The 71,908-nt window shown below is 47.2% G+C and overlaps 2 protein-coding genes across 2 annotated transcripts; both read right to left on the bottom strand.

Moving 5' to 3' along the window:
• Window positions 1-20,289: 20,289 nt before the first annotated feature.
• Window positions 20,290-35,007, bottom strand: LOC8036523 (serpin B9-like). Its single transcript, XM_029974260.3, has 5 exons — window positions 34,609-35,007; window positions 30,388-30,546; window positions 27,286-27,441; window positions 25,815-26,033; window positions 20,290-20,607 (listed from the first exon to the last, which is right to left on the bottom strand). The coding sequence occupies exons 1-5, from the start codon at window positions 35,005-35,007 to the stop codon at window positions 20,290-20,292; spliced, it is 1,251 nt and encodes a 416-aa protein (XP_029830120.3).
• A 4,713-nt stretch (window positions 35,008-39,720) lies between these two features.
• Window positions 39,721-49,447, bottom strand: LOC120837687 (leukocyte elastase inhibitor-like). Its single transcript, XM_042288591.1, has 5 exons — window positions 49,434-49,447; window positions 46,056-46,142; window positions 43,442-43,808; window positions 40,619-41,177; window positions 39,721-39,944 (listed from the first exon to the last, which is right to left on the bottom strand). Exons 1-5 carry the CDS (start codon window positions 49,445-49,447, stop codon window positions 39,721-39,723), a joined length of 1,251 nt encoding a protein of 416 aa, XP_042144525.1.
• Window positions 49,448-71,908: the final 22,461 nt, after the last annotated feature.

Genomic DNA, 71,908 nt, shown 5'->3' with positions numbered 1-71,908 from the left:
CCTGCCATGTTTACCCGTTTACAGGGCAGTAAACGATATTCCTTCGATTATAAGAATTCTAAGAACCTGTGTTCTGTAGTGCTCCTGTGCCCCAGAGTGCTTTATTGCATAATGATTGTTTCAGCTATTGTGATTTGTGCTCTGTTACTATTATCTGGGGACCTTGAGTCAAATCCGGTCCCCGATGAGGAACCTCAATTAAAAAACTTACTATGACTTAAAAAAAAAAAAAAACTTGATGCTAATTTTTGTAAACTTGAGCAAGGTTAGAAAGCAATCAAGTCTGTCATTAAAACTCCCCTTGATAAACAAACCTCGTTTTCGGTCATGACCGAAAAATTGAAGCCGATTGAAAGTGAGCTTCAATCACTTTTTCAGACAATGACCGAGGTGTGTAGCATTAGAAATGCGCTCGCGGAACAAGCTACGGTAACTGCCTCACTGACGTCTAGAGGTGCCGATTTAGAAAACCGTTCCCGTTGTTGTAATTTGCTGATTCGTGGCATTTTCGACGTACATGCTGAATCATAGTTATCATCAGAACAAAAAGTGCTTAAATTCACAAAAGAGTGTCTTGGTATCACCTTAGCAAGTTCTGATATTGGGCGAGCGCATAGGATTGGTACATTTCAAGAAAGAAGAAATCGGCCTATTGTAACTTGGTTTTCGTCTTTCAAATCTAAAATCCACTTACTCCAGAGTAGTTTTCGTCTGTAGTTATTGTTTAGTATCGCGGGACTCTTGTGAAAATACCCTTATTGCACGCCACAACCTCGTCACTTTTGCCAAGTAGCAATATTTGCCCTTTCAGCTTCGGCTAGACAAGCTTCACATTGGCCCCAAGACATTCATGTACGATAGCTTATCAGGTGCACAAAAGAGCTTGTGAAATGGGCGGACGTGGGGAGTGTTTGAATCGATGAGACCAGATTGCAGAGCCTGATTACTGTATTATATGCAAATACATGTAGCGTCTTTCTCAGTCGTGACGCTTTGCCACTTTTAATTTCTTCATGTGACGCTGTGGCTTTATTCTGATATTGATGATAGTTAAAGAAGGCCGGCTCATCCACATTTTTATATGTATCGGTGCGACAGAACGGATGGCTGAGGCTGTGTTCTTATCGTTGTTAACAAAAGTATTTCAAGTCAGAGTGTGTTAGCTTCCAGTGCTCTAGTGAAGGTTTAGGTTTTCGTGGAAGAGCTGTTTTTTTTTTTGGATCGTTATTGATTGGGGCGTGTTACCGTCCTCCTATCGCCACACTTGATTTTAATCATATTTTCAGTGATTACTTGTTCATGCTGGCATCGCGTCGCGCTGGTAAACATTTTTTTTGGGGGATTTTAACGTACCAGGCATAGAATGGAAAGCATCGGCTCACACTTGTTCGGGCAGAACAGATATTAGCAGCGATTTCCCAGACCTGCGTTTTTTTTTTTCAATCTAATCGAGTTCTTTTCTATTACCAGAGTCACCGACATTGGCTCTAATGTTTTTGATCTGGTACTTACTACTGACCCATTTTTAATTAATTCTCTGCCTCCTCTAGATGGCGTAAGCGACCTCAAAGCACTTCATTGCTTTAATTATATTAAGCGATCAAAATCAGTTTCCATTTACAAAAAAAAAAAAAAAAAATGCAGTTGTTTCATACGGGCAGGGATGGGCAAAATACATGGAAATATGTATCGAAATACAAATACAAAATACTTCGTAAAAATGTATTTAATTACAAATCTAACTACATTTCCAAAAAAAAAAGCATTTAAGTACAAGATACAAATACAACCAAATGTATTTGGTCTCCTCCAAATACTTTTCCAAATACATTCCTCAAAATTTGCGTCACCGACTTCAGGGCACCTGCAACGGGTTTCTGGTTATCTCAATCTTAATTTTGTATAGCACACTCGGGAGTTAGTGCGCGAGGCTCTAGTAACGTTATAGAAATATAATCTCAAAAACTGTAATCAGCTTGTACGTAATAGGTTAAAAAAGAACAGAGCTTCAGGCAGCTTTTTTTGTCGATTACATTTTGGTATTGACCAACAAAGAACCTAGACGACCAAGACGCGCAGCACTAGTTAGATAATTTTTTATTGTTGCAACTCGCACCAGTTACGAAAATCTGGACGACCCGCGCATTTAGAATGTTCCAGGCAAAAATATGGATGGAAATCAGGCTGGAGAGCATCACAATTAAGTTGTCACAGGCACTTATTTAGCCAGTCTGCCTGTGAACGTCGATTGCGTTACTATTCTTGCCCTGGACTAGCACCGTAATCGCAAAGTCACTAAACGCTTGTGCTTGATTGAGAGACACTGCATTGGGTGCAGAGCGTAGTTTTCTTCCTGCTCTGGACAGTGCCTTTAAAATAAAGCCGGAGGAGGAAAAGAAAAAAGCCCCATGGCCGAATAAAGGATGGAGAGGCATGTATTTTCGTCCAAAAAATAATTGTATTTAATTACAATTGTATTTGGAGTACCCACGTTTTAGTATTTAAATACACACATCAAATACATTACCCATTTTGTAATTAAATACAAACGCAAAATACACAAATTATTTGAAATACGTCTTTCAAATACTTGTATTTGAAATACTGCCCATCCCTGCATACGGGATACTATGATATGATAAATTCTCAGGTCTCGGACTACTTCGTTGCTTTGAATTAGGAATTTAATTATCATAATGTTAATGAGAATTGGGAAATGTTTAAAGGGAAACTATCCGAGATTGTCGAACGTCCCATCCCGTGCACAACTATTCGGGCTATTACTTATAAACCGTGGTTTAACCATTAACACCGTCGCCTATCATGCAAAAAACAACAACAAAAAACAGCGTTTTTCTAGCAACTCTAAAAAGGTAAATACAACAGGGGCCTGGTTAAAGCATACTACATGCTCTTCTCAATCCAAAGGTATGCTGAGAGAGCGTAAGAAAATATTCTTTCAGCACATTTTACCAAATATGTTAATAAACAACCTCCGATCAATTTTGGAATGTTACTAATCGAAAGCACTCTTCAGACGTCATTCTAGTTCAAAGCTGTGGTGAACATATACTTACTGATGAGGGGACCAATGTTTTTTAACAGTGTATTTTCTAATGTCTTTACTGTATCCACGCCAACTGACTTTTATCGCGCAGCTCTAAGGCGCTCGTTTCCGGCTTGAACGACGTCGGCGTCGACATCGGCGTAACCGCGCGTTGCATTATGAGAAAATTTCCCCGCTAAACTTGGTGGGAATATTTTCCGCTCAATTTAGCGGGGAAATGCTTACTTTAAATCAAGCAGCAAAATTTCTCCTCGAAAGGTAGCGGTAACATTTCCCCGCTAAATTTAGCGGAAAATATTGTCCACTAAAGTTAGCGAAAACATTTCCCCGCTAAATTGAGAGGGAAAATTTCCAACTAAATGGGAGGGGAGCAGAGTGGAAGAAAGGATGATTCGGAGTGAAAGGAGAGACATACCCTTCTTTTTGTACCCTCCCGTCCTCCTCCTCAAAAGCTGCGCTCTAATTGGGCATTACAGAGAATTCTAAACGTCTTTAATTTTTGCAGCGGAGCTGTTAAGGGCTTGTTTCTCCAGGATCGTGTCCCCCGCAAAGAAACAAAGACGCTGAACTCTGAACACCTACCGCCATCTATGAGCGACGGTGGCAAGCCACGTATCTGGTTGCCGCCGTCGCTCATAGATGGCGGCAGCCTTTCCACTCTACTTGCCGACTTGAGGCCGGCCATTACTTTCCATTGTTACAGCTGCCCTGGTCTTCCTTTTTTACCAGAGTGGAAAGGCTGAAATGTTTTTTGTAACCTCTAATGTTTTCGCAATGAATCCTATTGTTATAGACTTCAATCGCGTAATAAACATTCTAGAATTGCTCCAGATTCCATCATCACGTTTAATAGATAATATTATTAGACGCTTTGCGCACGCGCCAAATTGCAGCCGCCATTGCTGACCTTCTCTTGTCTTACCGAGATGCCGAGCAACTGAAACGGTAGTTGACGATCCTCTACAAAGGCCGATGCTTAAGAAAAGGACACAGTTGAATCAAATATGGCAATAACCTGGCCTGCTATGGTAATGATGAAGTGAAATAAACGAAATAGGAGGAAACAAAAACTGAAGGTCAGTTATGGCGGAGTCCATGCACAGCTGCTGCAAAGCGTCTATAGCAAACTGTTAATCAACACCAAATTTTCATCTAGATTGTTTCCAACTAAACTTGTTTTCAGTAGCCCCTAGAAACAGAAATGGTACCCTTCGGTTGTAAATTTGGCAAGGTTATTCCAATCCACAAGTCCGGCAGTAAATCGTCCCTACTAAATTACCTCCCGATATGACTTGCATGCATTTCCAGCAAAATCCTCGAGCATATGATCTAACTCATTAACTTCCTGGACTCCTGCGAATTCTTCGCCAACGCACATCATGGCTTCCGCAAACATCTTTCAAGTAAGGCTCAACTTCTTTTTCTCCGAGCCACTTGTTTAAAAATCTTTGACTCTGGCTTTTCTACTGACACTGTTTTTCTTGACTTCGCTAAAGCATTCGACAAATACCCACATAATCGTCCATTGTTTAAACTCCCTTCAATAAAATAGATCACCTAGTATTATATGAATTGAATCTTACCTCTGGCATCGCTCTATATTTGTTTTAGCTAAATACACCGCGTCCTCCTTAGCTCCCGTTTCTTCCGGCGTTCCACAGGGAACTTTCCTAGGCCTTTCGCTTTTTCTCATTTATATTAACGACCTCCCTCTTCAACTCTCATCATTCATTCGCCTTTTTGTTGATGATTGTGTTATTTAGCGACTAATAAAAACTCCAAACGACAATCTTATTCTTCAGGATAATATTAACAAAATTACTGACCGGTGTTGTACGCAGGGTGTCGAACCGAAATGTTTTTCGTTCCGGTTTTCGTTCCGGTTCAGGGAAAATGATTCAGCTCCGGTTCAACTCCAGAGTGAAAAAATAAAGGTTCGAACCGGTTCGTACTCATATGCTACAAAAGAAATTGAGGACCGCAAAAGATAAACTATGCATATCTTATAAAAGTGGTACATATAAAAAGGAAAGTCTCGCATTACTATGTGGAACGAGCGAACTAGTGCTGAGGCACCTCGGGATGCAGGTGAAAGCGCGGTTCAATGTCTGGCAACTGACCGAAGAAGCAGGACGTCGTGAAGCATATCCGGGGGAAGACGGCACCTCTGAGACGATAAAATGAACGTCGATGCAGAAAAGGCTCGCTCCATGCTGACCTGGGTCGCAGGCACTCCCAGGGCTACTTGCGCCAATGCGCAGAGGTCTGGATCAGGCTCCCGTCTCTCTTCCCAAAACTGCAACACGTTAGCGCCCCTTGAAAGCCGCGGCTCCTTGTCTAGCATTTCGAGGAGGCATGCTATATAAAGAGGGTTACTGGTACCTCGAATGTGCACGCCAGCCTCAACCTCTTTTTCCTTGAGGAGCGCTTCCAGGGCATCTGCCGGATCTTCTAGAGCCGCCGCAGTTTCAGAAGACCAGGTAGAATCTTGCTCGCACTGCAGAGCTGCGATCCGCCCCGAAGCCTTCGTGAAATGCAACGTGGCCCGGTACTTTTGCTCAGGGGTGAAAAGATGGCGGTAGCGGGAATTCATGTACACTGCTGCACAGAAGACGTCCATGTCAAGAAGTTGTCGCTCCCTCTTTTTCATTGACTGGACAAAGGCCTTTGCTAGCGGCGACGATATCTTGGAAGTGTCCATGAAATATCTCAGCCATGCGCCCTAAAATTCTCCTACAGTGAGCTGTTCGTTCTGCAATGTCTTAGTCGCCACTTCTGCCGGGCGAAGCAATACTGCGAGCATTTCGACTTCTAGCCATACGTCTTCAGCCGACCTGGAGCTTTCTTCTTTTGAGAACAACCCTCCAGCGAAGCCACTTAGTTCAAGTAGCCTGGTGAGCATATGCAGCGTGGACATCCACCGCCTTGGACAATCAAACACTGGTTTCTTCAATTCTAGCTTCCTAATCAGGCACATAACACATTGGACACGCAGTTTCTTAACAAACGCACGGCTTTCTGCGGATTGCGGGAATCTCTCTCTCTCTCTATATATATATATATATATTTATATATTTATATATATATTACATTTTTGGTTTCTTTTTTTTTAGGTTACATGTGTTTTTCGCCACGCACTTTTGACGCGACCTGACTTCGTGTATGAACCGAAAACCGCTTGGAAAACATATCGGTTCCGCTCCTGAGCGAAAAAAAATCATTTCGTTTAGGTTCAACTCCAGTTCGACAGAAAATAACGGTTTTTCCGGTTTTCGGTTGACGGTTCGGGTTCGGTTCAATACCCTGGTTGTACCTGCAGATGTTTTTGAATGTTACCAAGTGCATGCATCAATACTTTACACACTCCACTTCTCTGCCCGTAACTACATTAGCACTTAACGGCAGTGCGCTTCAGACTGCTACCCATTATAAATATCTAGGTGTGCATTTAACCCTTAACCTATACTGGATTGTTCATATTCATAAAACAATTTTCTCAGCGAATCAATCAGTTGGTTATACCCGTCCTAATTTTAAATAGTTCCCTTTTCACAAAACACGACTCCTTTAGATCACTCCTGTTCGTCCTAAACTAGAATATGCTTCATCTATATGACACCGTCACTAATCTTGCCTAACTAATGCGATCGAAGAGGATCGAAATCGTGCTGCTCGCTTAATTCTTTCCGAGTACACCCGGTTTTTAAGTGTTACTGCAATGAAGACATAACTAACCCTTCCCGCAATCTTTCCTCGCGTCGTAAAATTTCTCGGTTTGCATTCTTCGTAAGGTTTATTATTCTGCACGTTTAAAAGAGGCCATTCTTAGCCCTCCCAGTTATATTTCAGCAAGACTCAACAACTCATGCAAAATTTCCCTGCCCAAGACTGCCTCTACAGCAGTCCAACATTCTCTTCTACCCACTTCCATTGTGGACTGGAATGACCTTTCCGATAGCATCGTCACCATCACCGATTACACCAAGTTTCGCCTCGCACTAACCATCCACTCGCCTCCGTAATGTCCCTCGGGGCCCTTAGGGTATTTTTAAATAAATAAAAATAAACATAATTTTTTTACAATGTGTTTATTAAAAAGGAAGGTTAGAGTAATATGAGCCGTTTTCCTATAGGAACGTTCACGAGCTAAAAAGCAAACCCCTTTTGTCAGTAGTTCGAGTTTTCAAAAGAGCCATGGGATGTGGCATCTCCTCAGGACCACTAACCTGTGGTTTTATAAATTTTAATTATAAAACGCCGTATTTTTTCGCTTTTCATTTTGTCGTTGTGACCTTAAAATTTTGAGTTTTTCGGTTAAATCCGAATTAGCATAAATATTACCGACGAGAGTTTTTCGATTTTTTTTTCGGACTTACCTGAAAACACGGAACCTGCGTTGTAAAGGATCTTGCAATGGCAAATGAATAACGCGTTCTATGCATTGACCGGTCTTAAACTTGGACATGTTCGACGAAAATCTGTCTGTCAATTTGGCCAAAGCGCGCTAGCTTTCTTTTCTTCTTTTAGTCCGTTGGCATTAGAACGCCTTTTTTTTTTTTTCGAAAACCTGGGGGTGCCTTTCGTTTGTCAGCAGCCGAGGATAGAGGGAGAAGGAGGGAAAGAGGGTGACACGTGCGACGCTCCCATTGGTCCGAGGCGCTGACGTCAGCACGCGTCAACTTCTTCCTCTCCCCGGCGCTGATAAACTGACAGACACCGCCGGGTTTTCGTCGTCAAAACGAGTCCTCTCGTTTTCGTCCAAGTCACGCGCACAGCTGTCGCGGAGCCAGAGATAACGAGGCACCGCGCAACACCTCCTAGATAATAAAGCCGTAGTGCTAAATGAGATGGTGCCATCAGCTAAGGCCAACGCTGGGCACAGATTGGAAACGAGTTCTGCGTCAGCGCTTGGCTTCGAGTAAATTTTGAACCGAACCTTAACGCAGTCGTCGTGTCCGATCTGTGCCCAGCGTTGGCCTTAGCTGATGACGCCATCTCATTTAGCACTACGGCTTTGTTATCTGGGAGGCGTTGCACCGCGGCACGATGGAATGCTGGCGTGCTCAGTTGGCACTCTGCCGTCGCCGGTTGTTCTTCGCTCTGGGTTTCCATATAGTAGCGGTGCGTGGGCTGCAGTGTACGTGTGCAGTTAAAGGGGCGATCCAACGCTTTTCGTACTTTGCGCAAATACCACTTAGAACGGATCCCTGAAGTTAATGAATGACCCGTTGAACACCCGTTCATTTTTCACCACACGCAATCAAAGTCACAGAAAAAAAAAGTGAAAGAAAAATAAGCAGTGTCCACCGCCTACGTAATCTGACAGGCAGAGTACAGAAAAGAGATGAAAAAAAGATACACGAAGATCCATCGGTGGATTCGCCCTTTTGGGAAACGTTCACACTGACACCGTAACAAAACCAAAAATAGGCAACTAAAAAAAGGAAAGAAAAGGAAGCAAAATATTAAAGTGAATGGGTCAGCGTTGGCGTTTCCCAAAGGGGGCGGTGTGTGGCGTTTCCAAGGGTCATGCTGACGCACTCCCTTACAATCCACCAATGAATATTCCTCTAATTTTTGTTTGCTTTCACTTCTCTTCCTTTGTATTGAGTTATTTTTATTGCATTCTTATGGGAACGCGAGCCGCACCCAAAAATACTTGGCGGAATTTTAATGTTGTGTCCGTACTGAGTTCTAGCGGAAGAGAACGAGCCGGAAAAATTGGCGCCTGCGCGTAAGAAGTTCAAATTTGTACCCAATGTGCATTTAGGTAGTGCATTTTACATGGTGAACTTGCAAGGCGTAGCTCGTTTCCTGTGACAAATGAAACCAGCATACTTGCCATGCTCAACGACGGACGTTTTCGCAGACGACTGAGTTAACGGTGGTTTTAATTTGTGGCACCATCTCCCGATAAGGGCAGCGAGCAAACGACCGAGTGCGTCGCCTGCTCGATAATCTTTCGAGCACTACTGTGTCCTATGGACACGTATTCACACTGTCGCAGAGGAATTTGAAGAGGTATCTATTGGAAGCTCTAAAGTAAAACTAGAGGATTCAACAAAAACTTAAGCTCTCTCAGCAATACGTTCGTCGCTACTCTGAAAGCTTCTAACAGTTCCTTTTTCGTCATGTTAAATCCATAACATTTATCGGGCCTACTCTTTGCACTTTTGTATCTAAGGCATTTTTTACATTTGACGGTAAGATCACGTTGATAACGTCACGGTCTTAACCTGACGTCATCAATGTGATTGTCGTCACGCAACCCCATGACGTCAAGTGGCGCCGTGACGTACTGCGACACTGTGGCGTTACGTGGTCAGGTCACAGCGTGTCGTCATTAAACACCATGGCGCTAAAGAGGGCCTATAAATGCTCTGCATTTAGAGCGCCTTTCGGATATACCAAAAAGTCCTTCAGGCAGTTTTAAAGCGGTATTGAAGAGGTAGCTATGTAGGGTCAACCACCCACAGAAGCAGCGTCATTACGAAATGTGTAGGTTGCTTAGTCCGCAACCGCAAAACAATTTTGGGAAAAAAAAACAAAAACAAAAAAACGGCGATCGATGTTAGAAATTGAAACCAGGTCATTAACGTGGAAGCCGAGCATGCTGCTGACTGAACTACGGACCCAGTATGCAAGAACGGGAGGAGCAGAAGCAGGTGGTGTGAAAAATCGCGCGGTGCGAAGAGGGGTTGAAAGGGCAAAAAAGAAAGCAGCAGAAACAGGTTGTGTATAAAGAGTGCGTTGAACCAGGAGGAGTTAAAGGGCAGCAAACCGCGCATCCTCTCTCTTGGTGACCCAGAAAATGCAGCGGAAATGTTTTGTATCCGTGTTGTGCTGAAGGGAAGCGCGCGCAGCGTTACAAAGAGATAATGGTGCGACGTAATCTGCTTCCATATAAAAGTCTGCTCTAGGCGCCACCTACTTCAGGCAGTGAAAGATTAAGGATCATCCTGCCACAAGCACAATCTAAACTAAGAGCCAACCCTCCCTTCAAGCTACCACGTTTGAACATTTGTCAGAATGACCCTACATGCAGCCAATTTTCCTACATTGTCTGACTACCTCCGTGTTTTGCTTCTGCTCATGAATACATCCTAGTTTGCACATTCTGACTGTGCGAAGGTCCGAATGCTCACCCTCCGGGACGAAGAGATCTCTGACACCAACTCCACTTGGCGGGCGGGTCCGGCTCGACACAAGGATGCAGAGACGACGCGGACGATCGGAGTCTGTCTGCCATGCCTGCACTCTCGAGTCATAGCGGTGGGATCTTCGAAGCTGAGTTCCGAGCACGCGCACACCGAGCTCGTCATCGCTGCGCTGGCCGTGCGCCGAAACGTGGGTTCTGAAGAAGCGCATGGTGCAGGGTTGGTATCCTCGACTACCGCTACGTCATCTGGAGCTGAGGTGGCAGCGTTGTATTTTCCGGGGAGGTCGTCATTGAGTCTGGAGATCTGAACACGACTTTGGATGGTGCAGGTCGCAACAGGATCGTTGGCCGGATGAGTCATGGAAGTATATCCGGTCTTCCTCAGCGCTGGTGGGTAAAATAAATATTTTACTAAGGAGAGCCCCTGAAAACAAGAAAGGAGCGCGATTACCTCTCTCGGCCTCTCGCCCTGGCGGCAGGACGCCATTTTTGAGCGAAGGTGCAGGCCAATGACAACGTCACGTGCGCTCACGTGACGCAGTGGTTGGCCGGTGCGCATCCCTCTCCCTCTCGCAGCCTCTCTCTTTCCCTGACCTCACTACGCTCAGCAAAGGCGCCGGCGAGGAGAAACATTTGGAACAAGGCATCGCGTCACCTAACTTATATAAACGCAGGGGATCAAGGGAGAGTAAATACATTCGAATCCGCTCAATTGCATTTGGCAGCCCGCCTACAGAGCCAAGTCCTCCCCCAGCGGTATGGGCCCCTCGCACTGTCCAAGCTGTCCCGAAATCGCGCGGCGCCGAGGGAGAGGGTTGCCGTCGGTGCACCGAGATACCGGTTTCGCCGAGACTGCAGAGACAGCTGTCTTGACTGGTGCCCGGAGAATTCCACGGCGATATATCACGACAGCCACCCCTCCAACTTCATGGGGGAAAGGGAGAAGATCTCGAGGCTACGGCGTATCCAGCCGTTCAAACTACGCGAAACCTTTTCGCGCTAAGTGCACTGGTCGTTTCGTGGAGTGAGATTTTTTTTTTTTTTTTTTAGTAAAGCGGTTGTTTGAACTGAGTAATGGGACGAGGGGAGTCATGACATGCATAAAGTGCCAGTTTGTCAGTTTGCGTTATATTGACATAAACGGTTCATGCAGTTACAAGTAAACAATTGGTTGGGACTCAAGACTGTCCGTGTGAAGCTCTTTGTGGTGCACGGCGGGGTTGTGTGCACAGTGACTGACAACGGACAGCTTTAAAACTTCAATCAGATCAGCGTTTTGCAAATAATTAAAAAAAATTGCCATTGAATGCTGCCGCGTTTTGTTGTTATTGGTTTACCAGCCGAGCGAATCACGGTTTCACTGGCCATTTGTATCAGCCGAAACAATCAGCCAACGAAATCTCCAAATAAAAGGAATATGGCGTCCGTGTTTGTTTTGAGAACTGTACCATGGAAATGGTTGAGTAAATAGTCTACACCCTAAACGTGCCCGTGAAATATTTTTCACGGACAACTTGGAGAGCTAATCGCTAGAACGCAATGAGGAGGCTCAGCGATTGACAAAGCCAGAAATGTGTCGAGCTGAAAATGCACAAGGCGCAAGAACGCAAAAAAAAAACCACCACCACAACAACAACAACAGTTAAAATGCTTTGTTTAGTGTATCATTTCTGGGGGCGGCGAACATCAACGGACCTTTACCAAAAACAGTGCTGCGCCGTACATAAGCCCTCTTCACGCAGCGGTCAAAGCTCGAACTACGGTTGGCGTCAGGAAGGGGACTTGCATCACCTCTCCCGCATCTTCTGCGACTCAGATTATTCGCTGAGGAATCAAAAGAGGTAGTGCCACTCCCGTTACGGACGCTAACCTCTTTAAAGAGACCATGAGATTATTTTTAATCTTCTTCCACCTTAGCTTTTACCCTCAACTCAAAAGCGAAATGGGAAATCACGTGCTTGGGCGCCGGAGCGCATGACTCCAAGCTTTCACCGAGCTCTTTAAACACGCCGTGGAACTCGTCATTGTCAAGTGATGATAAGTGCCGTCAAGGCACCCATTGGCCACGAACGCGAATTTAAATATTCGTCGACGGATTGATTTTTGATGAGCGCTTATGTTCGAGTTACGCAGTGCTCTTGTAAAGTGCGTGAGCTGGGGTCGGCTGACGTGGTTGGGCATCGCGGATACAGCATAGTGAAAAGGTGGAGAGCTTTCGAAAGAAAAGAGTTAACGAATAGTCCGCTATAGTTTCACATTTTCGTACCGAAAAGGCCAGGCTTTAGGCTTTCTACGCTCGCGCACTAGTTTTAGCTTGGCGCACTAAACGATATGCGATTAGTAAAATCCCAATTTATCCCAGCCGGAAATGAATGTCATGGTCCCTTTAAGTTTCGTGTGCAATGCAACAAACGTACTGCGGAAAATTTACGGGATAAAATAACGTTGGGTTCTGCCCAAAATATCTGGGCATCCTTGACTGACAGAACAAACACCTCGACGAAACTGTTTTTTTTTTTTTTTTTTTCAAAGAAAGGTGAAAGTATATGTATGATACTTTGAATCTTGTTAGTTTTCTTTATGGGACCAGACATTTTTTTGTTGTATCATTATTTTGCTTTTAGAAAGCAAACACAAAAAGCCTTGTAGAGCAATTCAGCGGCACGCCACTTTTTGCATATTAATTCTATCGTTAAAACGCTCTGTTACAATGAAAAACATTAAGTGTCATGTGTAACTCAAGTTCTCTTCAAGGCTGTGTGTATTTGTATTCTAAAAAAGTTGGCACAAGAGAGAAATTTAGGGCCCTATAAAGAAGAGAGACAACATTGCTTCATGAGGGGTAACAACACCTATCAAAAGGTGTGGACATTGGATAAAGTGCTGATTACACCTATGTCGGTGTTTCGAAGTTTACTGTATAGTATCACGTAGCAGAATATTCGCTGAATTTTCCATAACTCGCTGAATTTTCTCTCTATAATGTAGTGATTGGCTCAGAGTGCTGTGCGGCAAAGCAGACGCGCGGAAATTGTTTTCGACCGTAATGAAATCTACATGAGAGGCAAAATCGATATTTTCACCCCGGATATACCTACAAGGCGGCTTGCGCCCTCTAGGAAACTTGTGCGCAGTTAAAGCTTTCCCCTAGTCCGGGTTTCCTCCAGTTGTGGAGCAGTCTCCTAGGGGGCGCAAGTTGTGCGCCGGTGAATGTACTGATTTATTTCGTCATGAATCTACGGAACTCGAAGTAGCGCGATTCAGACGCTGTATACTATGTATTGTCAGGTTTCAACGTCTCTTAAACACTTGCTCTAAGACACCCGCAAATCATGGCCGCTCATTCCAACCGCCAGAACCAACTGCCCCCGAGCTATCACTTCTTTCTCCTCAACCCGGTGGCTCGGCTGTGCGTGGCAACGGTCGACGAGTCTCGTCGGTCAACCCGATACCTTAAAGTATATATCGAAATATAAACATATTGTATATCCGACAGAGGTACTTCACGGTATGAAAGCTTCCGTTGATCATGTCGCATTCTGTGTATCGTGTTTCGCGAAATTCATGAACTTGACCAACACTTCCCTGAGAACATGGCCTTATAGGCTAAATTTTAGTGATCACCTTAAGAAGGCCAACCCGGTACAATGATTGGATACGACTGCTGCGTCACTATTTGGCTGAGACTCGTGTTGAAGTGGTGATATGGCCCTATAGTACCCACTCGAACGCTGTCGGAGCAGTCGTGTCCGCACTTCGCACCCCGCGATGGCCTTCTTTAGTGTTTAGTCTTTTTCTTTTGACTCTGGAGATTTGCGGAACCGCGGAAAGGCAGCAGCCCGTACCATGGAGGCCCGCGGTGCCGCGTTTAGTGATGAGTTCATGGCAAGATGGTCTTGAGGTAACGCAAAAATACAGTAGTACTGCGGCTTGGCTCACTTATCTAGAAGGTGTTGACATCCTCAGCGAATAGTTCAGGAATCATCCTTGTCACAAGATAAAATATGGTTGTTAGGACTGTAGAACGTCGTAGCCGTGCACTGAAATACTGCGTAAGATGTGCGGGGAAACGATCAATTACAAGTTATGAGGGCCGTGCTTGAGTTGCGTTGTGCTGTTTAATGCTCTTCACTGGAGTTTTAATAAGCTTGAAAGCATGGACTGCGACGTCACGTTACCAAGAAATTGGCGCTCATCACGCTAGACGGTATCGTAGGACTATGAAAAACGGGAAAAGCTTACGTGAAATTTGTTGACGGCAAGTGTTTTTTCAAACAGACGATCCCACAACAGGGGCCCGCGTTCTTCGTCTTTCTTGCTCAGAGGAGAGCTCTATAAATGCGAACTAAAACAAAACCAGACAAAATATTCCGAAAATAATTGAAGTTAAAATTTTAAATGCAGAACGTGTCAAAAAAAAAAAAAAAGATACTTTTTTTTTCACACATAAACTATGGTACGGGCCTTTCCGCGATGCCACGGCTCTCCAGAGCCAATAAAGATTATCATTATCATTAACATTTCACATGGGCGAACGCTTATTCTCCACCTAAATCTAACGATTGTAGTCCAAACTAGAGCCACTGAATGAGTCAAATCCTCCCCTCTACTTATTTTGTGGCACCAGTCCGAAACAGATACCGAAGGTTCAGCACTAACCGCTGTCCTACTAAAAAAGGTAGAAGTGATTTTCTGAAAACTTAAATTAAAAATGGGGCTCATTTTTGCTCGTCGTCGGTAACTGGCGCCACAGAGCTCCATGCATTCGAGAGTTCTAACGACCGCCACTTTCCCATTGAAAATTTCAAGAAATCTCGTAGTTTTTTCTACAAAATATCGGTTGCTGCTGAAACGTTGGCATCTGGTGTAGACCGGTAGCGCTACACTTGGTCGAAGAATGGGTGTTTGGCGATGCGTAGTTTATTTTGAAGGTAAAAATGACCCTGCAATTTTTTGGTGTTTTTTGAAGGGGTACGGAAACCAAATTCTGGAGCTCATTTCTTTGTTTCAACACGACGCAGGTAGCAGCACAACCACAGAAACATAAATATTGCGCTAGAAAACGCAAGAAAACATATTTTAAAGTGAATTAAACGATAATCAAAAACCACCTGGTAGTTGGTTATGAAGCTTCAATGGAATGTCGTGACGACAACATGCCTCTGAAAGCAGCGCCGCAGCGGTATGTCCGCTCACTGGTATAGATTGCCTAGGCCTGAACGCAATACCGAGGCGTCTTGGTGGAAAGAGCCAAAACGAAGTGAGCCACCTTGGTTTCAGCTCTCGCGCGACGTGCAAACGCGTGCTTCGGTTGTTCTCAGGTTTGGTGCGCGTGCTGGCCCCGCGATCTCTACAGCCCTTGGGTACTTCGACAAAGCGAGATTGTAACGCGTTGACACCTCCAAGTGGCAAAACTCGTCACTACGGTACGCTTGGTCGTCCGAGGCATGATGACGTCAAGACGTCTGCCGGATCTCCCGAGATGCATCGCGCTCCTCCATGGCTGATTTTGAAGCGCTCGCCAAAATCGCGGCATTTAGAGCATAAAATATAGCCATCTGCTCAAAATACGACCGTGCGATTATTCATTACAGGCTTAGCTGATTATATTGAACTCATTTATTGATGTTTTCTCTATATTTCAAGTTTCGATTCCGTATCCCTTTAAGGGGGGGGGGCACTTTGTAGAATTACTACACATCAGAAAGTATTCAGTACTCTGCTGGACCGAGGAAAATGTTAATGTTTTTCAAATGTGAACACCCAGGTAATGGTAGTGTTCATAGCGTGTCATGTGACGTGTTGGCTTGTGGAAGAGAAAGACATTGGCGCGGCCCAGGTCGCCCGATGGAGGAACATTCGAGCAACGTTACTGGAGCGAGCTCAGTTTCACAGCTCCGCCTGCGACGTGGGCTTAGTGGCGGTCACGAGAACTAGCAGCGCTGCAGTCGAGTCTTGCTTCCGGATTGTCTAGCCCGCGAAGCTTCAGTAGCAGCACTTCAGCTTGGGCGATTTGGCAATTCATACTAACACCTCACAGCGCAAGGAAACAGACGCAGACAAAAATAAATTTCAAGCACTCAAAGAAAGAACACACACCATGCGCTGACTCTGATCTCTGTTATCTCTGTGATGTATTACACTTCATTTTCATCATTTTTTTTCGCTATTATACACATGGAAGTAAAAAAGAAAGGAAGAAAATAAAACTAAAAGAAAGCTCTCAACGCGGTGGTAGTTGACGACGCGCGAGACAGGGAAGCAAGATCCGACTGCAGCGCCGCTAGTTCTCGTGACCGCCACATGGGCCACTCGCCTCTGCAGGCGAGAATAGGAAGCTGCGAAACTGAGCTTGCTCCAATAACGTTGTATTCGAGGGGGTTCGGTGGCCGAGTGGCCTAGCACACACCAGCTGGGAGCGCGTAGACCGAAAGATCGCCCTGCAGAACCCAGGGATCCAGGGTTTAATCAAAGTAACGTTGGGTTTAATCCCCACCATAGCCTCCTCCATACTCACAAAGCCTGGCAGTTCGATGACGGAGCCACAGAGTGCCCAGTCGCAGATTCGGAGCGCGAGGATCTGGTAGCACAGAGCATTTCCCGGGGAGTCTGGTATTCAGCGCACAGCTTTTGCAGCGGCGAGGACCCGAAACATGGTTTTCAAACCCGACGAGAAAAGAAGCGGTAGCCCGAGGAACGCGAGAAGCACGAGCGGACATTCCATCGCTCGAGACAAGTGTGTTTCGGCGTCTCGCCGCAGAGGGGTGCCCGTTGCATGACTCTTGTCTGCCGCTCTACCTCTTCACTTTCGGCGGCCGCGTCACGTGACGATCTTCCAGGCGTGGTCAGTAGTCTATGTCCCCACCACTGCTTGTTTCGATCTGGATGAGCATCATACCTGCGTGCGGTCGTGTATCACTACTGCATGGTGCACGCTAAAGGCCCCAGGCTAGCAGTCGTACTGCTCAACGTTACTAGAGCAAGCTCAGTTTCGCAGCTCCGCCTACGACGTGGGCTCAGTGGCGGTCACGAGAACTAGCAGCGCTGCAGTCGACGCTTACTTCCGGGTTGTCTAGCCTCCACTTGGGCCACTCGCCTCCGCAGGCGAGAATAGGGAGCTGCGAAACTGAGCTTACTCCAGTAACGTTGGTAGTGCACTAGCTAAATTGTTCATCTACAGTGGGTAACAGTGTCGCTATGTTATGCCAGACTAAACTCCTGTTGTATAAACAACTAACGACTATAGTCGGATGCAACCTGAGAACAATCTTTTAGCTCCACCCACAAGCGCATAGTGCCCATCTGATGTGCCTCCGCCGTCGAGAAAGTAGTTCGCTAGCAACGTTGCTTTTTCTTCCTCCAGGAAACGTGTCTTAAGCTACTACAATATTTGTTTGATTAATTCAGGAAATTTAAGTAAGTTAGAATACGTTTTTGTCAACGAAATAGCTGTTTAGTGAAGAAAGAAAGTCATGTCCAATGTACCGTCTTCCCAATTCATTTTCTGTCCAAGATACTGTCTAACATACCGTCTTCCAGCGCCTTCGATTGAGGGAAAGCGAAGCACTTATAGTTCCTGCAAATAATAAATATTTAGTGATTTACTTAGTTTTGTGGGCTTTGCGCTCGAAATGTGTGCCTTTATTTTGTTGGATGAATAGAAAACAAGAATAATTATACTTTTCGGGTTTTGACAAATCGGCACCCTCCCAAGTCATCGACACCACCACCGCGCCCCGCTCTCTTTGTCTTCCGTCATGGATCCCACTGAGGTGACATCGGAAAGCGATTCCCCTGATTCTTCTTGGACGAAACAGCCTGGTGCATCCTTACCGGCGACACCAAAGCGGTTCTTCAAGGAGCACAAGCGAGGTCGCGTAGCTTCTCACCTCTCAGCAGTGCTAAGCCTCGCGCCCGCTTCGAAATTTTCGTTGGCGATAGCGTCGCTGGATTCTCACGTTGTTGCGCAAAAACTGCTGCGAACGCAAGCCGATACCATTTAGATTTCGTGGCGTAACCTCGGGCACGTAAAACACGGTGCAAACAAGCAGAATCATTGTCACGAGAAACTAGCGTCGCGTTGCTAAGGCCAGCAGCCATGTTGAGGTTTTTTTTTTCAAAAGGATCGCGATTGGTCCACAGAATCGTGACGTCATGAAAACGATTGGCTGGCGTTTTTCAGCGTAGGATTACATTTTCCTCTGAGAGGCATTTCCGGTTTTTTTTTTAGCTTGCAACCGACTATAATTTGTTTTGTTATTCGTTTGGAGGAACATTCGATTGCTGAGGCAGTTGGATAAAAGTGTTTCTTTTTCTGTTTACGACCCAGTGATCTTTATGACAAATCGTCATTGAGATCACTGGTCCAGCCGATCCCGTCCGTCTTGCGGATTAGTAATATTATGGTGCCTGGATCGCGTCTTCGACTGGTGTGTTTAGCGTCCTATCCCGCCCATACATCAAAAGTGGTCCCGATGTGGCAACAAATGACGCGAGTGTCATGCTGTTGCCTGTCGCGATCCTGGCGGTTGGCCGTAGAAATGTTGGCAAAAAGCACGAGCGAACGCGAGTGTCGCTGTCGTCACGGCGTCCCGTTAGGCGTCCCAACTTCCGGTTGCACTAGCTTCCGTGAACTGTCACAGTGGAAAGCGACCTGCAGCAGAACAGGCATCTGCTACACACACCATAACTGTTGAGACGCCACCAGGGTCGCGACCGGCGACAGCATGACACTTCTATGACGTCATCAGGCGGAAATCGAGGGACCACTTTTTTGGCCGCGGTAAACACACCAGTCAAAGACGTGATCCAGGCACCATAGTAATATGTGCCAAACCTAACAGACGTCAGCGGAACGCCTCGATAGCGCACTATTCGCACATTGCGGAGGAACAGTGCTTGGCTGTGGGGAGGATGTGGGAGGAGCTTCTGGTGCATTACTCAAATACTTTTTGTAGACTCTTGTGTTTGATGGCATATTATATGTAGGGCTTTAGTCGATTAAAATAACCAGTTCTAGATGAAAACAGGTTCTAGTAAACTCACAGCACTAGAAATACGCGGGCACTATTTTTTCTTCACAAGTGGAAGGAGGGAGGGCATTTTTGGATCCTTACCACCCCATAAAATTTGACCAATGAACATACTTAACTGCGTGGAGATTCCATACGTTACTAATATTGCTCTTTTTAGAGTTGTGCATTTCATTTTGACAAAAAACGTCAGATATTTGGGTGTAGGAGGCAGAATATATAAATTATTGGTTGAAAACGCCGTCTGACGGCGCCCCCTAGTGTCTACTCGAAGGCGAAGAAAGAGGGGAGTCATCACCTTTGATTAGATTTTTAATGGGGAAATCCACCGCCCATGACTAACCTCGTTATTTTGTGGGATGTTTAGAGCCCGTAGATTTAGTTATCACCATAAATGGACGATCTCATATTCCCCTTGAGTGCCCCTTTAACTTGTATCTGACTGCATTGTCAGATACAAGTTAAAGATGCGCCACAAGCTCCTTCCAATTTGCTAAGCCTTTCCGAAATTGCCGATTAGCTACAGCTTGGATATTCTGAGTTAACAAAAGATAACACATGATATAACCATTCAGATTCGCGATCCATTCCATGTTTGGGTAGTTGCCAAAAAACGTTCGGAAACAACAACAATACCCCTCCATGGATTTCTCCACCGTGTGAATACCAAAAATGTCGAAGTGGCGATTCTGGCGACTTGGTTCATAGCTACAAATTGGAAATACAGTGCGCAATAAAGAATGACAAAGGCAGTAGACAAGACGAGCGCTCCATTTGCCTATACTGTATTTCTGTCCTTGTTTATTGCACGCTGTATCATCGATTTGTAAATGCTAAAAGAGCCAAGAAAGTCAACGCCGAGTAAAGTGACTATAACCAAATGAGGCCACAATTGAAACTTTCTTCCTTCTTTTCTTTCCAAGGAGCACTTCATACTTTTCGGGGTCTCTTGCCATAGCAGACGGAGTTTGTATTCTGCCTTGTACACGCGCCACACTGCACATAAGATGGCAAGACTGGCATCCAGGGATCTAGGGCTTGCGGACGGCACCGACAAAGACCACGGCGTGATTGAAATGGTGAAGTAGCACGAAGATGAAAGGCCGATCAACACGAAACTTGTGTAAGTCGGCGGGGATCGGGGACGGTACGGGCGACCCTTCGCCGAGTCCTTCTTCGCTCGTCTCGAACAGGGCCTCGTGGATGAAGCTGTCAACGCAGAGGTTCGCATCCGAACTCATCTTGGACAGGTCCGCGTTCGAAGGGTCGAAGATGTTCTGCATGCCCATGTCCCGCAGGGCTCCCTCCAGCTTGTACGTTCGCAGGAGTTGCAGGCGCGGAAACCATACCTGCAAGGGGGGGGGGGGGGGTGCATATCAGTAGCTGTATAGGGCGAGAAAGGCACGAAATGTGAAAGGGTTTGATCATAACGCTAGGATGATGCTGTGAGGAGCAGAAAGAACAGGACAGGACAGGATGATAAAGGAGAAAGAGAACTTATGGAGGTCGGGCCAGCACGTGGAGCCTGGTGCGACATGGTCGTCTGCGCGGCTGCCCCCCTCGTCTTTATCACTTTCCTAAGAATAACTTTAACTTCACGAAACATTTAGCGGACTTAGTTCAGCTAAATTAAGCAGACGGTGTCCACGGGGTATTTTTAGGTCACGTGACACCGTGGCGTTACATGATGTGGTCACGAGACGCTGTGACGTCGTGTGACATCAAATCCGCGATAAATTTATTGTAGAATTCTCTCGCAAAATTCAAAAGGGAAATTGTAGCGTCTCGTGACATAATACCACTTGACGCTATAAGATAGTTTTAGAATAGCGTAGGGGGATCGATGGCCAAGTGGACTAGCGCATACCAGCTCGGAGCACGTGGAGCGAAAGCTCGCGCTGCAGAACCCAGGAATCCTGGGTTCCATCCCCACGGGCCAATATATATGAAAGCACTGTTTGGGGTCGGATCGTGTTCGGGCCGATTCATCCCGAACTGAGTCGGGCTAGGGTCGGGCCTAGTTGGAGGCATCGGGACTCGACGGCCCGACCTTTCCAAATATTTCTGAATTGGTGTAAATATTTAATTTATATTCAAAAACCAAATAAAGTAGCAGAAGGTTTGTTTGAGCTCAAAAAGCGCCAATCTGGACATTGTGCCGCGGGTCATTAGGTTCTGTACAAAGCCCACTGAACTATGGCAACCGTCTATATTCGCTGCTTCTCAATAGACCCTTTCCGGAATTCAGTCTGGCCACTTTGATCATTATCATCATCATCTGAAAACGGCGTATGTGCTATACTAATGGCGGCCTTCTGTTTACTGATGAAGGAAGAAGTTGAAGATGCTCCTAAGCAGATGATTCGAGGCCTATACATTCCAGATGTTAGCGCGGCGTGAAGCAGGAATTGGACGCAAGAGCTGCGTAAGCGTTCATTTTTAACTCGGTCCCAGTCAATCTGTTAGTAGCACTCACTCGGCTTCAAAGCCACTTGATGTATCAAACCACATAGACGCCTCTATCAAGGCGTCTATGTGGGTTGGCGCTTCGTTCCGACTGGCTGCATTTGTTTCGCCATGGACACTCAAAGAGATTGAAAAATAATTGTCGTGAAGTGCACATTCTCGTTTACCGTCGACCTTTAAGTGACGGAGCCCTATTAAATGCTGCAGACCTCAGGTTCATTGCCGCCATTAGTATAGTAAAAGATAAACTGCCATTTGAGTCACCAGATGGCACTGAATTCCGGAAAGGGTCTATTAGGATGCCGCGACTCCTGCGAAGGCATTTCGAGGATCCAGGAAGCCTTGCTCATTAGTGAACCTGGCAATAAACTTGATTTTGTTTCCCCATAAAAATTGGGAATTTTGTTTTCGTATACGCCAATAAGAGAAGCCTAGTTTACGTGACGAGCACTTAGCTATATTCATTATTTCCCTCAGAAATCGGTTTTGCGCCAAAAAAAAAAAATGCAATACAATCCAAACCTCTTCCTAAACATGATTACCCCAGATATTTCCCTCTCCCCACACCGGGGATTCAGCACTTCCACCGATCCACAAGCAATCCCTGGAACATCAAAGGTTGAGTGCAAATGGTCTAGGACACAGTCATGAACATCAATGACTCCGCTCCACCATACATTGCGTGTTGAAAAAATTAAGCCGGTGCGCACACTTTCTTGCGGAACACACAGGAGTCAAGCCCTACGAACTGCGGAAGGGTCAAAGCGAATGACAAAGCTCAGTCTGGGGTTAGACCTCAAAGTGCAACGTGCGCATTGCGCCGATGAAAATAAGCGTAACGTTTATTGCTATTTTTTTTTTTTTATGAGCAAGTTGCATATTTCAAGTATAATCCTATTCTGAGCTATATCCTAACCCATTTTCCGTCCATGTGAGCTAAGTTCGACGTCGGCAAGTTGATCCAGGAGGTGTTGGTTGGGCGCAGCGGGTTTGCCGCCCGCTGCGATTGGTCAGGACAACGCCTGACGTGATCGCGAACACTCGGGAAAGTCGCAAATAGACCGGTCACATTACTATGACGCAATCGTCACAGTCTTGGTAGCATTTGCCATCGCGTGAGGCCAGCACCTCCTAGACAGCTTTCAAGCCTGCGCGTCACGTGACATGATGTCACGCCCCGGAGACCTGCACGGGCGCTAATTGGATGCGAGTGCAGCGTCGGCGCTCGCGCCCAATCAGCGCCCGTGCAGGCCTCCGGAACGTGATTTCATGTCACGTGACGCGCAGGCTTAAAAGCTGTCTAGGAGGTGTTGGTGAGGCGTTGTGCTGGCCGCGATCGCCCGTTTCGATCTGGATGAACGTTGTACCTCACTGGCTTAATTGCTCATCTACAGATGAGAGTCAAGTCGTTCGTTGAGGCAGACTAAGTTCAGTCTGTAGAAGCATACAAACATCAATTTACTAGTATAGTGTAAAGAACCTTTGCGTAAGCACTGCGTGCGACGCATGCAAGCTCTTAGCGGAACGCTTCAAACCAGCACTTTCATTACAGCGGGACGCAAACGCATACGCAAGCAGTTGCAGCGCCATCTAGATGTGCCGATGCAAAACAACTTCAAGCAGTCTACAGCTTGTATTTAACCAAGTCAATCCGATGCCACGAATCCCATTGTTACCCAAATGTCGTGTAACTTTCTTTCCGAATGTCGGCTCACGTTTTTCAATCTGGGGAAGTCTCGCGCTGTCCCGGACGCAACGAGACCCACGAGAAGCGAACGCAGAGGGCCGCTGCAAACGCAATCAAACATCGATAGCGAACATACGCAGAGGCATAGGTCTCTTCAGGATTAAATGCGCTAAAAACCGAGGACAAATAAAAGAAGACACACACAGACAGTGTATGTACGTGTGTGTGTGCGTGCGTGCGTGCGCGCGCGTGCTTGTGTGTGTGTGTGTGTGTGTGCGTGTGTCTTTGTGTGTGTGTTCTTTTACTTGTCCTTATTTTTGTAGCGCTCTTAATCCTGAAATGTACCACCAACTAGTTCAAGTGAATGCCCGTTTGCATAGATCGCTACGTTGCGTACGTTTCGCTCAGGCGCAGTGCGGAGGACGCAGTGCTAACGCAAACGGGCCGCGCTTGCGTTTGCTCCCATATACGCAATACTAAGACTTCATTATGTAACAGTGTTACGTGACACTGATTTCCGTCTAGATTTTTTAGTGGAGAAATTTGGGACTTTTTAGAAGACCCTACGCTATTTCCGGCGAGATGTTTCGGTGGCGCCCTCGTTGGGTTACCTTTCATGACGTCATTACCTTGTGAACAACAAGTTCGATGGTGTTTGTAATGGGCATGATAGAAGCCTGAAATCATAGCGCTCTCAAAGCAACTCTGCCAACACCGTCAAAATTAAAGTTCTTACATTCCTCCTATTTCCGTCGATGAGACATCCTTTGCTGACGTCATAGTCAGCATTCAGCCAATTGTGGTGGGCCGACCACAGCGACGCTTTCGATCGCTCACGTCGCCAATACTCCGTTCAAATCTGAAGGCCGGTTCAGACACTTGCGTTTGAATGCGTTTGACTGCGTTGCGTCGAGAACCGAAAGCGAGTCACCCGCACATATGTGCTTCGTATAAAGCGTGGAGGCCGATTCGAGGAATCATCTTGGCACGCGATAGAAGCAGCGGGGATGTCCTGGTTTCTCGCAGCCGCAACGCAGTCAAACGCAGTCAAACACAACTGTCTGAAACAGGCTTGATACTAGAAGCTCCGCCTTCAGCGCGAGCTCGTTGTCTTCCGCAGCGCTTTAGTTGCGCGTGTCCGCGCGTTCTCACTTGCGTTAGCAAGGGCAGGAAGCTGGCGCCGAAGGCGGAGCTTCTAGTTTCAGCTTAACGGTGAACTGAGTATGGAGCTTCGCTTAGCTAGCGGGAGCTCGTACCGTCACTTCGAGGCATGGATTGAGCACGCGTCCGCTGGGCCCGCTTTCCTCGTGGCACAATCTACTAAAACTCTCTATTTTGCCCTTAATTTTAGCGAATACATTTGGCCGCTAAATTTAGCACCGGGCCACTACCTGCACAGAAACACTCCCTGGGATCCACCTCAAAATCGCGCCAACAATAGTCATTGCCATGATTGTACGGTGCCGGGAATGCATTTCCGACCGGTGTGTTTAGCGTCATGTTCCGCCCATCGAAGGGGGTCCCGAAGTGGCGAAAAATGACTTCACAACACCCGGAGTGTCATGCTGTCGGATGTCGCGATCCTGACGGTTAATCGTAAAAGTTCCGAAAAAAAAAAAAAGAACACAAACAAACGCGAGTGTCGCTGTCGTCGCGGCGTCCCAACTGGAACTCCCGCGGAAAAGGGTACCCCCCCACCCTCACTCACTCAGTCCGCCTCCCGTCGTTCGAAGCGTCATGTAGATTTTCGTTTACGAACTGTGTTTTCCATAGAGTACGGCGCAAGTCGATTTAGATGCTGCTCTTCGCAACGTGTGTATTCCATAGAATGCGCTGCAGTAACCATAGCTGCCGTCCGGTGCGTTAATCGACGAGAGGCGAGTCGTGGTGAGTGAGGGGGCGGAGGTTACTGTTCGTGCATGCAGCGTCTATGAGCACTTCCGTATCTGAGCTAACCTAATATCGTTGCTCCTGACTGCCGAAGCCTCCGTGGCCTGTCAAGCTGGAGAGCGACCACCAGCGGAACAGGCGTCTGCCTTAAAGGCCGCCCACACTAGCGAGAAAACGCGCGTGGCACGCCGATCGCGGCAAGTAACAAAATGTCGCCGAAGCACAGTCAGCGCCACGAGTGCGTGCAGAGACACGCCCTTTATCTTCCCGCTTAACCGATTTATCGGCGCGCCGGGCGCGTTTTCTCGCTAGTGTGGGCGGCCCCATACACACCACAGCTGCTGTGACGCCGGCAGGTTCGCGGCCAGCGCCAGGGTGACACTTCTATGGCGTTATCAAGCGTACATCAAGGAACCCGTTTTTTTTTTCCCACGCGGTGAACATCGTAGTTGGAGAGGCGTTCTGGGCACAGTATACTCTACACCCAGGCGTGATCGGAGTGGTAACACGCACCGCGATGTTGGTCACCGACTTGAGCTCCCTCATGAGCTTCCTGAGGTGGGCGTAGTTTAAGGCGGCCGCCAGGGTCTCCAAGGACGTGCCCACGTCCGGCAGCAAGACAAGGAGGCTGAGGGCCCGACAGACGTAAGACAATTCGAGGGCCTCGCAAGGAAGCTGCTTGCTGGAGCAGTAGTGCGCGCCCCGGAGGGACTCCATCATGTACACGGGCACCTGGAAGGACACGCGGGGCAAGTAAGCGGTATCGTAAACTGCCCCCGGGCAGCACAGTTCTTCGGGCCAACGTATGATTTTTGTCGGGGAATGCAGAGCCTTAAACAACACGTGAAAAGCAAAGGTGGAGCTAAACTTGATCTTCTTTGGTCAGGGTCTGGGTATCTCGGTCCTAATTTGTTGAAGAAGTGCCAAAGTTAGGCTTCACTGCTGCTAGCTTGACTGTCATGAAGCCTCTTTTGGGCATAAATCGCAAAACAAGTGACACAGTAAAGATTTACTTCTGGTTCTGTTTTTTTATGTGGCCGATTCGGGCTTAAATCGCCCAGCAAGGGCCGGACTTAGGTTGCTCGGTTCATAGGTGGCATCTTTGATTTAAGCCTAGAATTCGGGCAATTATGTGACGAGCCCGAGAAAAGCAATAAATACTGCAAAGAAAACTGCTCTGGCACTAAGTAACGACTCGGAGCCAAATTGTATTGGGCCCCTAAGACTACCAAGCATTTCCCCAAGTTAGGCGTCTCTCTTGCGTGCAACCTGGGTCATAATCTGGGAGTTTCTGACCAAGGAGACGAGTGGTTCGGCACGTGACATAAAAGAAATCGCCAGCTGTTTCGGCAGCGTTTGAAAGGAGTCAATCAAGCTTCTGACATCGCTCGTAAGCGCTAAAAGCCTCGAGGAAAACCACAAGATTACGGCGCATCCAGCTGTTTGAAGAAGTACGCAAAACTTGTGCAAACAAAACAAAAAGATGACAAACAAGTCAAGGCTTTTGTATTTTTACGGAGTGAGATCTATTCCCCTATGGTCACTGAAAAGGTGAGAACGGCAGGGAGGAACTTCTGTTGTTACGCCCGCCAGCGTGAGCTTCATACCCTCGACAATGCTTCGGAGTCCAAGGCATGGCAGAAGGCATGGGGCTTGTGTGGACGCCTAGCGTGCCAAGATCACGCCCTGCCGTTCTTATTTTGTCAGTAAATATTGTAAAGGCTTCGCCTTAGTGCTTTCTTGAGCGTCTCTATGTCTGTCAGTCTCGCGTTGACATTCTTGAATTCAAAGGGAAAGGGCGCCAATTTTCACCGTCGTGGACGACGACCATCGTGGGAATCCATCATCCTTAGCTTTCGAAGAAAGCTCGAGTCGGTCTGGGCACTTACTGAGTCGTAATCCTCTATGACCATAAACAAACAAAAGAAAAAAAGTCTAGAGTTTTTCTTGAAAAATTAGATTTCAAAGGGCGGAGTTTGCATACCGTTTCCGTGGGGGTCACGTAGAACTGGCTCTTGGTTGCCTTCATGAAGGCCTCTCCCCAAAGACCCCGGAAGTAGATGGCGCTGACGAGAACCATGCGCGTGTGAGTGCTCACGTCGCTGGACTTCACTACCTGGGGCAGCTGGCGCTCGGTTGCCTGGTGCGAAGGAGTTTACGATATAACCCATTAAAGGCAGGTTTGCCAGTCTGATTGATGTAATCACTGAGGCAAACGGTGTCGTCCCAATAAAGCGACACACGACGAACTCTGTTTGAAGACACGTTGCATGTGCCTTGTTAGCAACCCTTACATGCATATGTTTAGGAAAAAAAAAACAGAGGGAAAGGGGGAGTCGGAAACGTGTAGGGTATCGGCGGTCAACTGTTTTATCGCTCTGCCACTCAGAGCACGTAGAGCGAAAGCCCGTACTGCAGAACCCAGATATGCTGGGTTTAAACCCCTTGCCCGTTTCGGTCTGGGTGGGCGTCGTACCGGCCTGCGTTTTTTTTATCGCTAAAGCGTGACACACGTTGAAGACACCAGTATGGTAGTAGTACTGCAATGGCAACGTTTCTCACCTAGTGAGGACACCAGACATTCCTTGGAGCTCGCTAATATCCCGCTGTTTAAGCATCGATAGAGAGCACCCACCACACAAACAATTACGACTTTTATAAGCTTTAGCGTCGCCAACTGCCCAGAAAGAACCTAGTTTGTGCAGAAATGGACTGCGGAACGTGGCCAAAAAGCAGCGGATTTTATATCTTTTCACAAAATTAGGCGTCAGCCGCACTATGAAACATTTGATAAGATGGGAAAGGCAATCTGTGGGAAATAAACTTCATATGCTGCAGTCTCTGATACAGTGACATACCTCCTCTGAAATCTAGTCTGGTGTCGTTGTGAAAGATCGTGATTGGTACGTATTTATGCGCTATATTAATGATGGGGGGGGGGGGGCTAACAAAATAGAAACTTGAAGACGTAGTCTCTGCCTGGTGACACCGGGCCTGTGAATCTCATCGGGACGCCGTAAGTGCGGCAGTCGGATTCGACACGAGAAATACTCCTCTGTTTGCTTCAGACAAACACCGTCAATATTCATCTAGGTGGAGTTGCTGCGCCCAGTCTATCTTCTCGTAGACACTTGATAGGAAACGTACAAAACGGGTGTTTCCCTGTCTCAGCCTCTTCATTCGATGAAAACTGAAATGCAGCAAGAACGAGCAGTGGCAAGCGAAGGAAGAACTGCCGTCTGGGCCATCCGCTCACAAACTTAATGGTAAGCAGCACCACGGATGCAGTTTTTTTTGTTGTTTTTTTTTCTCTTCAAGCTGGCATTTTTGGCGAGAATATCAATCTAGGGGATGGGGGGGGGGGGGGGGGGAGGGCGGTCTGTGCGGTTTATTTGTCTACAGAGTTGAGTGTGTACCCAACGCCTGGTCCGTGGAATCGATTGTTTACGTCATCTTCACCTATCGGGTGCTGGTCACAGACTGGACGCAAGTGCCATGTCAGCGTTCGGCTGAAAATAATGTTGTTGTTTCTTTGTGCTTCATTGATCGAACGCGAGCCACAGCCAAACGCGGACGCAGTGTTCGGCTACGTCAGCCGAGCACTGGCATGAGAAACACAAACAAATAGTTAATACGGTTGTCGTCCCCGTAACACACAACGTCTGGATGCCCAAGTTGTGATTTAACTGAAACAATTTGTCACATTTTAACGCGATAGCGTGAAGCAGCTCATGTCGCAGGAAAGTCGGCGTCGGTGGCGTGACACGAAAATCCTGATTGGTTAGGGTTATGACGTCACAGTCACATTACCTCGCCCGGGAATTTCAAAGAACCCACAACGCTCACGTGAAACCTGACGTCACATGTGTGATGAAAGTGATTAAAACACGACAGGTATCGCGAATTAAAGGTCGCCGCATATCTCAAATGATTTCCGTTTATATACTAGTAATTTATTTTCTATAAAAAATTGGAAAAATTTTAGGCGGGATTCGAACCCAGGACGTCATTCAGTTCAGAGCTAGACAGACTACTCACCAGGCCACGCAATGCGATGCGAACGTGCGTCACCATGCGTTGAACCCTTGCAGGCGAAGCTTACGCGTCCTCCAAGTTTTCTTTTTTTTTGCGATTGTACTCTCTACTATGCAGAAAGAATGAAACTAAAAAAAAATTGAAAAACGTTTATCATTCCCTGTATTGCCGAATCAGAGCCCAGCTCTTGAGGAGGAGGGGAAGATACGCAGAGGAGAGGTCACATGACCCTCCCTTTTCCCTCGTAAAGGTCGTGACCTTCACGAGTGAGGGTCACATAAAGGTCGCGAATTTAATAAGTGAAGGTCATGTGAAGGCTGTGACCTTCACCGTAAAGGTTGTGACCTTCGTCATGACTTTCACGAGTGACCTTCGTGACGTCACTTGCGACGACACTCGTGACCCTAGGGACGTCACGTGTGACATCATTATGGGAAACGTCCCATAATGCACCGCGGTGACGCGCGCGTCGGATAATGGGACGCTTTTCATAATGCACCGCGCGGGAGGGAGCAGGGGGAGGAGGAGGGAGAGATGGAGGAAGGAGAAGGTGGACGAGGCAGGAGTATTAAAAACTGGGGGAGGAAGAGGAGGAGGGAGAAGGAGGCGAGGAGCACGGAGGAGTAGATCAGGAGGGAGGAGGAGACGGTACGGATGAGGAGGAGGGGCATGCCGTCCCTTCCGTATTCTCCCCTCTTCCTCCTCAAGAGCTGCGCTCTAATTCGGCATTTCAGGGAGTTGTAAACGTCTTTCATTTTCTTTTTTCTTCCTCTACTCTTGAAACGTTTCTTTTAATCTAACCAGTTTTGTCCCCCGGCACAGAGTACGAAAAAGGGACAATCACCCCAGAGTTATCTTCTCTATCGACCTGCTCGACTCTTCCATCCTTCCTTAGCCGCGGGGGGCGCGAAGATTGGATCCTTTCCCCGAAAGGTTGCCAACACGGCGTATTCGACGAGGTGTCCGCGAGCAGTATTTGGTGCCTGTCCACGCAGTGGAAACGAGGCCCGTAAGAAAACAAATTGTCGAGAGAGGCGTGGTAGAAGCTTGCCTTCTCTGCCCAGCTGTTGATCTCGCGCGCGGCGTCGCTGGGACTGGATTTGAAGTCGAGGACGCCCAGCTCGTCTATGAAGACCTCGGCCACTGTCTCCTTGAACTCGGGGAAGATGGGCACGTCGCGAGAAACGTACATCTTGCTCCCCAGGTACACCTGCGGGTGTGCCGAGAGAAGTTAACGACGCCATCTGTGTCCTGTGAGCACTATCACTGCCGTTACACCATGGCCGGTTTGTTGTAAATTCCAAGAGGGACTTTGACTTCACGTGACCGGCTCCGTGGGTAGAAGAAACCAAAGAATGTATCAAATGTATCTAGTATTCCATGCAAAAAAAAAAAAAAAGACCGTCCTCTTTTTGACGTTTTAAGTCCTATATTTTAGAAGCGGCATGTAATATAAAGTTATTTCTGGAGAACGTAATGCTGGAAATAAAGGAAACAACAGGCAGGGCTTACGTTTGCTGAGCTCAATCGGCTGGAGCACTAGGTACTTTCTCCCCACGGAGCCGGTCCCGTTAAGACAAAATCACCATTGCGACTATTTTAACCGCCGGGAAAGATAGCTGAATTCATCAGTTAGACGACCCAGGAGATGCATAGGCACAGTAATCCAACTGAGGTTTCTGAAGTCGTCGCTGGAGGCGCGATCCTGCGGGCACGAGTAACACCTTCACGTTGCCGCGCTCGTGACGTCAATGGCTTCTCCAAGGCCAAGGGTACTGTAGTGGCGAGCGTTGCCGCTTGGTGTCGTCAATGCGTGACAATCGCGACTAATAGTAATACCTGAGGACAGTACGCCCTGTGGCCTATAGACGCTTTCTGTTTCCTGTCGTTCTCAGTCACGTGAGTTCCGTATCTGGTGTGTGGGACGAAAATATAATAAAACATTTCAAACTGGAAAATGGGAGAAAATGTAGGTGAGGCAAAGCAAGAACGAGTGGCAATCACGCATTTTTTCGTGAACACCTTCCAGCGGCGTGGAGAGATCAAAACGAAGTTTTAACGCAAACGAAAGTAACTAAATGAGCTGCGCTTAGAGTATAGGCACTCCGTTACCCGTCATTGTTGTGGGCGCCGCCATCTTGGTTCTTGTGCAGAGCAGACGCTACTACCGATCGTCATGATTCAAAAGTGCGATTTCCTCAGCATTAGATTCGGTGTTAGAAAGCTCATGAAATATTGCTTTGTTTTCTCGCGGATTGTTTAAACATTTGTTAAGGACGGAAAAGCGTTTCCTGTGATTCCAGATGACGCTCCAGATAACTGGCCACCATGATTTTAAGCCACAATACGGCCAAGTGTCGTTACTCTGAAGCGTACACACACAGCGAAAAAGTACACCCCTGGACGTGTAAACCGTTGTCCCAGGGCGGACTCCCCAAATGGTGTTCGTTTTACACGCGAGACTCGGTGTATTTCGTTTGCACCCGAGGTCTCGTGTAAAATGAACATCTTTGAACGTGTACTTCGTTCTGCGATCACACGTCTAGGGGTGTTTTTTTACAATGGCGGCCGTTTGACGTAAGACGGGTTCTACGAGCGAGGCCCAGCGCTTTACACGGCTTTTCGCCGCAGCGGAAGCGTAGTTTGCACGTGTTATAATAATAATAATAGTACCTTTATTTTTTCCAACAAAAACATTGTTGAAAAGGTGACTTGGGAAAAAAGCTGTAAAAACAGCTTGACGAGCCCCAAACCACCTACACCAGCAGTCGCGATGCAGGCACTAAAGATTTATACAAAATTGAAACATGACGTGTGTACTACATGTTTGAACAACTTTACAAAGAAAGAACTGACGCTAAACAAGATAAGTAGCATATTGATACAGTTTACACAATAGTGAATACACACAGAGAACGTTAAACACCACTGAAATAAACGCGAAAGAAACCATCGATTCAAAAGATTTTAGCGCTTATCACGGACAATTTGGCTCGAAATAAACATTTGAAATAAACATTTCTCGTAAGATGCTCACCGATATATTGCTAAGCTCAATGCCTTGCCTACTAAGCTGGTTAAGGGTAGAGGGCAAAGTATATTTTAAACTTTGGTGGCCGTAGTTTGTTCTAAAAAAGGGTACTTCCCAAGGTTCTTTAATTCGTGTTGGGTACCTATAAATTTTATCTGTTAGCTTCGCTAAGTTTTTAAGGTGACATTGGGATAAATTTGTTTCTATTTTATACCTTGCACATAAACAATATTTATATAAATCAAAAATTTTCATCACACCAATCTTACAAAAAAGATCATCGGTTGGATGTTCTATGGCACATTAGAGATACTTCTTAATATCTTTTTTTGTAGCATAAAGATTTTGTGGAGGTTGGTATAGGTAGTAGTGCCCCATATGAGTTGACCATAATTTAAATGTGAATAAAATAATGTATATAATATTAACTTTGTTCTAAGTGGTAGGATGTGTTTATGACGGTATAGAATACCGACGATGCTAGATAACTTTGATACGATATGATTAATATGGTCGTCCCATAACAAGTTTTCTTGAAAAATAACGCCCAAAGTTTTAAACGCGGGAACAATTTCTATTTGAGTAGTAGTTCGTAATCGTCCATACGTGCTGAACTACCGCAGGCATTCACCCCCAAGCGCCGACGCCGTATCCATTACGGCGATTATGCGACAGTGGGAGCGACCATCGACTGCATCCAGCAGCGTGTTTCCCCATCGAGCAGGTCCTGTTCGCGTGGTGGTTCAGCCGATCGCCGAGGCCTCAAGCCGGTTGCATTGTCACCGACGCCGGGTAATTTCCACAGGAGTTGTCTTTTCGCGACCACAAACATGAACTTTATTGAAAAAGCCCGTTTGCCGTGAGCGACGACGAATAGCTCCGACACCGACCCGACCCGACCGGCGTTACCGACGTCCCGCTCACCTCTTTACCGCGAGCAAAGTTGTACGCGACGTTTCGACGCATCCACTCATATCTCGTGTGTACGCAAAAATTGCGGCTTTCCGGGTACGAATCGGCTACCCAAACGGCCAGCGAACGAAGACGAACTGAACGCCGGCGCTATGCGCCATTTAAACACGCGGTTGTGACGGCATTCGAGATGCTGAGCCCTTGTAGAAAAGCTGTAGAAAAGCTGCATACACAGCTTTCCCGTAAGGTCATTCGCGGTATTTTATGTGCCACGAGCCTTCGATTCCCCATGTCAGTTTCATACCGCAGCTCGAGGGAATAACTAACTAGAAAGAACCGCCAACAGTCAGTGATAGCGACACATGCAAGCTATGTATATAAGGTACTGACGGGGTGCCATATTTGAGTGCGGTGTTTACAGCTCATCGCGGGGTGGGAAGGGAAGGGGGGGGGGGGGGGATTGGCAGAGATTCTCGCATCCTCAGATCCAGCTCATACCTAACATCGGCAAAGAAAGGCGATCTTGAGGGTCTCTAATGCATGTTGAGGAAGCACTGTGGAAGTTACTATATACAACGTAGTAGATTCGATAGCGTTCTCCACCGAGTCACATTTAGGTCTAAGTAACTCTCCTAGAGAGACATACTGCCGCGAACTGGCGCTGCTTCTTAGAGGCCGCTGACTTGGCGGCATTCCAACGGAGCTTCATAGACCGCCACCAGGCGCAATCTTGAAATTTGTTCATTCGTTTTAAAATCAGTTTTCTTGACTTTTCGGCCGGCAGCCCAGAAACAATAGTCTAGACTACTGTTTCTGGGGTGCCGCCACAACATAGTTCATATTTAAACAAAGAACTAAGAGCAAAATTTTTGTTTCCGTAACCGTTTAAGGGTGAACGGAGTATGTAAAGCGGATGGTGGTGGTGAACCTCGTGGCACCTGTTTTGCGCGTTGGCAGATCAATATTTGGCGGTACACGTGAAAAGCGCAAATTTTATCAAGGTACTTTAATGGTGACCGCTGGTCAGCATCGCCTGTCTAAATGTCACTCACTGGAGCTCTATTAAGGTCTCATTTCCCCTAGCAAAACTAAAAATAAAAAATGTAATAAATATTAAAACACTCGGCAGGCCGTTTTTAGTATGGAGAGAACAGGATACAAGCGACCATAACAGTAACCTTCAAGAAAACAAAAAAAAGGGGGGGGGGGGGGGGAAGTATAGTAAAAAAAAATACCCGCCATAACTTTCTCTGCACATGGGGATTTTAAATGATTCAATCTGAAAGGGGCGAGCTTAACGTTATAGATTGGAATCGGTCACCCGCAAACCTTTGTGTGGGACTCCGCCGAGTTGAGCATGGACGAGATCTTCTCGCAAGTCCTGTAGAGGGCATTGGCGTCTATGGCCCCCATCACGTTCACCATCTGGCTGGAGGTGACCTCGCCGGCACCCGCCAGGGCCATGCTCAGTGCCACCGTGACGCCGAAAGGGGACACGCACACGTTGGGGCCGTCGTTCTCGCGAAGCAGATGGAGGAGAAGCCTGGTCGAGAAGTCCGTGAGCGTGCAGAAGGGCCGCATGGGCAGCGAGCCGTCTGAGTAGCTGGACAAAGTCGTCGGCGTGCAGATTCCTCCAGGGCCGTCATCGAGGGTCGGCCGTGGCGGCGACGTCTTCTGGGTGGCTGATCGGGGAGACATCGAGTGGAATTTTTGCTGTCCGGTCGCCATTCCGCCAGCGCCGCCCTCCACCGAAAAGGATGACTCTTCTTCTTTCTTTCTTCGTGCCAGAGTACCGTATTCCCATTCTTGAATGCTTTGCCGACAACAGTGTCACTCTAGCCGAGTATGTTTTGATTTTCTGGGGCATCATTGGATGGCAGCACTCACGTGAGACGTGTTCCGTCACTATCGTCGTCATTCCACAGAGTAATATCATAAACGTAGAGAGTGGACACTGGGGGCCCAGAGCTGTATATAAGGAGAACGAGAGAGAGAGAGAGATATTTTATTTTAAACAACTCTTAGTCTGAGTCGTCGCGTATATATGGAGAGTTCGGTCAATGGGAGGAGCGGGCAGAGCCAGGGCGTGCACCAAACGGAGAAAGAGGGCTTGACATGCTCTCTTGGCCAGCTCGGTGCCGAAAAGAATCCCCTAGCGGTGGTAGCAAGAAACAATTTTAATAAGCGCGTAAGAGTTAACTGTAGTAACTCTTCAAGGTTGAGAATATGGTGCAAGTGATATTTCGATTGTGATCATGCAAAAAGATGTAAGAATCAAATCTGTCGCTCGAGCTCTGTTTTTCTCGGACGGAGTGTGACCGCTCGGATGGTAGATTCCTGGCCCTCGGCGCCTGGCATACGGATTACGTCGATCGTTCCGCTAGACTTTTATTTTGCATGACCGTGATCGAAAAATCACGTGTACCATATTTTCAGTCACAGAGAGTTACACCGACGCACCTATTATTTTTGCTTCTTTCGACCACCGCCGGGGTATTATTCGCGGCTTCTGGCTGGCCACATTCGAATTTGGGAAGACGCCCTGGAACACGCCCAGCCCGCTTTCGACTAATAGAGCCTCCTCATTTGCCCCTTATACTTCCCAATGTATGGCCAAACGCTCTCTCTATATACGGCTCTGTTGGGGCCTTTCGCGGACGAGGTAAATGCTCCACGGAGTGATATTCTACGCAGGAAGTTACTCCGTTACTTTTAGAGCTGCCTCCGCCGACCGCAAGACATCGCTGCATTGGAAAAAAAAAAACATTTTGATAATCTTGTTAATAATTTTCAAAGAAAAACTTTCAGCCTTTCCCCTCTGGCGAAGAAGGAAGACCAGCAAAGCTGTACTATGGTGGGAATGAAGTAATGGCCGGCCGCACGTCGGCAAGCCAAAGTGAAAAGTCTGGAAAGGTTGCCGCCGTCGCTCATAGATGGCGGTAGCTGTCCAGAGTTTGGTGTCATCATTTGTTTGCTCATGGACACAATACTAGGGAAACTAGCCGTTTACAGCTCCGCTGTAAAAACGTTTATCAATAAATGTAGTATAATATTATTTGTAGAAATGTTGGAACCTCTTAAATTATTCTATGCTATATCCTTAGACTCGTCGTAGCGGCAGCCCTACTGACATCACCGTTTTGTTGGGGCATGTTTGGGCTAGAGAACTATATACACCTTTTCCACAAGGGCGCAGCCATCTTGAACGTCGTCAGTTCTAGCATGCGGTAAAACATCGTTTTGATCTTTCCACGCCGCTGGAAGATGTTTGCGAACAATGCGTGATTTTCACACATTCTTGTTTTGCCTCACCTATATTTTCTCGCATATTCCAGGTTGAAATATTTTATTATTTGTTATTACCTTACGGACCCGGCTCGATTACACGACGTCGGGCGACCCCAGTCGGAACATTTAGAAAAAACGATTTCTAAGGAGAAAGTACCGTGAAAGAAGTCACGTTCGAGTGCGACCACTTCTTTCTTTCTTTTTTTTCTCAATAAACGTTTTACACACGCACATTATTTCTTCGTCCCGCATACCAGATATGGAACCCCCGTGACCGAAACCAACAGGAAACAGAAAACGTCTACATAGTTCATTCCAGCATAAAGGCCGACGTACAACCTCGGCTTTCTGCATGGAAGATAATCCTCTTAGCGCTCCCCTCTCCTAAGCTGCGAGCAGAGCCAAGTTGGGGAGGGTAAAAGTGGAGAGGATATGGAAATGGAGGAGGCGGTCAAAAGTGGAAAGCGCAAAGTGTGCATCGGTGGTCCCAGAAAAGCGTACGAGGGCGCGTTCATCGCTGTGTTTGTGTGTTAAGCACGCGCACTTTCTGGCCTGCGATTTAGCACGAAGTTTTGTAAACAGTGAAATCGTATATACGTCATTCCAATATTTGCAAGCCCTCAGCCAAACGTGCGATTTCCTCAGCCCAGCACGCGCATGTTTGTCACTTCGGAAAGCGAGCAAATCACGCGCCATACTCGCGAACACTGAAAATGGAGCCGGCCAGGAGCCCTTTTTTTTGGAAAGGTCTACAAAGGGGGGGGGGGGGGGGGGTATTCACTGGACGTCATATTTAAGGGCGATGTTTAGAGCGCATGCTCAGAAACAGCTCACATTATTGGTCTGCTAAGACCGGCAGTCTTGATAGTACGAAATGCACGTTTCAAAATAACTGCGGAAGCTCGCCGTCAACACGCGCTCAGCAGCCGCTCACACAGCTATGGCCGCCAGTGAATACTCACTATTCGCGTTGAGAAGCTCGCTAAGGGCGCTTCTGTTTTCCTCACTTTGGGGAGTGCACGTGCTGCCCGCGTGGTTATGCTTTAATTTTCATAGTGCATCGCTTGGCGTTGCACGCGCTTGCACCAGCAGAAGAAGTTGAAAGTATCTAGCTCACTTTGGGTTGTGAATGTCATGACCAAGCTTTTGGATTTCATCCTCGATGCGGGGCTGACCGCCTTTCTATAACCCTCCTCAGCCCCCTCCCCTGGCCACAGATCCAGGCTTGTAAGCCACCCATCTCACTCCAACTCCCTTTCCCCAAAAAGGCCAATAAACGCTTTATGAATCTGAATCTGGGTTGTGAAAAAATTCCACAAGGCGGCGATACCCAAACTTCTCGCCGCGAATAGTCGAAGAGCAACGAGAGGCAGGAAGAGCGACGGGCGGAGCTTCTGAATTCTTCAGAACATTTGTCTGACTATTGCACCATTACCACCACTGATCGCTGGAGCTAGACTGGGCTCCATTCCGCGCATCCAGACTAAACCTGATTAAGCATGGTTTAGTTAGATTTCCGGGAACCCGGTTTTTTTATATTTGGTGATGTTCTTTAAGCATTTCAGAATAAGATAGAATAAGTTTGAATGAGGGTTTACATAAGGTATAAAGCCACGTTAAAATTCTAAGTGATATTTTTGTTAATCATAAACTAATAGTGATATCGGCATGTGTGAACAAATGTGGACATCATGACGAAGGGCTGAAAAAATGGTTTTAGATGCTTTTTTATTGATGCTGGCGACGACGAACCCATACAAAGTCTCAGTGACACTTTTTTTGAGACCTTTACTACCAGGAGAGCGAAAATTACAATCTTGTTCGCGTGCATTCTAGGAATATGGGTAGGTGTACCTACATATTCAAATATATTGACGTTGGATACCTATGTTGCTAAGCATTGTGCTGCATGGTGCTTGGCATGCTTAGTAAAACAACGCCCTCAAGACCATCCAATTCCACAAAAACTAAATTTTTCGAATCAATCATCTATTTCGCAAACATTTGTATAACACTGAAACAAGACATTGCGTCAGCGTTCTAAGTGTATACAAACCCTACCATATTCGCGTTTGTGGTACACATGCATACCGCTAAACTCTGCTGCACATGCCTTTTTTATTCTCCAAATGCTTATGAAATCACTACAGGCTTACGTTACTTTTGGGTTAAAGTTGTAAAATATGAATGAGATGAAATTAAGTTTTAATTCACAATATTACTCCGCATGTGTCTTAAAAGTGGCTGAAAGATCACTCAGCATAAAAAGCACGTTTGCTTTTACGGCTGATCTACGCTCCATTTGATCCTATGGATAAACAAAGTGTAACCCTTCTATGCAATTCCGAGTAATATTTGTGTGATATATATTCTAATTAAACTCGATGACTTTGCTCCTAGCTTATACTTGGCACCAAGTATGTTGTGCTACGTGGTCTATAGGCTAGCGTAGTTTCAGCCGTGCTCCAGATCTGTCGAAGCTAGTTGAGCGAGCTTATGCGAATCAGACGGAAGACGAAGCCAAGTGTTCTCTCAGGAGTGCGGGGCTGCGAGATGTTGGGAGCTTCGATAGCCTGGGTAATCTGGCACAAAGTAGTCGACGCCAGGTATAGAATCGGTGGTTTTGTTGCTCAAAGAAAAAACAACAACATTATTAGATAAAGCGCGTTAGCCCAATGTAATTTCAGTAAATGAAAAAATCAATAAAATTTTCAAACAGAGGTAAGAGTTGCTTCTAATGTTGCTCTTGTACGCCAAAACAAAGGAAAAAAAAGGGAGTTGATCCACAGGGCTTAAAATGCATTGACACGGTTGAGTCTTCACGCAGAACTGGCGGAAGTCCTGGACGACATTGCCCAGTTGCATGAATGTGCATGTTTCGAGGTTAGTGATGGGAGACCTGAGTAGCGTTCAGATTTGTCGACGACGACTGGCGTGCTCTCTAAAGCCCCAGCCACATGGGACGTTCAGTCACGCGTTTCGCCCCGGGTCAGCTTCACCTCGCCTCGTCGCGCCCTCGCTCTCTGCAGATATCTATCCCGGCCAGATATAGGAGTCGGCCTGCGGGTCGCGTTGTTGTGGGTGACCTCCAGCGACGTGCGCCGACTTTGACGCGGGAGAAGCGCCTGAGAAAGCGCCCCCTGTTGTTGGGCCTTAATAGTGAGGTGGCCTCCGAAGGCATCCCAGGTAGAGGATGCTCTTGCGTCGCTTCTCGATCACCAGGAACATGAAGGGCTTGTTGACCTCGAAGGTGGCCAGGTCGGTGCGATTCTCCAGCTTCAGGGTGCCCACGTGCAGGTTGAGCCGGACCGGATCCTCGTCGGTGACCTCAAAACGCGACTTGCTCAGGAAGTCGTGCACGCACAAGTCTCGCTCGTCTGCGCGCAAGAAACGAACATAACTCAATAACGTGTTCAGGAAAAAAAAATAGAGTAACGTTGCATCGTACATCCATACATACATCGGAGGCGAGATGTTTCGGTGGCGCCCTCTCATGATTCCTGTCTCTGAGGTCCCAACCAGGGACATTATTTGCGAGCAGCAAGTTTAACGGAGTTTAGAAAGAGCGGTGGAAGCCAATCATGTTCTTAAACAAAAAGACAAAGTGGAGGCTCTGACATTGGTCTTATCTGCTTCGATAAAAGTAGAAAAAACCCTACTCAAGACGTGATAGTGGGCCTTCGGCCAATCGGGGGAAGACGATCACAGCGACGCTCTTGGTAGCGCACGTTGCCAACTGATAGGCAGTCCACTCTTTGTATACGGTATTCAACGGCGGAGACAACGGGTAGCTGGCATCAAATCTGGCGCAGGTTTTGCAGTGTTGAAAAAAGGAAAAGAAACTAACCTTCCCATAAGACAGGTACTCTTACTACCTATTTTGGTTTAGTTTTATGCCTAAGGTGGTCGGCTACCATATAGAACCAGTGAACATGGCGGATATGCGAACATGCTTCTCTTTGCTGGGACGTGTGCTCGACATGTGATGTTTAGCGATTTAGGCGGATCTTTAACACCGTTGTTTCACCTTGCCTGTCATCTATAGTCGTACCTGAGATGCCCGTGAGGTCCGAACGTTCTTTGTCAAAAATGTCCCTGACGCCCACGTCATGCAGGTAAGGTACCAGGGTCACTAGCTGGTCCAGAGTGAACTTGGGCAGCATGATGTCTAGAGGATTGCGCGTGTACATCCTCTCGAAACTTTGAACGTCCTCGGCAAGAATATTGTCTTCAATAAAATCCAAGTCCGACTGTACGTCTGGTAGCAGGATGAGGAGTTCCAGCTGGTCCAGCATGCAGGGAAGCTCCAGGACCCTACAGCTAAGGCGTTCCACGTGGCAGTAATTGCAGATCCGTCGCGAGCACATGGTCTGGACCATGACTTCGCCTTCGTCGGTGTAGAAGGGCATAGGTGTGGTGTAGATCTCAGAGAACTTGTCCAGCCACAGGCAGCGCAGGTAGGCCGTGCTCACCATAAGGACTCGCGTGAGGTAGTTGATGTCCGTCACGTCGACGATGGCGTTCATCTTGTGGGCCGTGACCCGCTGGAACCAGGAGTTGATCTCTTTGACGGCCAGGGTAGGGTCTCCCTGGAAGTTTACGATTCCGACCTGGGAACGCAGAGTGCGTTGTTTTGGTATATAGCCACCGAGATAATGAGAATGGTAGGGGGTCTCTTTCGAACATCCAGCCTCCAACTCGCGTTTCAGTCCTGCCGCCTTGCTTTGACTGCGCGCGCGTGCTCGAGTTGCACGGGACACTAACGCGTTGTCGAAGGTGAGAAGCTCGGGCTGGAGGCAGGACAAACGACGCTCCTCCCTACCGTTGTCACTTGCCAGTGATTGCAACTTTGTTAGTCGTTCAAAAAGCTTCTATACCGCTGACTATTAGTGCTATCACACCTCAACTGCATTTAACGAAATGTCTAAGTCAGGTGATTTTTTCTTGCGTTATCTTACTAAAACGAAAACGTATTCCTGTTCCAGATTTCGTGGACATGCAGGATTTGTTGGAGTATGCGGAAGATACGTGTCGCGTAATCACCGTCGCTTTCACCCATCGAGAGAATCAGCAACTAAGGATCTGATAAATCCGCCTCCTCTAGGGTTGTCTTGTTTGGGCTTTGGTGGCTCATTTTATGTCTCTGTGGTGTGCTCAACCTTGAAGAGGTTTAAGCTGTCTGGCTACGTTCGGTTAATGGTCGCTGCAAGGACACTGTAGTGTTCCGCCATGGGACGACGGAAGGGACGTTATCCCACGGAGAGGTCCCTTGGGCAAATGACATTTATTGGGTGGGTGCAAGGTTCCGGCCCATAAAAGGCCCGAAAAAGAAAAAGACGATGTAGCAGGAAGTGGCCGAAGAAGCAAGGGCACGGACGTGAAAAAAGATAACTAAAGTCGTTTAGATGGAAAGCAACATAAGGCTCTTTCTTTTTGTTTTCGCTCTTTGTCCGAACGTGTGTTTATCACATTTACTAGTAAATAAGCCGAGCTGCATGCGTTAGAGGCTGCGTCGTGTTGCCAATTTGTTTTAATTTTTGTATCGTCCTAGCATGTGAAATATTTTCCAATTAGCCTTGCATGTATACTTTCTCTCTCACAAATCATAATTATCCATTTATGTTGTACGTTTTTTTTTCTTCTAACAGGGGGGGGGGGGGGGGACGTTAGGAGGGGGACATGGGGCGGTTAAGCTTTAACTGGAATTAGTGTTCTTAATGCGTTCTTTCATAACTCTCCGGCAATAACATATTTTGACAACTTCTTTATTAGCCAACAAAAACATGTTACTTGTCTGTAAGCTGCTTAATGTTACAAACTAAAAAGAAAATACGTACACAGCGAACGGGTCTTGCACTGGAACAATAATGTGAATCTCATATTGTTCTTAGTCCACACCAAACGCCATGGTTTGGGTCAGACACGTGCACGTTACCCAAAGAAGTAACTACATAGCGTACCTGGGTACTTACTCAAAAGGTAACTAAATACGTTATTCATCACCGAGACCCCCAAAAAAACGCGCTACTTCAGCTCAAAAGTAGCGAGTCACTTTTCCCGTTACTTTGATGACCAAATACACCACTGCTTTTGTTTCGTGGTTCATTTTTTTTCAGTAGTCGTTCTATTTAAGCAGTAGCTGCCTCTCGAAGTTTTCATTAGTTCCCGCAGTATTGAAAACACATCTACGGGGACACTGAAGACTCGTTCTACTGACACACTCATATAAACGGCAGTGTTGTCTTTCAGGACGAGCTGGTGAATCTGGGATTCCCCTTTCTTTTTTGTTCTCTCCGGTTCTAAAGTTCGAAGTTGACGATTGGTTCTGTGCCTTTCCCGCGTTGGCAACCTCTGGTTTTACAATTAGTCTGTGGAGATTCTAGAAGCTTGAACCAACAAACCTTATAATGTTCTCTGGGTGAAGGACATTCCCAGTTGTAGAGTTCGACTGATGTGTTCAGCGATAAACGTTGCACTACTCTCATACAGTTTAGTTGCTTGTAGGGTTGCCCATGTCCCTTTGTCGCAATAGACGCGTACTCAGGTTAGAATTAAAACGAGGCCGTTTAACCATTGTTGTACAAGTTACACCTCAAAAATAACGATATACCGTTCCTCGTTACTTGAAAGAAAAAACAACTATCAGTACGTTACTCGTTCATTCTTTAGAAAAGTAACTGTGACTGCTCGAGCCGGATCATCTACAGGGAGCATCTACCCTAGACCTTTGGTAACTCATCGTTGCAGGTGCAGTAATCCTATCGGAAGGCAACGAACGTGTGCTGTAGGCGGAGAACCTACTTGTCTCTCAACGTGTCATCCTCTGTAGGTGGTATTGTCTGAACACGGTCTTCACTGGTTGCTAGGGGCCTACCTGGGCGTAGAAGTCTCGGTGGATGGCCTCCTTGAAGGAGTCTGCGAGCTCGAGGCTGGTCGAGAGGTACATCTTGTTGGCGAGGCCGACGTGGTTCTCGGACAGCTGTCCCAGGGCCCGGCCTATGGAGTCAAACTCGTGCAGGAGCTCGTCCTCGTTGGACACCCCCAGGGCCTTGAGGATCTGGTCCGCCGTGTCGCCCCTGGAGCCCGCCAGAGCGCTGACCAGGGCCACGGCCGTGCCGAAGGGCGACACGAACACGTTCGAGCCGCTCTTGGACATGGCGCGGTACAGCCGGAGAGAGAACTGCTGGAGCACCGGGCGGTCTTTCTTGCGCGCACGCCAATTGTGGCGCATGGTGCGAGCCCTGGAGAGGGGGCAAGGTTGGGATTGTGTATTTGATTTGTTTTTTGGCACGAAGGTTGGGTCTTGGTATTCATTACAATCGTAGATTCACATCTCTGACCAGAAGGCATACTTCAGAAGGCGTACTTTAGAAGGAATATTGTGGAAGCTGGCCGTCAGCACGCGCTCAGCAGCCGCGCACGCAGCTATGGTCGCCGGTGCATACTCCCTCTTGGCCTTTACAGCCAGAGCGTTGGTTTTAGTACATAGTGATAAAACGGGATACATAGGCAAATAAAACGAAGCAGATCTAGCGGTCCGTCTTCCAAACTGTATGAGAAGCTATGTTTTCAAGTGTTCCGAGAGAAGTGGCGTCGTCACGCCACTGAGTACGAACGCGCAATTTTTCTGACGACACTGAAAGATAAAATAATTTGTCAGAATACTTTTTTTGTTTTTTTGTTTTTTTAAAGATTGGCTTATGTTGGTTGCGTTCCGCCTACTGTGCACCAAGAGGCGTCCAAAGACTTTTTAGTCTCCTGCAGTTTCTAGCTTGAGGGTACGTGTAACGATTGCGTCACACACAAAGAATATATATATATATATAGACACACTTGGGACAGCCGGCACGGCGAGGCTAATCACAGCGATTGGTTTCTCGTGTTCCGGCCACTGGGATCTATTTGTCGCTGGGGCATTTGAAGTTAGTCGCGGCGCTTGGAGGCGCACTGTGTTTAATCCTTCGACATTAACGCCATGCAAACGTCTAAATATTTATAAACGAATTTACTTTCCTGTTTTAAGTAACTGAATTGCATGTTTTTTTTTATTATCACTAAGTGTTAAGTTGTTGGAGCTTATGTTTCTAGTAGGCATCTAGGGTGGCAGCGACAACGTTTGAAAGAACAAGTTCTGCTCTGCCTCTTCCGGTTACAGTCCAGGCAGGCTGTTGGCTAGCGTGGAAGCCATTGCACCGACACTGCGACCGTTGCTTGGTGCATAAATAAACTATTACAATTTGGTGTGGGGTGCCACGACTAGTACTAATATGAACAAGTAACGATTAAAAATATAATACTCTGTTTCATTTCTTAAAGACACTCATGCCAAACTATTCACCCTGAAAAAAGCCCGTGCGTCTACTTTTCCCCACAACACCCGGGGACCGGAAAAAAAAAACGCAGTCTGAGTTGTGGCATTAAGCAATGCAAGCGTTATGTTTTGCTTGGCTTAATGTTACAACTCAGAGTGCGTTTTTTTGGTCTAAGCATATGTTTCGGCATCGTCATTCGCTGAGCTGCCTCCGTAAGTTGCGGTGGTTAACTCTTCGGATGTTCTGCAGGAAAGTAGACGCACGGACTTTTTTTAAAGTTATTTTGTAGTCCCAATGTCCTGAAAATTTTAAGTGTTTATGACTATAGTTTATTATGTTGACACTTATTTTCATATGTGGAGTTTATTGCTTTTCTATCGGATCTTTTAAATCTGACAAAACGCGAATCTATTGTCAATGTCCGCAGCAAGAAATTTTGGTTTGTTCCTCTTTTTTTTATAATTTATGCATTTATTTGCGCTTATTTTGTATAGGTAAATAGTGAAATTTATAATTTATAATATTGTACCATGTCATCTTATGCATGGGCACCGGACCCAGCCAAGTTTTTTTTATTAGAAGCCTTTTTCTATCGGTGTCCTTGGCACAAATGGGCTCTTAAAATAAATATCAAGTTCAAATTTGATTCTTGACTTGTTTAACCCCGCTCTAGAACCACTGCAACAGTGCAATGACGAGCGAACGAAATTGCTCAGTGCTTGGACAATTTTCGCAACATGCGAAGCGGGCTTTATCTGCGAAGATAGAAGAGTTTGATACCTATATACACGTTCATTATAGAACGTGGTGTACCTTTTAAAGTGTTTTTCATCAGCCACAACAGCCAGTATATTTCCACTTCTTTTTCTGCCGACTGCCACAGTGATCCTTTTTGTAGGTCGACAAGGCAGGTGGCGGCATCTGTGAAGTGTGGCGTGAAACGCTATCTCGCGAAGCTGTCTCAAGGAAAACTGTTTACATCATTTATGAGCAGAAAGGCAGAGTGCAAGGGAGCCATTAATAGTTACATCTCTTACGCGACACCCCAAAAAATTGTAGAACACAATCGACAATTACGTTTTGGTCCTATGTAATGTGCCTCATTTTCAATCAAATTTCGTGTGCGCCATACGTGTCCTCCATGGCTGAGCCATTGGATAAGTTACAAAGGGATACGTTTGAATTTTCTTCTTTTTTTTTTTCGACTTTCGCGTGCAATTTAGACGACTTAGGCGCAAATATTTTCGACTAGAGAACGCCTTCCTGCTTGTATGCAAAATATTACATAATCCATCCCCCTATTCCGCGGGAAAAGCAGAATACAAGGGGACCAGTATAATGTTTTTTTACTATTCATATTTTTATTTGTGCAAATTTTTAATACAAATGATCGATCCTGTAAAACCCCGTGAGGCTTGCATGACGTAGCCCGGCAGCCACGAGATATATCATTTTATTCAAATGCCTCACTTGCGCCAAGAAAAAGACGAAAGACACTTGAAATGTGTTATTTATCCAGCTTAACGAACTCGCGAAAGAAAAAATTACAAGCGAGAGTGTAGACATTGTCGTTTTGCTAATTGGCCTCCACTAAAGCCGCAATCTGAGGCCATTTGCGTTAATGGGGCTCGTTATAACGCGATTGGCATTACGGAACCCTCGTTTCAGTAGCTGCCAACCATGTGCCTGCTGACTGGCGACTAGTGCGGTGCCTTTCGCTTTTGAGTAACAATGGATCATTAAATACGATTACTGCTTGCTTCGGTGATTCAACATAAACATTTCAACCGGAGCATCCGCCAATTACGACTGAGTAAGGTCAAACTGCTAAGCGAGAAAAGTTGTTTTTAGGCAAGTTTTATATACGTAAATTTTTTAAACAAATGATGGGACCCACTTCATCGAGTAAACCGCACAAATTATTACTTTTAGAGCGGTTTATGATGATAAGTATAAGCATAAGTCTCAATCCCACCGATGCAGTCGGAAGACAGAGACATCGGAGTGTAGGTTAAAATGCATTGGGTGTTTATATACGCACCAGCGTTCATGAACACCGGAGCGACGCTGAATTCCCAAAGATATGCTAACGTATTAGATCAGAATTACTACATCGCTACTTTCTCAAGTGCACCGCTTTAAAAAGGAACACAAACAACAACAACAACAACAACATAAACGAAGGTCATAAAAATTGAGAAGCCGAACGTCAACACATTTTTCCGGTAAGGAACGAACACGCTGAAACCTTCTGACGCTCTATACCGCAGCAGCACAAGTACACGGAAACACGACGCAGAAGCAGCATGTAAAGGAACACGCTGTTTTAACGGCGGGGTTAGGCCCCATTGGCATGTAGCGATTTCGCTCGCGAATACGCAGCAGCGACGTGGGGCACCGCAACTGCCCCTAGGCTTTTCTCTTTTTCTTTTCCACACAAGGGACGTCGCAACTGTAAAATCCCAAGTAAAGTCACACCATGTCAATCGATCCTCAGGCTGATTCACACTAAAGACAATGGATCATGGGAAAGTAGCGCCACGCTTCCCGTATGGTCGTCATGTTGGTTCATTAAATGGAGAATTTCTCTTTAACCTCTCCATTCTTTGTGAGCCGATCTAAATTCGCTGGTGACGGGTAGCTTTATAGAGACGTTTCTTAAATACCGATATTTTTGTTATCCACACACCGGCGAAACAAGGGCACATCTTCACACTGCCACCACATCTGGCGACAGTGCATAACACCATTAAAGAAAAAAAAAAGTCATTTCGTGCGGAAGTACATTACCATTGAAGGCGATCTGGGGAGATAAGCATGACTGATAAGTGGATTGCACGCACAGCGTGCAAGACGCCTATATTGGCGAGGAACGGCTTCAGTACGATGATTGCTCCACGGCGACCTCGGTGCGACCGGTTCAGAACAACCCTTTGGAAGCTTCTAAGCTTTGATTGGACCGAAACGGTGATTGCCACCCCTCAATTGAGACCGATGAGCCGATCTCACCTTGCGAGGTTTGATCGCCCGTAAGTTAGTAACGGTTTGTGTCCGGCACGCAGGCGAGGAAGGTAACGGCGCTACTTTCCCAGGGTCGGTGACTTTAGTTCACGCAGCCCTATTTTCTCACGTTACGTTAAGAAAGCTTACGTCTGCTTTCGCCACAAGTCATCGAGACATCTGCGCTTTATATCAAGCGGTTTAACCGGACCAAGATGATGGCCGCCTGGCGGGCGCCGTTCGAGACACCAAAGTTTCGGTGACTCCTACGTAATGTAAGGAAAACGTAAGAAAATGGTGCTGTGTGAACCGGCCTTTACTCCCTGGCACATTCATTGCAGATTCTGACGGCTTCAGGAACGCAGAGTGTGACTTACCATGTTCGTGCCTCTTGCTACGTGATTGGTTCTTCGGCGCTCTTATCGGGTAATGTTGCAATTGCATTGGCCGATGATCGATAATGAGATGCACGGGACTGGCCACGCTCTGCGCTTCTTAGGTTGTCGATGACCATAGTGGCGTCTTCATATCTCTAACTCCCAGCGCACTCAGAGGTGTGATGGGAGTTAGAGACTTCCCCTAAAAATCTAGCGTTCTTTTTTTTTTTTTTTTTTTTTTGGGGGGGGGGGGGGGTGGAGCATATTGGCAGGAATCCAAGCTTTTAGTTTCTAATATGTGCAAAAAGAACAAGCTGACCTCGAAGCACGGGGATCGAGATTTGAAAAGGGAGTCAGAAGCTGCCGTATCACCTTGAAGGCCTCGGCAACACCCAACATAATCCTTAAAAAACAACGAAAAACAACATTACACTCTTAACGGGAATGTAATCATCTATTTTAGGACTAAGAACAAGCTGCGGAAGAGGACAGGTTAAACCCTGAAAGCGCGTCCAGTATGGCGTTTTGCTTGTACGTTAAGGACGTCTTTCTCTTTGTAGTTACTTTTTTTATTGGGTTGTTAAAACGTCACCTCATAAGTTGGCACCATCCTACAAAAGACCATGTGGTTGCACCCAGCTCAGGTTTGTCTACTGAGGATCTTTACGCCCAGAAATTATTTTGGCGACAAATTCCTCGAGGGTTGAGAAAATAAATGTAATAAAGAGTATCAGATTGGTGCTGAGCGCATACTGATTACGAGTTCCCACAGCGCTTTATTTAAGAGAAGGACAACAACCATGCGATCTTACCATGCACTGTGAACAGTGGTTTCAACTACGGTGACCAGGGAATACCCTAGCAAAGCCACGGCGCCTTTTCTTTCATAATTGAAGACAATCGCTGTGTATGGTATGACGTTTCTGGCATACAGTTAACCAGGGAGGAAAATTGACAGGGTGCGAATGCCTAAACACGATGGTATATGTCATCATAGCCAACGGATTTGCTATTCCGTTCTGACCCGTAGGCACCTTGTCTCTTAACACCTCATTCACCTGCTCTGAGGTTTTACCCAGCAATACTAAACAGCAGAAGAAACCGAATCAAAGATAGTTAAGTCCGGTTAAAATGGAGACTTACGCCGAACGAATCTGTCGACGCCTTTCCAGATTACGCGTCTTCGGGCATGGTTACCGCGCACGGTCACCAGGAGCTTCTACCAAGACCAACTACCAGCAGTAGCGACCAGCAGCATGTTCCAGAGTACGTTCTGGGACTACCTTTAGCAGTAGCTACGATGGCGCCTGGCTAGCCGTGGTCTTGTCGCTCCATCTGCCCAGACGCCCAGACTGCAGCAGGACCACCCTCAACTCCGACCCTCTGACAGACGTGCGCGAGCGTTTTTCCTTCTTTTTCTTCTTCTGGTTTGTGATTCGCATATGGCGGTACCGCGGTAACCTCCTTTTTTTGCTGTTGTCGGTCGCAGGAGAGTATAGGAAGTATTCACTGGCGGCCATATCCGTGTGCGCTGCTGCTGAGCGCGTGTTGACGGCGAGCTTCCGCAGTCCGTTTGGAGCGTGCATTTAGCACCATCAAGGTTGTCGGTCTTAGCAGACTATTAATGTGAGCTCGTTCTTATCATGCGCTCTATAGAAGCAGAGGAAGAAGACCGAGCTTTGACGAACGGAAGGTATTTTGACTTCCTCTGTGCTTCTTCTCAATAGGCCTTTATTTCTGATCCGTAGGCTTACGGGTCCCTTGCGGACCTGGCCGCAGCCTTGGGCCACCCCTAAAAAGGTGGTGGGCCACAACAGTCAATGCAGGGCACGCCCGGCATTGAAATGACCGACCTTCCCGAAAATCAACTTTTATCCGAAACTCCGTTTTCCGAAGACGGCACTGGACAGCTGCAGAACACTCCGCTCCCCATGCAAGTCAATCTACCCTACCACCAAGTATTGTCAACGCCGGAGGTGAGTCAGCTTTTTCAAGTTCTGGCCGGCGTCATTGAGCGACAACCGGCGTTCCTGGAAGCTCTGCAACAACTCGTTGCTCGATTCACGCCACAACCACAAGAAATAGTTGATAACCCGAACCGGCCGACGCTGAAGGAACCAAGGCAAGATCCACGATTTAGACGAAAAAACGAAAGATCTCGGTCGCCCCATAGAACAAGTGGGAAAGGCGACGAAGAACCTCGACAAACGACCCAGGAAATGCAAGATGGCGGCCATCTCACACCGGTACGCTTGACAGAACAAGATGGCGGTCGGCCTCCCCAAGCCAGCGCACTCACGCTCAATGAAGGCACATTTCAAGGACACCCTCTGAAGCAGACGAAACCTCCGGCACCACCAAATTTGTTGCCGGCCTCCGAGACAAACGACGACATAGACTGGCCGCTCCTAGGAATTTCCTCACGGAAAAGAAAATTGAGCTCGCAGCCTATGAGAAATGCCAACGAATCTACGCCGAGGTTGTTGCCGGTGCAAACTGTGGTGCTTCGCTCTATCGGGAAGAAAGAAGTAAGTGAATTCACCGGAAAAGAAATCCGCGAAGAGATTGAAAGTGCCGGCATTCAAGCCCACGCCGACTACACCGTCCATCGGAATGAGAGGGCAAATGCCCTAGCCATTACTACCAGGGACCCTCTCCTCACAGAGAAGCTTCTGAAAATCAAGGCAATCCGCCAAGGGGAGGACACTAACGCGCTCCAACCCTACAAGGCTCTTGCCGGGAACCAATGTCGCGGAGTCGTGTACCTACGCAGTCAGAACAACGAGGTTACTCCTGAACAACTCCAGGAGGATATTGAGTGCAGAACTCACAAGCTGGTGGCAGCACGCCCATTGGGGACGAAGGGAAACACGATACTTGTCACATTTGAAGGCACAACTCGCCCCCAGCGGGTGAGTTACATGCACGAAGTCCTCCCCGTACGTGAGTACCGCCCGAGACCACTCGTATGCTTTAATTGTCATGCGATTGGACACAAAAAGGACGTTTGCCCGCGAGAGAAGGAGCGCTGCGGAACTTGCGGCTCTGAGCACGATGGCATGGAGAAGTGCTCGCAGATTCCGAAGTGCGCAAATTGTGGCGGGGCCCACGTGGCCACCAGCAATGAGTGCCCGAAGCGCGCCATTCCTCCGCGGCGCCCCGCCAAGAAAACAGGTCAAAAATCGGCGCAAGGGATAGAAAAACCCACTTTACCACCACCGGCGGGAAGACCGGCGAGCCAAGATGCCGGGACGTCATATGCAGCAGTGACGATGGGAGCCTCTCAACCAACGGTATCACCGGAGTATCCGGCCCAACGGCTGGACATGGCGACACAGGTCTTACAACTCCAATACGCGGGCTTCGCTCGGATGGAGAAGCAACTGGCCGAACTCACGACAGCCATCCACAGGCTCATAGACACTCGTAACGACCGACAATAGTCCCCCCAAAAAAGGTACAAGCACCCAATGTGCCTCACACAAACCCAAACAACGCAAACACCGCGGCAAACTGCAACCATGGATCCTCCAATGGAACTGCGGTGGGTTGCAACAGAAACTTTATGAACTCAAAACGCGCCTCACTGCACTTAAAAACAAGACGCCCGACGTTATTCTTCTACAGGAAGCTAACGTAGAGAAAATTAAGATTAGGGGTTACAACACTTACATAAACCCCAGTATACAAAGACAAACCTCTAATTTTGGAATTGTAACCACTCTTGTAAAGAAAACACTCCCACAGACACAACTCAACTCAGAGACAGCGTGTTCTGACGACCGTGAAGTTGTTTCCACGAGGGTCAAAAGTAAGGACACGCCCATTGATATACGTAACACATACATCAGGCCAACCGTGGGACCAAATGAAGCCAATTGGATCAAAGACCTGGTGAAGAAGGACAAGCGTACTATACTTGCGGGGGACTTCAATGCCAGACATACCGCGTGGGGATATCCGAACAAGAACGCCCGCGGCAAACATCTAAAAAAAGCCTGCGTCGCAGCTGGTCTTCAACTCTGCAACGATCCAGACACCCCCACGCGGCTGGCCCAGTGCTCCAACCAAAACGACACGTCCCCCGACCTAACTTGGACCTCATCAAATCTACGGGTCCAGTGGCAAGTGCAGGCCGATCCAATGGGCAGCGACCACCTTCCCATTCATATACGACTTCTCATACGCACTTCGTCCCGGCGACAGGTCACTTTCACAAAATGGGACAGCTACCGTACCGCCATGACACGCCTCGCCGGCGTCCCCTTCGCGGAACGCATCCAACACGCGCTACGGGAGGCCCGCACTGAGTACAACGTGAAAGAAGACACACCGCAACCCGACTTGCACCTTATCAACTTGTGGGACAGGCGACTAAAGGCCCTTATGCGCTACAGAACCAGGAGGTCCCTCCAGAACAAGATCCGCCTGAATCACGCCACGGCCCAGGCCAAGAAATACACAATCGAGCTCTGCCGTACCATCTGGCGGAAACTGTGCGACTCCTTTAACGAGCGGATAGGCTACCGTGCGCTTTGGCGGGCCTATAAAGGGCTCGCCGGGAAAACAAAAACCTGCAACACCGGAAGCAACTTGGCCTTCCGCCTCGACATTGCCGAAGAACAACTCGCGGCAGAGGCGGGAGATTATTTCTTCCCGCAGCAACCCGAGCCGCCTCCAGCAGATGTCTACGTCCGGCAGCCCATACAAAATGAACACCCGGCGGACGCTTTCTTCACGCTCGCCGAGCTCCAGGACGCTCTCGCGACAGCGCGAGCCAAGTCGGCACCTGGCCCGGACCTCATTACTATCTCCGCGCTCCGGAACCTTCCGTCGGACGCCATGAAGGAGCTTCTTGACATCTTCAACGCCATCTGGGAGGAGGGTGAGCTACCTTCCGAATGGAAGAGATCTACAGTGATCCCTATTCCCAAGCCTGGAAAGGCTCCCAACATGGTGGCCAACCTTCGCCCAATCTCCTTGACGTCAAACCTGTGCAAAGTTCTAGAGCGGATGGTCAATGCTCGTTTGTCCTGGATCCTCGAGTCGACTGGGGCCTTTCATCCCATGCAAACGGGCTTCCGTTCTCAACTCTCGACACAGGACAGCCTACTCATGCTTTACCATGACCTCTACGAGCGCCGGCTCTTCAAAAGCCAACCGCGTACGCTTGTAGCCATTGACTTACGCAAAGCATTCGATTCCATACCACACAGCACCGTTGTGAATGCAGCAAAGAGGCGAGGTATTCAGGGCCGCCTCCTGAACTTTATCAAGACATTTCTCCAAGACCGAACATTTCAGGTGTCCATCGGTCAAACCAAAAGCCAGTGGAGAACTAACAACATTGGAGTTCCCCAGGGGGCGGTCCTGTCGCCGCTTCTTTTTAACCTCGCTATGGTGGACCTGGCTCTCGCTCTCGAAGCCGTCCCGCAAATTCGCTTTACAATCTATGCGGACGACGTCACCCTATGGACGACGGCAGGTGGGGCGGAGAGCCAACAACTCTATATGCAGAAAGCGCTGAACATCGTTACGACCTTCGCCCTCCAATCAGGCCTCGAATTATCAAAGGAGAAGACCACTTATATGGTCATTCCCGGCCGACGCCGGAGAGCCCGTACAGACATTCAACTGCAGGTGGATGGAGTCCCTATTACCCAGACCGACTCTATCAAAATTCTAGGAGTCACATTCGACCGCAAAGGCGGCGCTATCACATGGCTCCGGCAGGTGAAGTCACAGTGGAAAGAAGGCCTAAACTTACTCAAGGCCATCTCAAACAAGGCATGGGGCGCACAGGACGACCTCCTTCGACGCCTCGTCCGTACCATCCTGATCTCTAAGGTGGTGTACGGACTTAATTATCTTCGTCTCACCAAGAAACAAGAAGCTGCACTCACCACCATGTTACGAGCAGCCATGCGAGTTGTCACTGGACTTCCCCGCTTCACGCAGGTAGACCAACTCGAGAGCATCGCTCAAATGAATACTATCCGTGATATCGCCGATGAGATGCGGGTGAGCCAAGCTCAGCGGCTGTCTCGCACTCCTCACGGTCGAATCATACTCACGTCCAGTGGTCGCGCCCACCTCATCAACGGCCCGCTCATGCCGACACCAACTCCACCTTGGAACGCGGAGGCAGTCACCCCTGTCAAACCCCTTCCAAGTCACGAAGGACCTGATCGCCCCGAGAGACGAGCCACGCAAGCGGCCATTCATAACAAGGAAATCACGCAGTTCCTCAAACACGTAGAAGTCTTCTACACGGATGCAGCGAGGGACGATAGCGGCCGAACTGCAATAGCATGGCACTCACCTACTCGCAACGAGACGAGCACCCAGCTTACCTCACGTACACGAAGCACCTGCATGGCAGAACTCCTGGCGATTCTGTTCGCAGTGGAAACGGCCACGACCATGCCACGCCCAGAAATCAGTGAAACCCGCATATACACAGACTCCCAAGAGGCAGTGCGCGCACTTGGGCAGTCGAGCACGTGCAACGTTACGGTTGTGCACATCCGGGAACTGGGTCGCCTCGCTGGGGCTAAACAGAAGATCACCATCGCGTGGATTCCTGGCCACGCCAACATTCCGGGGAACGAGCGGGCGGACGGGGCCGCGAGGGCACTGCTAAAAGCAAGTATTCAGCCCTCACAAGGCCCGGTCCCTTCGCCCGTTCAACGAGATGTTTCAAGCAAAGAAGTCTTCGACCTCTATGAGATCAAAAAAGAAGAAAGAAATGCCCGGAAGGCGCGACTTGCTGCGCTCCTCCCTGCTAACCCCCATCCGATCCCTCGAGGGCTTCCAAGATGGGAACGAGTGGCCCTGCACAGACTTCAAACTCGCACTATGCTAACTCCCGTTTGGCTTGCCAAATTCCACAGGCCAACAGACCAGGAGGACACGGGACCTGACCCAAGATGTCCCCACTGCGGCGTCCCCGCGACTTGTGACCACCTTGTATGGTTCTGTCCAGAGACGTCAAACGAACGGGCGGCGGCGATCAACAACCTGCCACCTTCCCTTCGACCGAAGACCCTATGGGAATGGGCCCACCCGAAGTCCTCAGAACCCGCGGATAGAACAGCCGTCTTTTCATCCCTCATCTCCTACCTCCGGTCCTCCGGGATCGGACGGTACATCTGATCCATCGTCATCGCTAGCTCCCTTTTCCCTTTCCCCCACGCCACACGAGGCCCACAAGCCAGAGGCGTGGTCTTTCAAATAAACGTTTCAATCAATCAATCATGCACTCTAAACATCGCCCTCAAATATGGCGTCCAGTGAATACCTCCTATAGCCGCTTGAGTCTTTAGTCCTTTACCACGTCGATTTCACGTGCTGCTTTCATAAACTTTACTGAACGGCATAAAAAAGTAAATAAAAAATAATTAGGGGAGGGATGGAGGCAGAACATAAATCTCGAGAGCCAAGTCAACTTATTGTTGTTGCTGCCGAGTGCGCGCTCATGGTGTGCTTCCACGACGTTTTTAGCAACGTAATATCGACAAAATCCGAGCTTATCTTTTTTGTGTTCTTTGAAGGGGATATGCTTGCTGCACGCACGAAATCAATGCAAAATAACGTATTCTTAATAATAATAATAATTATGATAAACTTCATTAGCGAAACTTGAGGTACTCTGGGTGGCTTGGAAGAGTGGCGAGGCCCGCCCAGCAGTAAACGATACAGCTTTCTTCTCGCCACCCTCAGTTAGTGTTGTAAGCTGAAATAAACATTGATTGATTGATTGACTGATTTCATAGGCGACCCTGACGTCACGCCGCAGTGGTGGCACTGCTATCCTGAAGGTGCATGCACAGACGTTTCACTTCCCAAAACACCTGGTTTGTCCATGTCGCAAAAAAAACGACGGACTCAAAAAAAAAAAAAAAATTCTGTTTGGTTTGATATAACAGCAAAATAACAAAACTAAGGTGCCCTAGAGCAGCCAAATCAACCACGTCTAGAGTGTCCGCGCTTCATATCCAGATTTGCTTGTGGGGAGCGCCACCATTTTTTTGCTTAGTGCAGAGCAGACTCATTGGCGATCCGTGCATATTGAAATATGCGATATCTTTAGTTTTAAAATGCGGTGTTGGGAAGATCGAGCGATGTCGGTTTGCTTTGTGGCAGACAGTTTTAACACTCCTGGAGGACAGAAAGACGTTTCCTGTGACTTCGGATAAAGCTTCTCCTCAGATAACTGAGAACAATGTTTTCAAGGTCCAAGAGCAAGCCCAAGCAGAGCCTACTGGTCTCGAGCCTCCAACATAAGCCTATATAGGAGGCTGTGATCACACTCTAGCCAAAGGTGGAAGACAGAGCAAAAGTTAAAGCGGCAGAGAAGCCCACTGGCTAGGTCCAGAATCCGAAGTTCCATAGTCAGCAGCTACAAAGGGGAAGCCAAAAGAGAAATCCAATCCAATCCAGTCCAATTGCCGTTTCACGAGCCCTCTCTTGCGTACTCGTTCGTTGTCTCTCCAGCGGTCTTTCCAAACAACCTCCAGAAGCCCAGCAGCCCAGCGCCTGACCGCCTGACCGCGAAATTTCTTCGCGGCCTTCCAGAAGCTTCCTGAAATTACCATTCACAAGAACTCCAGTGATGTTATCGGTAATGCGCGAGTACCTGGGGCTCGAGAGGAAGGCTTCCAGCCACTCGTTGACCTCGTCGGGCGAAAGAGCAGTGGGCAGCCTGCGATTTCCCGTGGAGGTCTTCAAGAGACTGGTTTACGACCATGCTGACAGCGACGTCTTCTTCTCTCCCTGCGGGCTGGCCGCCAGCCTCTCCATGCTTCTGGGAGGCGCCCACGATCAGGCTGCAGCTCAGGTGAGTGTTAGGTTACAGTCAACGTCCCTAGATTAGCCCAGTTACGGAATTTCCCATAGGCGCTGCTTGCACGAAATGTACCCCTCCCACCCCCCCCCCCCCCCCCCCCCCCTTCTAGGCCCACGGCTCGCCTCCCGTCGTTCTACGTGTCGGACGGCTGTACGGTAAGTGCGGTGTGTTCTGTGGAATATGTATGTTTCGAAGGACAGCGTGTAGGTGGCGTTTTACCGTACTCTATGAGCTCCATAGAACAGACAGTTTTGGAACAAAATCTAGATGGCGCTTCAAACGACGGGAGGTTGAAGCCTGGGTCCTGGGCACGGTGGTCCTGGGAAAAGTGACGCCATTCATTGTTATGGGAATGCTCGAGACGCGTGCCTCGTGCCACTTCTGGGAAGAACATAGCGCCTGAGATCTAGCTCAGTGGTGCGTTGTGCCGCCATGGTCTTCCTAAGGGCTGCACGTTGCACGTGCCTCTTGCATCGGCGCTTTTTGGGCTACTTTTAAAGTATGAAAGGGCTTTACGAGAGGTGGACTGAAGTGAATGAGGGGAGGTACCCCCCTTTGCGGGAGTCCACAGCTGACCTAATTTAGTAACCTTGGTTACAGTTGAAACAAAATATATCGCTTGCATGTGACGTCATCACATCATGGTGGTGGTCATTTTCTTTTGTTCTTGACGAGATAGCTAAATTCGATGGTGCAACATGTATGCCCCCGAAGGTTCGCGCTCAGCGTCGCGAGGGCCGGCGCTGGCCAATCGCGACGACGGAGCCACCGTTGCGATTGGCCAGCGCTGGCCCTTGCGCCTTCTTTGGGGAAGTGGAGGGGCCCCTCAATTAAAGTGAAGTTTGTGAATTCGGCGGTTGATCTACCGGTGTGAGTCTGTGATGTCACGGAAAGTGCAGCAGTGCACGCTTTTCCCGTCTTTCCTTCACAAACTTCATCGATTAGCGTTCAAGTTTGTAGTTTAAGCTGATGATGCCGTGAACGTTCATAGGTCGGACAGCTTTGTCACTTGTAAACCTCCTGGTGTACACTGCAATGTCCTCGAGCGCCGAGAAACGTTTCAATAACTCAGACATTTAAGCGAGAGTATTCCAAACGGTCACTTGACTAGTGGCTCGACACTGGCGCCCTCTCTACGCAGGTGGTTCAGCTCCTGCACCTGCATAGCTCCGACTCCCCAACCTTGTTCCACGAGCTGCTGATCTGCCTGCGAAACGCGGCGCCCAATATCAGGCTGAAAATGGCCAACGTGTCTTACGTGGACAAGAAGTACCAGGTCGTGCCAGAGTACCTTTCATTCATCAACAAGTAAGACGGCACGATGCTTGTCACCCTTTTGAGCCCGTCAGAGGCTCACTGACCTCACTCGATAAGCCGCTGTCATGCAGCACTACATTCTTGTCATTAGCAGACACGGCATTTTATATACTTATTTTTTTCATATAAATAAGTCGTATTTCTTATCAAACCAATATTAACATGTAGCAAACGCCTTAATGCCACGAAAAGAGGACACTCTGTACAATGGAACTCAATAACCAATTCCACAATATTAAAATGACAGTCACACGTCTCTGGTCCCCCTTTCTCTCCGGAAGGTTTTACGAGGCGTCTCTCCGAGAGGCCCCCTTCTCGACGCACCCCCAAGCGGCGACGGCGGAGATCAACGAGCGGATCGAGCACCTGACAAACGCCGTGAACGTGCTCAACGGGGCCTGGGTGAACAGCAACACGCAGCTGGTGGTGGTGCAGGCGCTGCACTTCAGGGCCCTCTGGGACTTCCAGTTCGTCCGCGAGGACAACGTGAGGCGGGACTTCACCGACGTCCACGGGGACAAGCACATGGTGGATATGATGGTCACCAACGGCGTGTTCCGGTCCTGCGTCTACACGGAGCTTGACACGGCCGCTGTGGAACTGCCCTACAAGGTGCGGAGCGAAAGAGGGCAGCTTCTCCAACCTATTGGCGACGTGCGCGACAAAAACGCGTCGCGGTGGTCGGTTTTTCACGATTGGCCAAACGCCGACTATGATGTAGACTTAATTCTACAGGGTGAAACCGAGAAACTAAACCCGGACTGTTCGGCCTGCATAAGTAAACTACGCATCTCAGGAAGCTGAAACTTCTTGAGATCGTGACGCTAGCGGCGGTGATGAAATGTGAGAGTTTGAGCACATGAGATTACCTCAATCAAAAGATACGAAGGAGACAAAAAATTCTCTATGAGCCGATATCCACCCAAGCCAAATATTTATCATGTGAGATTCTGGGCGGGTGCACCAATTATGTCAGCGAAAAACGTTGTCAGCAAGAAAGAAAACAATATTGTCTTTCTTACTGAGAAGTTTTTTTCACTGAAATAAATGCTACAGGCACCCGCAATCTCAAACATCGGTACGATGCCAATTACACATAGCTGGACGTCGGCTCGTAGATAATTTTTGTTTTTCTTCTGTGTCTTTTCACCCAGCTAACGTCATACGTAAAATTTTCGCATTTTATCACCACCACCAGCGTCACTTTCTCTAGGAATTTCAGCTCTCTGCTATGCGTGGTTTATCTATTCGGGCCGAAACACCGAGTATCACTATAATTGGGTTGTGGGGATGTTTATACAGCGTGTAGTTGGTCAGCCATTAAAGTTGCGACGAGTCACACGCTGTAGGTGAGCAATTTAGCCAGTGCAGTACAACCGCTAGCCTGGGGTCTTTAACGTGCACCACGCAGTAGTGATACACGACCGCACGCCGGTACGATGCTCATCCAGATCGAAACGGGCTCGAACCCAGGATCCCTGGGTTCTGCATCGCGAGCTTTCGCCCCACGTGCGTCGAGCTGAGTGTGCGCTTTAGCCCACTCGGCCACCGATCCCCCCCGAGTATCACTATCTTGATCATATCCTGTGCTTTCGTCGACGTAAATAAGAGTATTATTAGACTGCCTACTAAGACGGTGCTGGTTTAAAAACACAATAACTCTAAGCTTCCATCGTGCTTTTCAGACGCACCGTCGATCTTGTAGTTGGAGGCAGATGATAAGTAACCAGGATTACAGCTCGCGACGTCACGGCGAAGAAAATTCTGGTCGTCGCGTAGCGGTAGGAAACTGTTAGGAAACGAACCCCGTAACCGTTGCTGTCCTTCACTGAGTCGGAACGCGTGCGCTAAATTCTAACGCATTTTGTCGGTAAGCAGTGTAACTACAGCCGCGATTTCTGCGATGTCTTTTTTTTAAACTGAAAGGGGCACTGACACCCCAAAGGTCGTATTTATTTTTATTGTCTAAAACGATGTAAGTTGCATTCATAGACACGCAAAAAAAACCGCACCACGAAAAAAAATTTTCCCGGGCCCGCGCGCGCCTTTTTATTTTTGGCGTTTGATTTTCCCGCCGCTCGCCTCCTCGCTTCTTTTGATCGGTGACGTCAAGAATCAGGAAATTTAGAAGCTTTGTAGGCGACATCTCTATAACATTTAATTACGGCAATCCTAAAACATGTTTTTTAACGCAATTGCGAACGCACTACGGCCCTTCTTTTTGAAATACCAAAAATCGGGAGTTCGTTGTGGTGCCGTCTCCTGGATTGGTATCCTCCAACGGAAAACAGGCGACACCGCTCAAAACCGGTCCGCCGCAACGAGCCGGCGCTCGCTCCTTTCCTCCTCGCTTTGGGTCGCCATGGCAACAGCAGGGAGTGGAGAAAAAAAAGTGGACTCTCAGGTCTCACCAATTTTTGACGTCAAGGCACCGGCGCCGATCGCGCGGGAACTTCGAATTCGGCATTTGGAAATTGTTTTTTTACTTCACGAATACTGAATTCCCAAATTTCAAATTTTGAGGGTAATGTCCCGGCATCGTTTTCGATCGTTTCGGATAATAAAAAAAAAAAATATGATTTTGATGTGTCAGTGCCCCTTGAAAGCCATCTTTTCGGCAAGACTGGAATTATGACGACAGATAGAATTTGAGCAGTGTAACTTGAACCGAACATCAAATATAAGATATTTGATGACGCGAAATGAATGCTGATGTAGTTCACCCCAGCAGAACCAAAAATGAGTGACATACGGTTTTTCTCCAGACTGCCCGTAAAACTGCCCCATTAACTTGCCACCGAACCCGCAGGACGTTGGAAGCAGTCTGGTACTCCTGAAGCCCAACTCCCCGACCGGCATCAACGCCCTGGTGAGTGGGCTCACGCCGATCCATCTGGACAGGCTCCTCAAGGCCCTGCGCCACAAGGGCTCAGTGTCCCTGACCATCCCGAGACTGCGCCTGCGCAAGACATGCGAGATGAGCCAGGTGCTCAAGGAACTCGGCCTCACGAGCCTCTTCAGCGACGCGACGGCACTGCTGGGCATCGCCGCCAACAGACCCCTGTCCTGCTCCCTCCTTGTCCAGAGGGTCAGCCTCACGGTCAGTTCAGGATAAATAGTAAAGTGCTTATATGTCATCTCGATCAAACTGGCCTATGAAGAAGGGGTCTTTCTCAAGATGGGTTTGGCACATGCACAACCTTTCCTCACGCAGCGGCGTAGACTCGAACTATGGTAGGCGCCAATCGGAGACTTGGCGCAACGCCCCTTCCGCCGGACACTAATCGCACTTGGGGCTTTCACTGCTTCGTGTTGTCTCCACGTGGAAAACTATTATTGCATTTGACGAGAAACACAACCGACGATCGCGTTGAATCTCGGCCTTCCTGGCATGCGCCGCTGCGCCTCTTCGAAGCGCCGTTCGAGGCGATGAAGCGAGGACTGAAGCGACGAAGCGTCGCGTGGGACTTCACATCACTTGTTCACACACGTGTAGATGGTGGGAAGGTGGCCAGTGGAGCAGACAGAGAACGACAGGCGTACATGTGGAAAGGCCGAGGCGACGTCAGCGTTGACTGCGTTCCTCATACAAAGCAACTCTGCATCTGACGGCTCAATTGCTGCTACAAAATGTTTTCGTTCCGTTCCCCTTGAATATGAAGCTCGAAGCGAGCGCGTCTGCGACTGGTATGTCTACAGCGTCTACAAACATGGTCCCTCGAATAGCGCCTGACGACGTCGTAGAAGTGTCACGTTGCTTTCTGCAACGATACTGGCTGTAGCACATCAGCAGAGACGAATGCGGCAGACGCCGTTTCATGCTGTGACTCGCTCGCAGCTCGACACGCCACGGAAGCTTTTGCAGCGATGAGTTGGGACGCCACGACAACAGCGACACTGGCGTTAACTCGTTTTTTTTCCCCGTAACTTTCACAGTTGACCGCTAGGATTGCGTCCTCTTACAACATGACATAGAGAGCCTAAATTTATCAGAGAGGGAACAACTCAAGCCACGGAAAGCGTTTGCAATTTAAAGTCCCGGACGCGTTGTTGCGCACATTGCTCGCAAGTGCGCATGCGTTGCGTTTTCGCGTGTTGAGAAGGAAAGCAGGCGGAGAGGCTTGCAGACGGTCAACACTTTCGTCGCCTCCTTGCATCCCCGGTTTTGCAAACGGTTCATAAACCATGTGACCCCAACCGAGCCGTTAGAAACACTCTGAAGCACTCTTACGCGTCTTTTGTGACATTATTAGGTGCCCCTTTCGGAACCACTTTGGACGCATTGGTGGGACACGATGCTAAACAAACAAGTCGAGGCCGCGTTCCAGGCAGCGTATACCCCTGACCCTGCAGTTGGACGAGCGCGGTTCCGAGGCGCCCCGGCCTTCAGCCGACCTGGACGTCCTGGTGTCCTCGGCCAGCGGGGCGATAGAGTTCACGCTGGACCGGCCTTTCGTCTTCGTGCTCCTGCACCGGGACCCCTTCGCTGTCGTCTTCATGGGCTGCGTCAAGGAGGCTCCTGTCACCAACCCTACCAAGACCGACTAGGAGGGGTTGTGGCAGGTATCTTGTCTAGCGACGAGTGACGTCGCTAATCCTACGAGGGCCAAGTTCTACCTGCTTTGGCTCGTTCGGACTTCCAACGTTATGTTTCGACTCTTATGCGCATGTACGGGAATCGAGAACACTCCGGCTGACCATACCGACCAACACATTGTCTATAAACCAGCCATATTTGCCCACACCGAACGTGGACATTGCGCGTGCGTGGAAACCAGATTCGTCCGAGGAGAACCTTCTGCGCATGCGCAGTGCTGACAGCAGCGCCACCGCAGTGGCGATACGTCAGAGGACTGAGTTGGTCTATAGACCATTCTAGTAATCGCCTTCTGCGCGCTGTTACCTTTGTGTAAATGGCTTCGTATGCCTCCTGAACACGGGCAGCAGCTCTGTGCAGAATTGTAGACACCAGGACGAATGCGTCCGCAGCGTAGTGACTTAGCATATTTCAACTGAGAGATAAGCGTTAAAAAGGTGTACAACGTGTTTCTTCAAAGAATTTAGGTTTTTCTTTCTTATTTTTCACCTTAAAAATAATTTACGCATCGCTGAATGCTCATTCTCCGCTAAACTGTAGCTGCGAACCAGGTGCCAAAGTTTCATAAATAACTGTCCTCTCATCAAAGGTTATGAGTGACTTTTTGAAAATTTTAATGGGCGCCATTCACCCACTTTCGGTACCTGGCGGCATTCAGCTCCATGCATTCGAGAGCTTCTTCGGCCGCCATTTTCCCACTGAAAATTTCAGAAAATCACTCATTAATCTTGAATAAGCTGACGGTTTCATCTGAAACTCCGGCATGTGGTTCTGGCCGCCAGCGCTACGTTTGGGCGGAAAATAACAGTTAGGTTATTTGTAAGTTATTTCTGCACTAAAAAAAGAAAATGGTAAGTTGGAGGATATGCACCTAACATATAACAGTAAAAGAAAAAGTAACTGAGTTGATAAATTATGTCTGTTCTTAAGGGGAACTCTGGCGATTTCTTCATTGTCCCCGATTTGCCTGAAAATGTGCTAAACACACCAAAACACATCGCTGAAATTGTACCCCCAATAGACCCTTTCCGAAATTCAGTGCCATCTGGTGGTTTGTAAAGCAGTTTAGGTTTTGCCATATAAATGGCGGAAATGAACTTGTATCGGCACCGTCACTTTCGCAAGTCAACAGCACGCGAGGAATTCTTCAGTGAGTTCTTTCTCGATCACTTTCAGTTCGAGGGTGACCAAGAACCTGCATTCAGAACAAAGCTCCAGCCCACTCAGCTTCTTCGAAAAAATTCTATACACCAAAGTGATTTAATCCAGATTGTGTGCCGCACACAGATTAACTGAATCTGAGTTATTAGAAATAAACGCTTACGTAGCTCTTGCGTTCCATCCCTACGTCGCGTCGTACTGACCCCCCGAATGTACAGGGGTGCTATGTTGCGCTTTTTGGACTCCCAAGAGACCAGGGAGAAGGAAGTGACGTCAACAACGCAGCAAATGCAGATTGGATGTTGATTTTGTTTTCTTCTGTCAACATCCAATCTGCGTTTGCTCTAGTCGTTGACGTCACTTCCTTCTCCCTATAGTCTCCTGCCCAGGCCTCGCAAGATCTGCCTAGGAGCATCTTCAACGTCTTCTTTTATCAGTCACTAGAAGGCCGCCATTGGTATGGCACAGATGCCGTTCCACTGATGATGATAGTCATCAAAGTGGCCAGACTGAATTTCGGAAAGGGTCTATATTAGGTCAAAATAGTATTTTTTTTTTCTGCGAAGTTATTGAATTTACAATGTTGGTCTTCATCGTGTTTTTCAAACTAAAAGTCCCTACTGGCAACAACGAAAACATGACGCCAGTCTAAGGCAGGGGTTCACTCTATGAACTGTAGACTTTGTTCCCAACTGATTCCAAGAAGTTTCATGGTGTCAAATGAATGCCTTGCACGGAATACCAGCACGGAACAAATGGTCGGCATAGTCTAGCTTTTTATGGCTTTGCCTCCCACTGACGTTACGGCACGGGAAAGTGCGGATCTATTTGAATGTAGTTTTTTGCATCAGTTTCAATTGCCGATTTCACGAGAACTATTATCAATTTCGCGATACTATATAGCATAGCGGAAAGGGTGAAAGCCGGGGATTCAGAAAAAGTAGTGAGTTGGGGAAACTAAACAAATCGCCGGAGTACCCCTTTAAGCCCTATTCAAACATACGTCGCAGCGCTAAACTTAAAAAACAAAAAACAAAAAAACAGACGCATGGAGAACGAGGTCGAACGGTACCATATGTTTCTACTCGCAAGGACATAACGGTTTTGTTGCGGAGTAATAACCGTTTTGCGTGCTGGTTGTGGAACTGCTCAATTAAGATCTTGCACGCGAGTCCGGACGTATGTTGTGTTTTTGTTAATTTATTTTATATGTTACTGCTCAACATATGTAGGGAACGTGATCCAAAAAGATTTAGCGAAAAAAGCAACATTCAAAGGGAAAGAAAACGTTTTGGGCGCGCAAAGAACGGCGTATTTGATTTTTGAAGTTTTAGTTTTTGCTATGTTTGGTGACACCTTCTATGCAAACTGCACCAATCAAAAATCTCAAATATTTTGCACTTATCATGGACATCATGGAAACTATTGAATGGTATATGTACAGTACTGTTGAGGTCATAAATTCTGCGTCAAAAATGCGCAAACATGTCTCCTTTGACGTTTCGTCACTAGATGTCAAAGCCGTTATCTGCAAACGTTGTATAACTACGACATTAAAATGTATATAATGTATTGTTATTAAAACGTTATTTTGAATGATATATAAATCATTGCTTTATCTCAACGATTGAAAATTTTATGTTGCTCCAAACTTGTTCTAAATTAAAAGGCAAAAAAAAATATATATATATATATAAAATAGAATACAAAAAAAAAAATCTTCGTTTTTGCTGAAATTTATAGTGATAGTTCTCCACCCTATCCTTGCGTTTATTCATGAAAAATATGTTTCATCGTTTTGTTTCCTTCAAAGTTACAGCGCTGCAAGTTGTACCTTCCACGCCGGCATTTGTTCCCAGCTTATTTTTTTCTCCCGTGTATTTTATGACTAGAAATGTTTTTTGTGCTGTATGTGCTGCATTCGGGCATCGGGCTCCATTTAAAGTATTCTGCCAATTAAAACAATACCCGCGTTGCTCGTCCTTTTTATTAATTTTATCAATAAGCCTGTTTTGCCTTTTAAAATGACAAGTTCAATAGAGCTATAGCTGAACTTTTTTCACAAAAACGGGAAGAAAACTTGTAATCGTTACTATAATTTTTTTACAGAAGGTGGTAGAAAAGCAAGTGCAGTGGTGCAAATCACATGCGAACATTCATACGTATATTCGCGATGAAGTAGGAATGGTTGAGCGACAAAGCTTATTACACTGCTATTCATGACGATTGTATAACCGGCTAACCAAGGTAAACCTGCTACTTCACAGGCCCTTCCAGCAAAACGTCCGTTAAGATTGAAAATATTTGTAATAATTCATTCTATTCAAATTATATAAAAAAAACATGAAGTTAAATAAAGTAAAAAATAAATAACGAGTAAAGATATCGAAGCGCACTATTATTGCCGGCGTTGGCAGGAGGGCTTCTGAAGAAGTCCGTCTTTTGTCCCTCTTCATACCAGACTGACGAATTCCGCGAAGCACTCACCTGTGCTGCAATAATTCCGACATGTGCAGGGAAACCGGTCAACTTCGAACGTGGCTACAAATAGAGAATGCACGAACGAGAGGATTTTGTCCGATCCTGTTCGGAGAATTGACATCCAGATCTACACACTGCAAACATTTAGCTGCCTTGCTATCTTCTTTTTGTGTTTACTAAGATAGCAAAAAAATAGTTTAAGGACGCTGCAAGTCGCTACCGTGACTGAAGACGTTCTGTCAATACGCAAGTACACGAGACTGGCAACAACCGTTGGTTTATGGCCGCTGCGCGCGCGCGTTGTCTTGTTTGATGACGATCACAATACTCCGCGACCTCCCAAATGCATGACAGTAGAAAGAAAGAAGGAAAGAGAATGCGTTATTAGCTTTTCTGTGAAGCAACGTACAGAGTAAGTCTAAGTCAGGAGAAAAAATAAGTATGTGATGGCGCAGGCGAGCTGGTGTAGATTTACCATTTGAACCAAGACGACGCCTTCTCTCTTTCTGTTCCTGTTCCCTCCACTTTCGGTTCTTCCAGTGTTCCACGCAGTTTCAGGCGGTTCAAGAAAAAGGAGAAAACAGGCGATAACTGCGTGTGCTCTGCGGTCCATGCGCTCTCTGGTTCCCTAAAGCCCCTTTTCAGGTTCACGAGGAGGGCCACCGTCGGCTTGTAGGGTTCGTGTTCCGTCTGAGCTGCCGCCTTTGTGATCTAGCGCTGATTATAGTTCGGTGCCGCTAGTATTGCGCGCGTCACTTCTATAGGGCTCCCGGCATTTTGATCTCTACGCCAGCTTTGGCTCCTGAGGTGCTGCTTAACACTGGTGGCGCCGGCGAGTCAAGGCGATAGCGACGTTAGCATGTCCCTATGCAAACTACGTGTTACAACGGATGCCCTTCAAACCTCGTGACCCTAATATTGGTTTCATGCGTGGTCGTGTAGGTCTTTAGGCTTAGCAGCTTGGCTTTGCTTTCCATACTGTCGCATCGAATTACTATGCGAGGCGAGAAAACAGCTCCAGCATCGGTAGAACGCCATCCTTTGAAGTACACCAACAACGTGATTACCGACTGTTTTGCCGGGAAAAATTCAGGCCAAGTTTTGTCTGCTGTTTCAGGAGGAGCTCGCTGCCAGGTACCTAAATTAGAGCTGATCCCACAAGGGGTTTCAAATTCTCCTCCTGGAACGTTGCGGCCGTGTGACGGCGTCAATCAGTTCGTGCATTCCCTATTATCCATATTCGGTGTTGACCGATCTTATTGCACTCGTTGGAATTATAGCATTACATGTGAGCGCCTAGACAAATTCGTCAGTCTGGTTTAAAGAGACGGAAAAAACGGACTTCTCAATACACACTCCTGCCAACGCGGGCAACTATAGTGCGCTCAATATCTTTACTCGTTAATTTTTTTTATTTCATAATTTTTTTAGTGAAAAATAATCGAGAAAAGTTTTTAATCTTTATGGACGACTTTCTGAAAGTGCCAGTGAAGTCCCAGGTTTTCCTTGGTCAGCCGCACGTACAACTGTTATGACTAACAGTGTAACAAGCTTGGTGGCTCAGACATTCCAACTTCATCGCGAGTATGGGTATAAATATCCCCATAATAATTTGCACCACAGCACCTACTTTTCTACTTGCGGTAAAAAAATTTAGTAGTAGCGATAACAAGTTTTCGTCTCGCTTTTGTCGAAAAGGTTTTGCTAAAACTCATAGGACTTGCCATTTTAATGGGCAAAAGAGGATTATTGATTAAATTAATAAAACGGATAAGCAACACGGGTATTGTTTTATTTAGTAGAATGCTTGAACTTGAACCCAACACTCCAATGCATGAAAATAACATCTAATCATAAAATACACGCATCAAAAGATGATCTCCTCTGTGGCACTAGGCGAAAATTACATTTTGCAGCGCTGTAAATTTAAAGGAAACAAAATGATGCAACATGTTTTTTTATGAATAAACACAAGAGTATGGTTGAAAACTATCACTATAAGTTTAAGAAATACATTCGAAAAAACTTTTTTTTTATTCCCCCTTGAAATTTCTTAACTTTGTAATTTAAACCACGTTTTGAGCGACATAATATTTTAAATCTTTAAGGTAAAGCAATGATCCATATATCATTTGAAAGAACGTTTTAATAACAATATATGAGATAACTTTGTAATTAAAACCACGTTTCGAGTAACACAATATTTTAAATCTTTAAGATAAAGCAATGATTTATATATCATTTGAAAGAACGTTTTAATAACAATATATGAGATAAATTTTAATATTTTAGCTATTCGATATTTGTAGATACCGGCTCAAAGATCTAATGACAAAATGTCAAAGATGCCATGTTTGCGAATATTTGACGCTAAATGTATGACCCCCACAATGCTGTACACATATCAGTCAATAGATCCAATGATCTATTATAATCTTGAAGTATTTGAGATTTCTAATATTTGTAGTTCGCGTAGTAGGTGTCACCAAACCTGACATAGGCGAAAACTTCAAGATTGGAATACGCTGTTCGGGCGCACTCCATTGTTGTTTTTTTTTGTTTTTTTTCTGGTTAAATATTATGTTTTTTATAAAATATTTTTTTTACTACGTTCCCTACACATCTTGAGGAGTAACATATAAACAAAACTAACAAAAACAAAACAAAAAAAAAACGTCCGGACTCGCGTGCATGATTTGATCTGAACAGCGCCTAATGGCGGTGTTAAATTAACCTTTCGGTGTCATCTTATATTTAGAAAAGGTGCACTTTCCCTTGATTTTTTGACGATGTGGATTGGTGCTTCAGATAATTTTGCTTTTTAGAGATTTCCTCCGCTAGACTTCAAGAAACGCTATCTTAATTATAAATACATCTAAGGGCATCGGTGGCCGGGTGGGCTAGCTCACACCAGCTCGGAGCACGTGGAGCTGAAGCTCGCGCTGCAGTATTCAGGGGTCCTAGTACAATCCCCACTTCTACCCTTTTTGATCTGATTAGCATGGTACTGGCGTGCGGTCATGCATCACTACTGCTTGGTGAAAGTTAAAGACCATACAAACCGAAAACGCCGTATGAGTTTTGGCATTAAGCAATGCAAAACGTCACGCTTGCATTGCTTAATGTCACAACTCAGACTGTGTTTTTTGGTCTAAACATATGTTTCGGCATCTTCATTCGCTGAGCTGCCTCCGTAAGTTGCGGTGATTGGCTCTCCGAGGTGGTGTGCGTGAAAGTAGACGCACAGACATTTTTTAGGATGTACACTCTAAAAAACGTTTGTGCGTCTACTTTCCCGCACAACACTCGGAGAGCCAATCACCGCAACTTACGGAAGCAGCTCAACGAATGACAATTCCGAAACATATGTTTAGACCAAAAAATGCAGTCTGAGTTTTGACATTAAGCAATGCAAAACGTCACGCTTGCATTGCTTAATGTCACAACTCAGACTGCGTTTTTTGGTCTAAACATATGTTTCGGCATCTTCATTCGCTGAGCTGCCTCCGCAAGTGGCGGTGATTGGCTCTCCGAGTGTTGTAGTGCAAAGCAGATTCAAGGGAGTTTTTTAGAGTGTAGGTCACAAGTTTCGCCTCCTCATGAGTACTAGACGCGAATGTGTAACTGGCAATACACGCGTAATCATGTTATTTTTTTAAACCTAAAACAGGAAGGGGAGGTACGAATCCTGCGACGTTTATCAAAACCGTTAATTGCTGGGAATTTTTTTCCTTGCTTCTTTTTTCTTGCTTCTTTTTGTTCTTTAGGAACCGAATGCTCGAGTCACCGCGTTATCATTCAAGAGTTCCTAGAGAACAAGGCCCGCCTCCGTTACGTCACGTACTGCGGGCCGTCGCTGGTCACATATCGGGCGCGAGGGCCGTGTCGGCGTTCGGCCGCGACTCGTACTCTGACTGATTGAACGCGAGTTTCAGCCGAGCGCGGACGCGGGTGTTCGTTTCCAATACGTGCGCCCTCAGCTGGCCTTCAGTAAGTGATGTCAAGAATTCAACAATCTGGCCTTGTTAACCAGGAGGCGTTGTACCACTTTGGCTGCGATTCGAGCAAGGAGAGAGTGATCCTAGCACGCAACCATCTGAACCGGCTGAGCCGTATGCGATCTCGACGTGAGCAGAAATATTTATAAATGCGCAGCGTGTCCCCCGTCCCCCCCCCCCCCCCCCCCCTTAAAAACAACAACAACAACAAACATTTAAAGTCTTTTCTTCGCCACAAAAACAAACCAGGCGCCGCCGAAGGCTCGTTCTCGGCCCAAATGAACCAGATCCCAAAGTTTCGGAGCTGACCATTATATTATTCAAAAGTTATAACTTATAAGTGACTTTCTGAACATTTCAATGGAAAAATGAGGCCCGTTTTCGCTCGATTTCGGTAACTGGCCCCCATTTGGCTTCATGTATTCAAGAGCGCTGTCGGTCGCCATTTTTCTAATCGAAATTTTAGAAACTCACATGACTTTTGATTAAGGTAACGGCATCTAGTACTGACCTCTGTAGCGCCACATTCGAACGAAGAATGGGCTTTCCGCAATACGTGCATCTTTGCGGTAAAAAAAAAAAAGGGGGGGGGGGAGGATTCTTTTAGCATACTACCTCCTAAAACGTCTGAGGGAATAGATTTTATGATCAAAGATGAACTGTTAATGCGCACATATTGCTTGCGGTGGACACTAAAAGTAGCAACAGGTGTCTGCGGATGGCGCACTTTTGAAGTGTCTTTTTTTTTTTTCTTCAAACATGGCCTCGATTAAGACAGTAAGAATGAAATGCTTTTGTAAAACATAAAAACACACGTAGAAACGAGGAAGAGAAAGAGAAAGAGAGACTGATAGATAAATTTGTCGTTAAAGAAAAGGACAGGCCCATACAAATCAACCTGTAAACCGGCTATGCATTGCCTTGACGGACAAACGCTAGTCGTACGATCAAAAAACGAACCAGGAGAGTGCAGGACAACACGGCGAGAGTGAGATTGGCATGCAAATCGTACAACGTAAACAAAAACGTCGAGGAAGAAGAAAAAAAGAAAGAAAGAAATCGACGGTAATTCTTAAGCGCAGTGTTTCGCCACCTGATTGATCGGCAAGCACGCAACTCGTTCTAATTGCGAACTCCTTGACCTAAGGACGTTTTTTTCCTGGAGGAGAGCCGAGCGGGGGCCGCCGCATTCCGTATGAGCGACGACCTCGTATCGTAGTAAACACAACCTTCTGGAAAATCCTCGGAGA

This window comes from Ixodes scapularis, unplaced genomic scaffold, assembly GCF_016920785.2.
Source record: "Ixodes scapularis isolate PalLabHiFi unplaced genomic scaffold, ASM1692078v2 PGA_scaffold10__122_contigs__length_95168666, whole genome shotgun sequence".
In the NCBI taxonomy this organism is placed as follows: Eukaryota; Metazoa; Arthropoda; class Arachnida; order Ixodida; family Ixodidae; genus Ixodes; species Ixodes scapularis.
This window is presented reverse-complemented; position numbering and strand designations above follow the sequence as displayed.

Bases quoted from the DNA above. Each gene is read 5' to 3' on its own strand.
- LOC8036523 (XM_029974260.3), bottom strand. From the start codon at position 35,007: ATGGCGACCGGACAGCAAAAATTCCACTCGATGTCTCCCCGATCAGCC. The intron at 30,547-34,608 runs GTTTGCGGGTGA...GCACACCCGCAG, and splicing joins CGGCGGAGTCCCACACAAAG to GTGTACCTGGGGAGCAAGAT. The intron at 27,442-30,387 runs GCAAGCTTCTAC...CCTTCGCACCAG, and splicing joins TCAACAGCTGGGCAGAGAAG to GCAACCGAGCGCCAGCTGCC.
- LOC120837687 (XM_042288591.1), bottom strand. The intron at 43,809-46,055 runs GTATCCCTTTGT...CCCCCTCTCCAG, and splicing joins AAAAAGAAGAAAATTCAAAC to GGCTCGCACCATGCGCCACA. The intron at 39,945-40,618 runs GTACGACTATAG...TCTTGCGCGCAG, and splicing joins GGACCTCACGGGCATCTCAG to ACGAGCGAGACTTGTGCGTG.